The sequence below is a fragment of the Populus nigra genome, chromosome 7 (assembly GCF_951802175.1).
Source record: "Populus nigra chromosome 7, ddPopNigr1.1, whole genome shotgun sequence".
Lineage (NCBI taxonomy): Eukaryota > Viridiplantae > Streptophyta > Magnoliopsida > Malpighiales > Salicaceae > Populus > Populus nigra.
Window position 1 is genome coordinate 7,637,810 of NC_084858.1, and position 71,401 is coordinate 7,709,210.

At 33.8% G+C, this 71,401-nt stretch overlaps 6 protein-coding genes and 1 non-coding gene across 8 annotated transcripts; 4 read left to right on the top strand and 3 right to left on the bottom strand.

The window, feature by feature from the left end:
• Window positions 1-7,507: 7,507 nt before the first annotated feature.
• Window positions 7,508-18,397, top strand: LOC133700226 (autophagy-related protein 2-like). The gene is made up of 14 exons (XM_062123772.1): window positions 7,508-7,940; window positions 8,239-9,344; window positions 9,648-9,796; window positions 10,298-10,473; window positions 10,589-13,768; window positions 13,880-13,992; window positions 14,456-14,663; window positions 15,012-15,125; window positions 15,803-15,910; window positions 16,009-16,141; window positions 16,587-16,792; window positions 17,123-17,319; window positions 17,440-17,629; window positions 18,164-18,397. Exons 1-13 carry the CDS (start codon window positions 7,737-7,739, stop codon window positions 17,504-17,506), a joined length of 5,961 nt encoding a protein of 1,986 aa, XP_061979756.1. The 5' UTR covers window positions 7,508-7,736; the 3' UTR covers window positions 17,507-17,629; window positions 18,164-18,397.
• Window positions 18,398-18,870: 473 nt separating this feature from the next.
• Window positions 18,871-19,933, bottom strand: LOC133700233 (uncharacterized). Its single transcript, XM_062123781.1, has 2 exons — window positions 19,389-19,933; window positions 18,871-19,231 (listed from the first exon to the last, which is right to left on the bottom strand). Exons 1-2 carry the CDS (start codon window positions 19,857-19,859, stop codon window positions 19,184-19,186), a joined length of 519 nt encoding a protein of 172 aa, XP_061979765.1. The 5' UTR covers window positions 19,860-19,933; the 3' UTR covers window positions 18,871-19,183.
• A 1,707-nt stretch (window positions 19,934-21,640) lies between these two features.
• On the bottom strand, window positions 21,641-29,700 carry LOC133698732 (protein CHROMATIN REMODELING 25). Its single transcript, XM_062121764.1, has 21 exons — window positions 29,456-29,700; window positions 28,344-28,724; window positions 28,138-28,224; window positions 27,782-28,022; window positions 27,589-27,714; window positions 27,432-27,488; window positions 27,257-27,343; window positions 26,540-26,635; window positions 26,290-26,340; window positions 25,787-25,861; window positions 25,613-25,699; window positions 25,154-25,245; window positions 24,932-25,064; window positions 24,324-24,443; window positions 24,089-24,202; window positions 23,899-23,982; window positions 23,697-23,774; window positions 23,554-23,612; window positions 22,805-22,988; window positions 22,612-22,710; window positions 21,641-22,079 (listed from the first exon to the last, which is right to left on the bottom strand). The coding sequence occupies exons 1-21, from the start codon at window positions 29,635-29,637 to the stop codon at window positions 21,666-21,668; spliced, it is 2,847 nt and encodes a 948-aa protein (XP_061977748.1). The 5' UTR covers window positions 29,638-29,700; the 3' UTR covers window positions 21,641-21,665.
• A 12,891-nt stretch (window positions 29,701-42,591) lies between these two features.
• TRNAR-CCU (transfer RNA arginine (anticodon CCU)) lies at window positions 42,592-42,664 on the top strand. Its single transcript has one exon. It is a non-coding gene; the product is annotated as a tRNA-Arg (tRNA).
• Window positions 42,665-42,735: 71 nt separating this feature from the next.
• Window positions 42,736-45,718, top strand: LOC133698771 (uncharacterized). Of its 2 annotated transcripts, XM_062121823.1 has the most exons (7): window positions 42,736-42,883; window positions 44,293-44,359; window positions 44,497-44,619; window positions 44,701-44,784; window positions 45,080-45,166; window positions 45,263-45,366; window positions 45,459-45,718. In XM_062121823.1, exons 1-6 carry the CDS (start codon window positions 42,813-42,815, stop codon window positions 45,347-45,349), a joined length of 519 nt encoding a protein of 172 aa, XP_061977807.1. In that variant the 5' UTR covers window positions 42,736-42,812; the 3' UTR covers window positions 45,350-45,366; window positions 45,459-45,718. The 2 variants fall into 2 exon arrangements, with proteins under 2 accessions (XP_061977807.1, XP_061977806.1); XM_062121822.1 differs by having other exon boundaries at window positions 45,263-45,718.
• Window positions 45,719-49,098: 3,380 nt separating this feature from the next.
• LOC133699923 (protein CYPRO4-like) lies at window positions 49,099-52,541 on the top strand. Its single transcript, XM_062123442.1, has 2 exons — window positions 49,099-51,044; window positions 52,037-52,541. Exons 1-2 carry the CDS (start codon window positions 49,434-49,436, stop codon window positions 52,325-52,327), a joined length of 1,902 nt encoding a protein of 633 aa, XP_061979426.1. The 5' UTR covers window positions 49,099-49,433; the 3' UTR covers window positions 52,328-52,541.
• Window positions 52,542-56,879: 4,338 nt separating this feature from the next.
• Window positions 56,880-58,009, bottom strand: LOC133699195 (ethylene-responsive transcription factor ERF109). The gene has a single exon (XM_062122351.1). It carries the CDS (start codon window positions 57,903-57,905, stop codon window positions 57,099-57,101), a length of 807 nt encoding a protein of 268 aa, XP_061978335.1. The 5' UTR covers window positions 57,906-58,009; the 3' UTR covers window positions 56,880-57,098.
• Window positions 58,010-71,401: the final 13,392 nt, after the last annotated feature.

The window sequence follows — 71,401 nt, forward strand, 5'->3', positions numbered from 1 at the left end:
ACCATTAACCATCCACTTCATAAGTTTTGGAGAAGAAAATATTGACGTGAACATGTGATTATCTACTATCCAAACCTTAAAAAACCACACTCTTAAGCACATTGAATTTTAAAGCATCATCAATTGGCGTCATTTTATGGGAACCTGATAAAAAAGTCATAAATTATTCTTCCAAAACTGGTTTTTGACATCCCTAATCATTATCAATGGTATACAATCAAGATACCCCTGGGATGGGATGCGTCATGAACCTTCTTGTAGTTGCTGGCATATTTACTCCATCAAAGTTTCAACAACTCATTAATCAAATGCAAGCCCTTACTTAAACGATGTTGGCAACCCAGAGGCAACATCATACCTTGACACCCCAACAAGTCTTGGCACATGATGTAGCACCCACAGTCTTGGCTTCCCAACCACAAGTTATCCCTTTAATTAGAAGACAATTGTATTATCTAAATGAGGTTGAGAAAAATGACATAGAGAGTTTTCCACCCCAATAATCTCCTAGTCACTCTGAAGGTCTTTCTTAACGATGTGAAGCTCTCTTAATAAATGGTCACTCTGGATGTGATCCCTTTCGCCACCGCTTGATACAAATTATTTATCAATTTTGTTGTTCCATACCAAAATTCTTTAGCTCTCTCTAAAGCCTATTAGACAACAGTTTGAGGGAAGTTTGCCTAGTAGATACATACAAAATTAGGTCATAGTCCTTATGAGATAAAGAGATCACATTTATCTAGACAAGTTTTGCACACCCCCAAATCTGAAGATTTAGTCTCCACAAAGATGACTTTAAAAAACTACTATGATCTGACATATACATAAGAACATGTCCAAAACATGTGTAATAACCTTAAGTTGGTCATCCAAGAAGATGATGTTATGTGCAAGATCCTCATTATAAACTTTAGGGGGTCATAATAAGCCCGGTATAACAACATTAAGTCAGGTTCTATCATGGGTTCTAATAACCTATATGTTAAACTTGTGTCATAATTTAGAATCAATATACTCGTCAATAGGAGCTCCATATAACTCTTTAACGTTACTTAATCAAGAAGGAAATCCATTATGGTATATTTAAAGAGGTTCAATGAAGAAATGCTCGAGATGGAAGAATTGATCAAGTTAGTAGCCTTAGAGGCTCTAATAAGTGGAGTGAAAGAACGCTCTTTGTAGAATGATTGATATGTCTTACAAGATAGAAGCTTGTCAAAGGTGAAGCTAGTCAAACAAAACCACTCTCCCAACAGAGGTAATAATTTCAAGAAATGTAAAAAAGGGTTGCAATACCCTGAAAAGAGATGTACAACTCCCTTGAATACCACCATTACAAAAAAATTTGCAACCATTAAAGGGAAAGACTTTGTTTAATATTCACCCTATATAGTATCTCCTCCATACACATGCACCTTCAAAAAATTTTCTTTATTCCACAAGGACAAAGGGCAAGATATGAAAGATTGCTTCACGTTAAAGAAATAGATTGGAAGGCCAATAGCCAAGGGTTATTTGAAATAATTCATTAAAAGGTGTGCCCACATGAAACATGAAAGAAAAGAGCTCAGCCAACCTATTCAATCCCTGCCTGAGATCAATATGATTTTAGAGGGCTCCTCGACGAGCAAAGATACTTCTAATGGAAAGAGGAAGTATGAAAAATAGGCTCTCACAACAACTCATCAACAAGATACATAGTATGAACCTATCACACTCATTCTAGATGATAGAGATGGGGTGATTTACCCCTATAAGGATGCACTATTACTTTGACCTTAATAATATCAGTGAAAACATATCTAGTTATATAAATTAAAATGTAAATTTTCTTAATTAAAACAAAATCCCCAATAAAAATCCAACATAAACTCTAGTTGCTAAGATTATTACTATAGCTTTATTAATAATATCAATTGATTGAAAAACTATCTGATTGCATCAATTAAAATAAAATTTATCTCATCTCAAATAATATTTTTAAACACGACAAGTAACCTTTAAAATTAATTTAAACCTTATTTTTTCTAATTCAAACCTAATTGATTCCATATATAACATCAATTGCATAAAAACACATATAATTGCTTCACTCAAAGCAAAAATTATCTCAACATCAACAAAATATTCAATTATGAAACACAACACAAATAATCATAAATCAAAACTTAAAATTTCTCAATTCAACAACGAAACCTATAAAACTAAGAGACAATGCAATTGTTTTACCTTGATTTTTTTATGGCTTGATAACTACTATTCTGAATTGCGATTCCGATCATAATTGTGATTCTGAATAATGATTTTGTTTTAAATTGTGATTCGGAATAACAATTGTGTTAACCTATGTCATTCCCCCAATATGTTTTCAAATTGTGTCATTCCCCTAAAATGTTATATTAATAGTGTTATTTTTCTAAAAAAGAGTATCATTTTATTGATTTTATCCAATTTCATGTGATTCATGGCTTTCTTTAAATTTATCCTTTAATTTCGTGGAAATGGCTTAAATCTACACGAGCATCTTGGCAAAAATTATATAGCAAATAATGTCTAATTAACTAATATACTAAACCGTGTGGGGGAATCACTATTCCCCCACATACATTTCACTGTGGATTACAACAGTAATCCACAGTGATTCTTCCCCACTTTCTTTTTTTTTTTATACTTTTCCCCTTTTTAAAATTTTTTTTTTAAATCACTTTTTTTTTCAACTTTCCTAATTTTTATTTTTTTTCATTTATTTTTTCTTTTGTTTTTTCCAAAATTATTTTTGTTAATTTTACTTTTTAAATATTGACCTGGTTAAAATTTTTGCTTTGTAATTTTTTTCTTGAAAATACTGTGGATTGCTGCGATGTTTTTCCACATAGTTTTTCTATTTTTTTTCTTTATTTTTTAAAATTATATTTTTCAATTTTTTTTTACATTTCACTGTGGATTTCAACAGTAATCCACAATGATTCTTCCCCACTTTTTTTCTTTTTTTCTTTTTTTACTTTTCCCCCTTTTTTTCAAATTTTTTTTAAAATTACTTTTTTTTTAACTTTCCTAATTTTTCTTTTTTTTCATTTATTTTTTCTTTTGTTTTTTCCAAAATTATTTTTGTTGATTTTACTTTTTAAATATTGACCTGGTTAAAATTTTTGCTTTGTAATTTTTTTCTTGAAAATACAGTGGATTGCTGCGATGTTTTTCCACTTAGTTTTTCTATTTTTTTTCTTTATTTTTTAAAATTATATTTTTTGATTTTTTTTAATATGAAGCTGATTGAGAATTTAGTTTTGTAAGTTTTTTTTCTTTAAAACATTGTTTATTGCTACAGTGTTTCTCCGCATGGTTTTTTTTATGATTTTCTCCGAAATTATCTTTTTTTATTTTATTTTTTAATATTGAGCTGGTTAAAAATTACAGTTACAATATGTGAGGAAAGCACTTTAACTTTCCTCGAAAATTACTATTGGTTGCTACAGTGTTTTCTCCCACATGGGTTTTTTCTGTTTTCGTTATGTTTTTCTCTAAAATTATCTTTGTCAATTTTATTTTTTAAATATTAAGCTGGTTAAGAATTGTAATTACAAGTAAATACAAGTTTTTCCTCAAAAAACACTATGGATTTATACAGTTTTTCCTCACATAGTTTTTTTCCAGTTTCTTTTGTGCTTTATTTTTTTGTAATATTTTTTTCCAAAATCATTTTCGTCGATTTTATTTTTTAAAAATATTGAGTTGGTTAAAATTTAACTTTGTAATAAAGCTTAATCATGTGGGGAAAGTATTGTAGCTTTGCTCATAAAACATTGTGGATTACTACAGTGTCTCTCCGCATAGTTTTTTTTGTTATAATTTTTTTCAAATTATCTTTTTCAATTTTATTTTTTTGATATTGAGTTGTTTGTGAATTACAATTACAAGTCATTACAAATAAGGCTAAATCATATGGGGAAGCACTGTAGCTTTCATCACAAAACACTGTGAATTGCTACAGTGTTTCCAACATGATTTTTTCCCCTTTTTTTGGTGTTTGTTTTTTTTTCTAAAATTATCTATGTTGATTTCTTTTTTAATATTGAGCCAATTAAGAATTTAGCTTTGTTATTTTTTTTCTTTAAAACACTGTGAATTGTTGTAGTGTTTTCCCATGTGATTTTTTTATGATTTTTTCCAAAATTATCTTTGTTGATTTTTTTTTAATATTGAGTTGGTTAAGAATTATAATTACAATAAAGCTAAATCATATGAGGAAAGCGTTGTAGTTTTTCTCACAAAACACTGTGGATTGCTACAATATTTCTCTAAATAGTTTTTTAGTTTATTTTATTGGGAAAAATGCTATAATTTTCCTCGCAAAACATTGTCAATTACTGCAACATCTTTTCTCATTGGTTTTTTTCCTTCCAAAATTATCTTTGTTGGTTTTTTTTTAATATTAAGTTGGTAGAGAATTTAGCTTTGTATTTTTTTTTGCTTTTTATTAACTGAAAAGCTAAATCTGTGGCGAAAGCACTGTATCTTTCCTCACAAAACACTGTAGATTGCTACAAATCATTTTGTTCACTCTCTAAGTTTTTGATCACCAACACAACTTTTTTTTCCGTTATGAAATATTTGCTCCATCATACCTTTAATTTCTATTACTTATCTAGCGCTGGTTCACAATTATAACACTATCAAGTGTATTTGTTTTATAAGCCCGCGGCAGCGCGCGGGCAAGTCATCTCGTATTCATTAAATGAAATTGAAAGAAAGCAAAATTAATGATTTCCTAAAATCCAAGATATGTAACTAAAAGGTTATTTAGTGTTTGTGATGGTAGTTAATTAATATATTCAAGTGCTTGGATTTCTTCTTCTTAATCTAAGAAACTCTATGCTTATAATAGAAGCTTGAAGACCTACAAAAATAGTCTCAATCGGGGGATTTAATCCAATGATAAAGTCAACATATTTATGGAAAATGTATTAAATGACTTAAGATAATAAATGATTTAAAAGAGCTTTAAATTCAAAGAACAAAGATGTTTGTTCTTGAGTTTTAAGTTGGCTAATGCTCTGAAATCTTATCTTTATCTTAAGAGAAGAAAAGTTATGAACCCTTCACCTGAATAGTTCAGGGGGTATTTATACCCCCTGAACCTTGTCATTTTCAGATAAGAGAAAGACTAGAAAGTCCTCTACTTTTGGTGATATTAATGAGAGATAAATATCTCTTACATATCATTAATGAGATGGTAAATATGATAGGTTCCTTAAGAGACCTTGCACATACCTATAAACATAGGAAAATCATCATCTTAATATAAACGATTATTCTAGATGGAGAGGCATAGTGGTTTATCATGTCTTTAATACTTATATTGTAGAGGATCGTCCAAAATCAGATATATAGCCTTAGAGCTTAGTAATGTCCTGGTTCTTTGGGCCTGACATGTTCGCTAGAATCATGTTTCCTTAGATTTAGTTCATTGGGTCTGACATGTTCGCTAGACTCACATTTCCTTGAACTTGACTAACTATCAAATCCAAGTTTTTTGAGTCTGACATGTTAATCAGATCCACATTTCCTTGGACTTGGTTGATTGCTAACTCCAAGTTTTTTAGGTTTGACATATTTATCAGACTTATGTTTTATTAGACTTGACTAACTATCAAGTTCAAGCTCTTTGGGTCTGGCATGTTTGTCAAATCCACGTTTCCTTAAACTTGACTGATTGTCAAGTCCAAGTTCTTTGGGTCAACCAACCAAGTTCAAAGATACGTGGGTCTGGCATGTTCGCCAGACCCGCATTACCTTGGACTTGGTTGGCTGTCAAGTTGAAGTTTCTTAGGTTTGACATATTTGTCAAACCCACGTTACCTTGGACTTGGCTGACAGTCAAATTCAAGTTCTTTGGGTCTAGCATGCTCGTCAAACCCATGTTATCTAGGGCTTGGGTGATTACTAAACCCAAGTACTTTAGACCTAACATTTTCACCAAACCCGTGTTATCTTGGACTTGGTTGACCATCAAGTCCAAGTTCATTGAGTTTAACATGTTCGCGAGACCCACGTTTTCTTAGGCTTGGTTGACTTTTAAGTCCAAGTTCTTTGAGTCTGGCATGTTTGCCAGACCAACATTATCTTGAGCTTGATTGATTGTCAAGTCCAAATTTTTGAAATTGATATATTTGTTAAATCCATGTTATCTTGAGTTTAATTGATTGACAAACTCAAGTAAAACATGTTAGATCTATTTTATTTTTTTTAAAAAATTATTTATAAAAATTTTAATTAAAAGTTAACTCATCACGAACAATTCAAAGAATAACTTACCAAATTTTATAAGATAAAGGCATGAAGATAGAATGAAGATAAACGCATGTATAACTCTCGATTTTTTTTTTATTATTGCAATACATCTTTTAATTGTTATGTTAAGCCCTGCATTGCTGAACAGTCAAAAATGAAAAAAAAAATCCAACTGCATTCGCTAGACCATTGGCTTGAAATGCTTTTCAATGTGTAAATTAAGATTCCATTGTTAATACATACGAATATATATAGTGATGACAGCTACATCATAATATTGTATTATAAAAAGCATTCAAAGAAGATATTTAAATAATAAATCAATTATAAGATAATGTAATAAATCAAATTATAGTACTTATGAACACCATCCTTTTATTATAAAGTCGTCATCATACTCATATAATAAAAGCACTTCAAAATTCAAAGTTGTTTGATAAAAACTTAAAAAAGTTGATTTAATGGTTAAAGAGAGATATTTTCTATTCTTTAATTTTTTTTAAGTTAAAGCATCTAAAATAATTTATTAAATTACTCTGACTATATAGTGCAATATGGAGGGTGTGTTTTAAAAGAGAAATTTAATCTTAATTAATGCACAAGTTAATCTAATAATAATTTTTATCATAAAAAAAATACTTAGTAAAACGAATAAAAAAAATAGTTTTTTTATTAACGTGGCAGGTCAGCTTGCGTGCACCTCGACTAATCTCACAGATCCTGAAGTTAACGACCATGTAAACTTTCAATGACCATGAGGTTTGTGAGACTTGAACTAGTAACATATAAGAAGCAAACTTAGGATCTCGACTAATAAAAAAAATAGCTTTTTTCTATATTAATATTTAAAAGAAAAAAATGACTCTTGTCTAATTTTAAAGATATAATTAAAAAAAAATACAATTACACTCTTTGTTAAACTTTTAATGCAACCATTAAATTTTTTTTTTATTTTTATATTTTCATCCAAAATCATCGTAATAAAGGACAAATACACTTTGAAAAGCAATTTAAAAAAACAAAGGAACTGTATCACCAAACAAGTCCTCGATGCTCCTCGTCCCAAAAAAAAAACAAATAATAATCAGAAATTAGAAGATTCTTTTGATCGAGCTGTTTTTACCGTTAGAACCGGAAGGCGTGGGAATTTAAAACGTGCACTATTAAAAAAAAAACCCTACAGACAAAATAATTAACAAAACACCACACGAAACCTTAAAATCCAATACAAATCCAAAAAACGACCATAACACAAACAAGTCTCCAATCAATCATTTCTCTCTTAAGTCCAATCTTACCCGTCTCTCTCCGTAACAAAGTCCATTCCTTTTCTCTTCCTGTCTCTTGATGGGAGATAATTATAATTCGTCTCCCATCACGAGCCAAACCCTAACGCTATCTCAAAATAAACCCTAATTATCCTTCCAACTCCAAATTTCACGATGTTTTCGTGGAATTTTGCAAAATCGGCGGAGGCTGTACTGTCGCGGTTGGCGGTGAAGAGGCTGTGCAAGTTTGTATTGAAGAAGAAATTAGGGCAGTTTATACTAGGAGATATTGATCTTGATCAGCTCGATGTTCAAATCAGTGAAGGCACTATCCAACTCAGTGATCTTGCGCTTAATGTTGATTGTCTTAATGAAAAGGTAAAGCGGTTAATTTAAGTCTCGTCAAGCTGCAACTTTTGCTCGTTAAAGTTTATTTGGCTGAAATCTTTAATGACATTTTTGTTATTATGCTTTTTTATTAATTTTAGCGGAATTAACAGTTGGTTATTTTAGTTAGTTGCTTGAAATTAGATAACTTTTAGGGTCCTTTGTTTAATAATTTGTTATATTTGTTTCCGATTTTTTTTTTTCAATTTTGGTTTTTGATTTGTTAATTGAGGTTTGGAGGTTGTTTTCTAATTGAGGTAATTTTATTTGTTTGGATTGAGTTTTCTAGTTTGGGGTGGCGGCATCAGTGATGATAAAAGAGGGGTCAATTGGTTCATTGTCGGTTAAAATGCCACGGAAGGGTAAAGGTTTTCAGGTTGAGTTGGATGAGCTTGAACTTGTACTTGCACCCTGTTTGAAGAAAAGTAATACACCAGCTGGAGACGAGACTGGTAGTTGTAGTCAAGATAGTAGACATAGGCAGAAGGATGTGGGAAAGTTTGGGAATGATTTGATGGAAAACGCCACAAAATCTAGTCATGTTGATGTTCATGAAGGTGTAAAGACAATTGCAAAGATGGTGAAGTGGTTTTTGACGAGTTTCCATGTAAAGGTTAAGAGGTTGATTGTTGCATTTGAGCCAGATTTCGAGAAGGATGAAAAGAAGGTTGAGTGTCAAGAAACTTTGGTCCTCAGAGTACCTGAAATAGAGTGTGGAACCTGTGTTTCTGAAGACCCTAACTTGAGTTCTGATCATGGAGTTGAGAACTTTCTTGGGATAAGTCATTTAACGAATTTTGTGGAGTTTCAAGGAGCAGTACTTGAACTTCTCCAGACGGATGGTGTTGACAATCAAAGTTGCAGTCCATGTGTGTCAGATTCAAGTTTTAGTGAGCAGTTTTTTGGGCGTTGCCGATCAAATCCTACAACTCCTATTTTGACAGGGAAAAAAGGTGGATTTTCAGGGAATTTGAAGTTAAGTATTCCTTGGAAGAATGGTTCATTAGACATTCGCAAATTGGATGCTGAGGTATGTCTTGATCCCATAGAATTAAGACTTCAACCAAGCACAATCAAGTGGTTCCTACTTTCATGGGAAACTTGTAAGCATATCGATAAAGATGGTGGGGGGGGTGCACATTATAGATCAACAGAATCTGTCTGCTTCAATTCCTCTTCTCATTTCCATTCATCATTATCCAGTCCTACTGTGTTTGCTATTGATAAGTCAATCCCTGTTCATGGTAGTTTTACATCTGCCTTCTCATCTTTTACCGGGAAAGAATCAATCAGTGAAGCAATGGTATCTGGATCACATCTTATATCTGACTGGGTGCCAAATTCTATTGAAAACGAGAAAGATGGTATCCAAGAAGAATTAGACCTTGGAGCAAGGTTAGTGCATCTTTCTTGCTTTTGGGTTCCACACTTTTTTATTGCTCTAACATATGGAATTATCATACACAAGCATCTGATCTTATAAATACTATGAAGTGCTTATGAAATTTGCACCCTTCCCTTAGTAGTTTGGGATTTTAAAAATTCATTTTGAGATGTAATGTTTGGTGAAAAGGATTGTAATCCTGCAAATAAATATTAATCTACATGTCCATAAAATCTTTTTCATCTTTAACTTTGTATTTTTTTTTTTTTTTTTTGCTGTGTTGGTAATGCTGACATTTCTTGGCCAATTTTCAGTGTGGACCAGTTTTTTGAATGTTTAGATGGAATGAGGAGCTCACAATCAGCTTTGGGAAGCAGTGGGATGTGGAACTGGACATGTTCTGTTTTCAGTGCATTAACTGCAGCATCCAGCCTTGCTTCTGGATCTTTTCATATTCCTTCTGGTATGTGCACTTGTTTCCATAAGTGTGCCATTTTGTGCATTCATTGTTGCCCAAATTTGAGAGCTGCTTATGCACAATCTCATCATATATGTTGTTCCTCCTGTAATATCATGGATATAACATTTTTCCTGCATTTTCATATTAAGATATAACTTGCATTCTCTTTGAGGATCTATTTTATTTTTCCATTAGGCATCATATGGTTTCATGGAGTACATCTAGCTAACACATGCTTTCTTAATACTATAAAGTGCATCCATTCAGTTCTTTTGATTGGTGGACTGAGGATTTTGTTGTGTTTATATCTTTTCTTACAAGCGATGTTATGTAGTTAATGCACTTACTATAGGCACATGAGATATTCATTGCTACGTTTCTAGTGTAACATTTATATTCGATGATGCTTGTTTTGTCGTGATAAGGTTTTCAGACTTTAACTGTGATCTTTTTCTGATATGTGATTTGTATTCTAATTCTATTTTCCTTCTTGACCATGTACAGAGGATCAGCATGTTCAAACAAACCTTAAAGCGACTTTGGCTGGAATTTCTATCTTGTTATCCTTTCAGGATGATGATCAGGAAGACTTGTATGGTCAAAAGAGTGACCAGAATACTGTTGATTTGGAGGTTCATTGTCTGGGTGCAGAGTGCAAAGATATTTTTGTTGTTTTGCAGGTAAAATTTTCCTTGAAGAATTAGAATTCTTTTGCAATCTGCTTCGCTGTTTGTTCCTTATTGGTTTTTTATGGTATTCCTCTATCTTAACTTGAAAATTCGACAAGGTCAACAGGTATGTCCTCAAGAAAAGAGGTTTGAAGGAACAGTGAAGTGCATTGAGGTTGCTGATTACTTGTACAATAAAAATGATGCCATGAATCTTCACTTGCGGGATTATAGTAGTGATAGCAACAGTGGAACTGTTTTGATTCAAAATCTGCAAGCTGAAGTTCAAGGTGCTCTCCCTCCATTTCCTTATTTGGATGAATCAAGTACATTAGTTGTACCAGGAGTTCCATCTGGAAATGCAACCAAAGTGAAATTGCTCGGTACCTCAGGTGTCACTCGGTGCCAATTTACTGTAAGTTCTAACTCGTCAGATAAAAGTTTTACAGGGACAAAGTCACTTTCAGTGCAACTGCCGCTGTTAATATTCTGGGTGAACTATGGTTCAGTAAACATGATACTGAGTCTCCTGAAGGATGCTGAAAAATCTGTTGAAATGAGTGCCCAGAGGAGTGGATTTCCATCTGTCAATAAGAAGCGTGAATTTTCTCATGGAAATATGAAAAAAGGTTCAAGTTCTGGGGTTTCAACGTTAACTTGTACAGAAAATTTGCAAGGTAGTGTATCAATCCCTTGTGCAAGAGTAATACTATGTTTCCCATTTGCAAGTGGTGGAGATGTTGGAGGCCACTCTTCCTGGAATCAATTTATTGCTTTTGATATTTCTTCACCATTGACTTTGGAAGAGGGAAAAGTTCTAGAAAATAGTCTATCATCGAATTCCTGTTCGTGGAAAAGGCAAGCTCCAAGGGCCACTGGTTCTTTGCATTTGAATGTTGGTAATCTCGAGGTTTATTTGGTCAATCCAGCATGTAAGAATGATGGAATTAGCTCGTCTACTGTAACACCAAGGCGTAAATTTTGTGCGCAGAAGATTGTGTCTGTCAGTAATAGAGCTGGTTCTCTATGTGCAATTAAGATGCTTTGGCAGGAAGACCCTGTGACTGGTCCTTCTATTGCTGAGATAGCCAAGTCTTTGGCGGCTCCAGAGAGCAGAAGAAAATTCATGGTGAAAGGCTACGAGTTTGCTAGTGCAACTGCTGTCAAAGATTTAGGAGATTTAAATTCGCGAACCAGAGAGGAGATAATTTTGAGCTCTGCATTCTTCTTGCACGTTCATCTCTTTTCTGTTACGGTTGATGTTAGCACTTCTCAGTACAGTAATCTGCATTGCCTTCTAGATCAGATGATTAATGGATTACCAGGCATGGCCTGCGATGCAGTCAGTGTTGGGGAATTGCCATCAGTCAGTCAAACTTCAATTCTTGTGGAGTGTGAATCAGTAGATTTTTCAATTAGACCAGATACAAAGGACGATATAAAAAGTTCATTACAGAGTGAACTTCCTGGATCATGGCATTGTTTAAAATTGAAAATCCGAAAATTTGAGATGTTGTCTGTCTCAAATATTGGAGGTATCAGGGGTGCCAATTTCTTTTGGCTAGCCCATGGAGAAGGTAAATTGTGGGGTTCCATCACTGGAGTTCTAGATCGAGAGTTTCTTCTGATTTCTTGTAGCAACTCCACTAGGAAACGTGGAGATGGAGGAGGTTCCAATGCATTGTCTTCTAGGTTGGCTGGTTCTGAAATTATACACATATGGGATCCTAAGAGTTCACATGATTTCACATCTGTTACTGTCAGATGTGCCACAATTATTGCTGTTGGTGGTCGCTTGGATTGGCTGGATGCAATATCCTCCTTCTTCACTTTGCCATCTCCTGAAGTTGAGAAGGCAAGTGATGGAAGTTTGGCAAAGGGGGATTTGAATGCCCCTTCTGAAACTTATTTCATTCTAAAGTTGGTTGATATCGGTATAAGTTATGAGCCCCACTTGAAGAATTCGGTAGTTGGGGCTCTTCATTCCGAGACTGGTTCCTTGTATTCCAAAGAAGAAACAGGTGAGCCACATGTTGCCTGTGTATTAGCTGCATCTTTGTTTTCACTTTCCAACACAACAATGGAAGATTCTATTGATAGTGATTACAAAATTAGAGTGCAAGATGTGGGGCTGCTTCTTGGTGCAGCACATGATCATGGTGGGACTTATAGTGTGGAATATCTTCATAAGATGGGTTATGCGAAAGTTGCTCATGAGGCTCTGTTTGAAGCAATTTTGAGAACTAACTGTAAGAATGGCCTTCTCTGGGAGCTAGAATGCTCAAAATCCCACATTTATGTGGAAACTTGCCATGACACAACTTATGGTTTGATTCGCTTGGCTGCTCAATTCCAACAGCTTTTTGCCCCTGACTTGGAGGAATCAGTTGTGCACTTGCAGAATAGGTGGAATAGTGTTCGTCAGGCCCAAGAGAGAAACAAGTTAAATGATGAAGGCGGGATTTCCAATCATGATTGTGTCCCATCAACTTCTCAAGTGCATGCCCCTACTGCAGATACGAAGAGTAAACTTGGGGTGGCTGGTTTAATGGATGAGATATGTGAAGATGCGTTTCACTTGCATGGGACTCAGGCATGCCAGCTTGATTCTAATGGATCAGAAATTCAAGTTTCACTTGATGAAAGTCTCCTTGGAGAGGCTTGCAGCCTCAGTGTTGAAACTCCAGACTTTTTCTCGGATGATCTCTCTTATGATGGGTCAGTGCCTTTGGCAGGCCTGGAAAGTAGTCAAACCACATTTCTACAGAGTGGTTCTTTCCCAGAATTTATTGAAGGTTATTACTTGCCTGATTTATGCCCTTTGCCAGAATTGTCAAAAGGCAGGCAAACACCATCTGACAAACTTAAATGCAAATCCAAGAATTTTGACGATGCAGATCATGGAAGAGGAAATGATGGATGGTACGGGGATGCCCCTTTAAGCATTTTTGAAAATCACATTTCTGGAGCAAGTGGTGAAGCTAGTGTGAATCAGGTTTTGGAAGACCAGCTTCCAACTATGTATTCTGATGATTTTGGGAAGGCCACCGGAAGAGTGCTTTTTAAGAACATTAATGTGAGCTGGAGAATGTATGCTGGTTCTGATTGGCAGGTACATAAAAGGAATGGTGATCCTTCTAGTCATACTTGTGGACGGGAGACAACTGTTTATCTGGAGCTTGCATTATCTGGAATGCAATTTCAATACGATGTCTTCCCAGTTGGTGGGATATTTGCGTCTAAGCTTTGTCTTTCAGTTCAGGATTTTCATCTTTATGATGAGAGTAAAACTGCACCTTGGAAACGGGTACTATAAAAAAACCTAAATCCATTTTATTTAATTATTTTGTCAATCTTTTTTTTTCTTATTTTTTTTTATAAATGGTGTTTGAATAGTTTTTTCCTTTTGAAATGAAAGATACTAGGATATTATCATTCAAAAGATCATCCTAGGGAATCCACTTCGAAAGCATTCAAGCTGGACTTGGAAGCTGTCAGACCAGATCCTCTAATTCCTCTTGAGGAATACCGGTATGTGTTTTGCAAGCTGTCATGGTTATTGAGTATGGATTTAGTAGAAGCCTGGTGTAACATCTCTGTTTTGGAAAGCACTGTCATACTATTATCTTAAAAATTCTTCACTATGCAAGGATTGATGTGAGGTTTTTTTTACAAGGCTACAAAGAATTTTGGCTGATAGTGTTCATGACGGGCCAGGAATGGAAATGTAGATGTTTTGTGTAATTCTTTTGTTTCATAGGGTTGGCAATCTACCCTAGCCTTTAAATTCTCTTGTTATCTCTTATGATCATGCTCAAAATAACAAATGTTGTACATGTTGGTCCCCTGCATCACAATTTCACAATCACACTTCATGAACTACAGTCAACCTTATAACCCTGGCTTTTATTTTATATAATTTGTTATAGTGAATGAAACACACTGTTTATAGAAGTGCTCCCTCATTGTTAATCGTCATATTTATTCCTTCCAGGTTACGCATAGCTTTCCTTCCTGTGCTATTGCATCTTCATCAAAGCCAGCTTGATTTTCTCATTAGCTTTTTTGGGCCCAAAAGCTTGTCAGCAGGCCAGTCTTCAGATCAAGATCAAAACTCAGACGGTGCGAAGACTTCTGCAACCAATAGCAGTAATCTTGCAGGACATACAATTGCAAATGAAGCATTGCTTCCCTTTTTTCAGGCAAGTAGGATAGGGGCCATGCATGCCATTTATCAAGTGACATGATATCATTGCATTCCATTTCCTTTTTGTTAAACTACTGTTTGAGTGCGATCATGTGAACAGGTAAGGGAAATGGCTAGCCAGTACTCAACAGATTGTTTTACTTCTGTCCTTTTACTCTGATGGCCTGTGTTTTCAGTGAATAATTGCATGAAAAAAGATGGAATGGAAAAGGATGGAATTGACTTTGAATAATTGAACTAGGCCAAGATCTTCTTTATTTTATCTGTTGAGTTCTTTATTATATTCTGAATTTGATTTTCTGAAGTCAATTTTTTATGCCCTGATCACATTAACTTATTTCAGAAGTTCGACATATGGCCTATTATTCTTCGAATTGATTACAGTCCCCATCATGTTGATCTGGCAGCATTGAGTAGTGGGAAGTACGTGGAACTTGTGAACCTTGTCCCCTGGAAGGTGAAAATTTTGTTTTTTGAATTAAATTAAATTTTGTTTGGTAATTACTAGTGTAAATATATGGTGATGGAATAAATCAGTTTTGTGGACAGTTCCTGCTTACTGGCTCCAACTATTTAGGTGTTTTGCAGTCCACTTTTGTACATTTGATACTAGGTTTTGTGACTGATTCTTGATAAAATGACTAGGGCATCATTTAAGAAGTCTGCCATTCTGAATTAAACTTTTAGAAAATGCAACCTGATGGTTTCAAATTTCGTGTTTGTACTAAAAATTTTCAGTAATTGTCTATGCTGTGGGTCATATAGCATTCAAGTGGGGGATTGGGTAGGGCCCAAGCTAATTGTTACATTGTGTGTATCTTGCTATTGATCTAAAATCCCTGGCCTTTTGTACTCCATTTAATGGCTATCCAGTAATAGATAACGGTCTCTTGCACGTAAACATAAATATGGCAGGGATTTTTTTCCTTTTGCAAAGATGAGACCCCAGACCAATAATTCTCACTTCTTAAATATTGTTGCTTCTCAAATCATTAATTTTTAAACATTAATTTTCTATTATTAGCAAAACTATTATAAGCCAATTCACTAGACAAAAAATACTGAACGAAATATAAGTTTTGGGAGTTTCCAGTTGGATGTTCTAATCACCATTAGTAAATTTTTTGGATGCAGGGGGTTGAACTACAGCTAAAACACGTTCATGCTGTTGGTGTCTATGGCTGGGGCAGTGTATGTGAAACAATTATAGGGGAGTGGTTGGTGGAGATTTCTCAAAATCAGGTTTTAGTAACATTCTCCATGTGTATTGAGAACTTTATGGTTATATTCTTCGGATTGACATGTTTTATGATATCTATTTATCTCTCCTGTGTATGTAGATACATAAAATTTTGCAAGGTCTTCCTACCATCCGGTCCTTTGTTGCTGTGGGTTCTAGTGCTGCAAAGCTTGTTTCCTTGCCTGTTGAGAGCTACAGGAAGGATCATAAAATAATCAAGGGAATGCAAAGAGGCAAGTCATGTTGAGTTAAACATTTGTTTGGTCTCAAGTAGTAAAATCTGGGTTGTGTTGCATTATGGTGTAAATGTTACCAGATCATTGTTTGTGTCACATGATTATTTGAGGTGCTTATATTGCATGTTTGTGGTGAATGTCTCTATTTGTCATGTCTATATATCATGGCTAAATTGGTTTGGTGTTTAGTTGCAAGATAAATTTTGATTGTGAAATTTTTGGCAGGTTGCTCAATAATAATAAGAACATGCTCTAGCTGACCAGCATCTCAACAATTCTTTTGGCCCTATACTGAATTCTCTATATTTCAATTATTCTATGAAACTGTTTTCCTCCATGACTAATTAATTCGTGTTTTTGCATACATTTTGGTTAGAATGTATTGTCTCCACTTCCAAGTTTAATACATGAAAGTAATCATTCTTGGTAATTCTCCATTCAGGTACATTTGCATTTCTAAAACGTATATCACTTGAAGCTGTTGGACTTGGGGTACATTTGGCAGCTGGGGCTCATGATATTTTGCTCCAAGCAGAATGTATTCTTACAGGTGTTCCTTCTGCTCCTGTATCATGGTCTTTACCAGGCAAAACCAAAGCAAATGTAAGGTGCAATCAACCAAAAGATGCCCAGCAAGGAATTCAGCATGTAAATTCCTCAACTTGCCTTGCTTTTTGCATGGTTGCTCCTTGTGCTTTTTGTTAGGTGTCACGCAGTTTTGGGTGCTTTTTTTTTTTTTTTTGTTAGGGACTAGACACTGTAGAAATAAAAGATTGGGAATTTATGGCCGTAATGACCATCATACATTGGGTTGGTTTATGATCACGATGGAACGGTGCAAGAGGATCCATATAGCATTTTACATGGGTTGGTTTATTGTGAAGGCCATTTTACATCCATGCGATTTAGGAAATAAAACAATATATTTGTTGCGTGTAGTTGCTCTCAAATAAAGCTTTTGTTCTCTCAAATTCACAGGCGTACGAGAGTCTCAGTGATGGACTGGGAAAATCTGCTTCTGCTTTAGTGCGAACTCCATTTAAAAAATACCAGCTTGGAGCCAGTGCAGGGTCTGCCCTGGCAACTGCTGTGCAGGCTGTTCCTGCTGCTGCCATAGCTCCTGTTTCTGCTTGTGCAGGTGCAGCCCATTATGCTCTTCTTGGCCTTAGAAATAGGTCAGTTCCTCTTCCTTTTACCTTTTGGTTCTGATTCTGATTAGATCTAAGTTATTTTCCAGTTTATTAAGATGCAATCTTTTCAATCATATATTTACTCTGGTGAGGATGCTTTCACAGTCTTGACCCTGAACACAAAAAAGAGTCCATGGAGAAATATCTGGGTTCCACAAAGCCAAATGATTGAGATTGATTGAAATGCATGATGAGACCATTGCATGACAAATGGATAGAGAAGGATTCTTGCTGCTCTCATTCCAAGAGAAGTTCACGGGAGGCTTCTGTTGTCACCATAGCCGACATGTACAAAGTGAGTTTGAACTCTACAACCCGCTCCTTTTGAACGCTTTATATAACACACTAAATAAATGGATCTTGCGTTAGTGGAATGAGAAGTAATAACTCAAATGTCATCGGTCCAGGTAAAAATGACATTAGAAGCTCTGGTTTTGGCATTAGCCAAGCCCTGCTGATGATTATTCAGCTGTGAAGGTGTTGATGTCCGTGAATGCTGTTGATTAACTTCATCTATTTTTCATTGCTGAAGTATCAAGGCTTAGAATTTATTACTTTAAGTATCAAATTTTTATGTGGTAGTTAGAAATACAAGAATGAATTTATGGTGCATGACATATCCATCCATTGTTTGACGCACAGTCTATGCTCTATAGTAGTATATAAAATCAAACGACAAGTGTTCTGGTTTCTAAACGTTCTCCTTGCCAATTAAAAAAGAAAGCAGCCATCTTGTATGTTGTTGTAACTTGTTTATTCCCCAACCTCCCTCCCTCTTGTCCTCGCTATTAGAGTCATTTACTCTTTATCTTCTGTTTTTTGGTTGCAGGTGTGCAGTTTAACAAAACCACCAAACAGATTCTTTTCCATCTGGATGAATTAGTAACTTTGTACATTTTGTAAATAGCCATTGATGCTTTTAAGATTTTAGCCATACAGATTGAGAATTGTAATTTATCTGAAATGGTTAGCTGGTGATAGAGGAAAGGAATGCTGTTTCTATTTGCTGTACATAATTCATTCAATGCTCACAAGAATTAAAAGGTTTGATCATTTTATGTAATTATTGGGAGTGAAATTTTTTATTTTTATTTTTATTTCTGGAAAGCTTCATTTTAAAGAAAAGACATTCAAGAATCATGCAAGGGGGTAACCGCAAGAATATTACCATCAAAATGTCTCATCGTTCGAGTGGCGAGTTGAGCAAAATACATCAAGTCCTACTCTGTGTATTGACGAACTTTCAAGTAACCTCAAATCATGAAGACAAGTCTCGCCAGGGAGGACTGTTCAACACTTGCCATCAAATGCCTGAAAAGCACCATGTATGCGTTTTGTCCGAAAAGCACTTTGCTATATCTTTTATTCGGTGATGTATTCAGGTAAAATTATCGTTTTGTAAATTACTAAATCAGATTTATAACCGCCCAGTAAATAAATTAAGGAAAAGTGTGATTTAATCAAATTTATAACCCCTCAGTAAATAAATCGAGGAGAAGTGTCTTCCATTGCAGATTTTAACAACCAGTTGACGAATAAGACTTGAATAGCGCAGCTCATGTTAGTAAATGGAAATCATAATCCGATGGTTACATTTATAAATACTACTTGTTTTAGTGGAAGTTGTTCAGCAGCAAACATTTGTACATAGCAAAACAGCCATATACCACTCTTTCCATGGGGGGGTACAAGGGAGACGTGTTGCTGTTTTTGAGTCGAATGAAAAAGTAAAGCTACAAAAAATAACTAAAACAAAAGATTGCAAGTCAACGAAATCCCAGCTCTGTTGCAGTATCACAGCAACGATTCCCTCCCTCGAAAAAATTTGCCTCTTTCGTTGTGGATAGCATTATATTTCACTGTCTTCGCAACTTATCCCTCCTTCAATCAACTCTTCCTGCAACATGTAAAGTAGCCAAATTGGTTCTTATTGCAAATCCTAACTTCAGATACCATTTTTCAGTATAAATTGGCAAACTCGAACTTCACATGACCAAAAATTCAGAAGGAAAAGAAAAAAAGAAAGAAAGAAGAAGAACAGAATTCTGTCGCACCTGTGTTCTCTTGTTAGTTAGTCCTCCTTCATGAACAAAAACAGGCCTCTCTTCAACAACTCTATCCAAAACCGCACTGTTCCTATCACTTTTCTTAAGTGTAAAGTGACCCCTCTTTAACCTCAGCTTCTCCTTCCACCAGCCTGAACTCTTTGGTGTTGGGAAGGCATCATTATGCTCATCATCGACAAGTAATTCATCTCGTAAGGTCATTTTTCGCTGTTGGCTGTTGGTGCAGTTATCCTTCAAAGGCAACATCGTGCCCTTGAAGAAGATTTCATCTGCAGGAATCATGGAGTAGTTTTTCACCGAGAACTCGAAATCTGTGGAAACCGGTGCTTCTCTATAGCTGCTTTCGTACTTGATGGCTTGTTGTGCATCCACAAAATCATTGGAGAAGGAGATTCTTGGGTCAATAGAGGAAGTGTAAAAGCTTTGTTGCTCACTGTTGAACATGTTTAAGCATGCCATGAACTGTCAAACCAACACCCCGAGTCTTTTTAAGTCGTTGCTTCTCTTTCACTGTTAGAATCCACATGTAGATGCTTGCATTTATATAGAGGTGAGCTTGTTTTATGCGTGTGCTCAGCAGACATCTCATGTTACTTAGATTTGTCAGTTTGTGATTAAGACGAGGATAAAACAATTTGTATTCCAAATATTTTATTACTGTACCAGTGATCAACTGTTTAAAGTTAACATTATTTACTCTAATGTGTGTTCATTAGGTTTCATGCAACTGTTCAAGTGATGCTTGACGAACAGATAAAGCCATTATGACCCTACTATTCTGCCTGATGTGGCCGGATAAAGCCAATATCCGTTTTTCAAGGACTCGTAATCATTTAACTATTAACTACAAAGAGCTTTTTGCAGACACCAATGGCACAAGGCCCTTCCCTAAGGGACGAGTCCAGGATGAGAGACGCGGGGAGCCAAGACTTTCTCTCCTTAAGAAAACAGGGAATACTAGTTAAATATGCTCAAAAATACATTTTTTTCAGAGCCAAAAAGGAAGGATTTTAGTTTTTCTTTTCGAAGATCGAAATACCTTTTGTTTTCATGAAGAAAGTGGACCAATTTCATACCATGATTTGAAGGGGGAGAGAGCCAAAACAAATGTCAAGGAAAGGTATCTTAGATTTTTTATTTTTCACATTATTTAATCAGTGCCATTTAGCCACTCCATGACTTGCAATTAAGACCATTGATCGGGCTTGATGAACCCAAATGATTGATGCTGCCATGGTGCTAAATACATATTTCCAGCAAAAATATTGAGAGTGGTAGCACCTTGACACGCACACTTGCTCCACTTGCCATCCCTTTGAGCACGTGTGGGTTTCTCATCACATTGCATCCCCTGTATTTTTAAGGTTAGATCTCCACTTGCATTCAGCTACTAACCATGCTTTTCGAAGGCCCATGTGGGTTTGAGCTGTAATCTGATTGTAAATCCAAAAACTATAGAAAGCAAGCCCTCTTTATACCTTACTCTTTGACTATCCATAAAGAATTTTCGGTTCCATCCTCTTGCATGAGCCTGTTGACATCCACATGGTTAATCTTCATCTAAATGGAATTTGTCCCACACAACAACTGTACGAAGCTTTGAAAATGCCAAAAGGCATTGGACTTACTTCATGGGCATGGCGGAACCTGTCTCCTAACTGGTCTCCCATCTTGTTAGCAAAGTTTTGTCTTTAATGTTTCTCTTAATCTAACAAGAAAAAAGCTCTACACTTTATTGGGTGCCCGAATTTCGTTTTAATGAACTCTCCTAGTGTGCTGTAATATAAAGCAATGACAGTAGAAAAAACAGCTGTCCTTTGATGAAATTATCATTGACTAGACAATATTTTGATGGCCCTTAGCTGTATGCTGCTGAAATCAAGGAATACTGGGGGAAAACTCAGCATAACAATGATTAATAATATTATTGGGCGGAACAAGTTTCAGTTGAATCAGCACCAAAGCCTTGTGAGTTGACACTGCGTTAAATTTAGCACTACGAATGGTACCAATAATTATTCAATACCTTGAACAGTGACGAGAGCATAATTCTTAATTTCTCAGCTACATGAAATTTGAAACCTTCAGCATACGAGCCCATAACCAAAGTCAAAGACTGGCTCTGAAGTGAATTGTCTGTTCTCCTGATTGTTTTATCCATGCATGTGATGAAAGCTTACTTGCAGCATGAAGCACTGTTTATCTTGATGAGCAATTGAGAATGAAATGCTGGAAAGAAATAAAAATAACTGTGCTGCAAAAATTTTACTGAAAATTATCATCATGTTCTAAATCGGAAGGAGATGGTCTTTTCAATGGCAGTTGACTTCCAAAAGAGAGTTTAGATTTTAATTCTGCATTAGCCATTCCCTTTAAAGGAGTTCTCATCCTTTTCACACCTGGTCTTTGCAAAGGTATGAGAGAGGCAGATGGTGTGACCTTTTTAGCATTTATGTTGGAAGATAGAGATTGTTGTGGTTTCTGATAACGAGATACATCTATGTTGGAAGATAGAGATTGTTGTGGTTTCTGATAACGAGATAACTTCGGATTTTGGTCCAGATTTTCTTTATCATTGAGCCGGCTCTCGTTCCCTTTTATCCCCAGCACCCTTGGACTTGGCTTTGATTCAATTGGTACAAGCTTCCCATCTACTTGGTTCGTGAAGACAAAAGAAACCTGCAAGAACATGATAATAAGTCCTTCAAGTGGAAAGCCAAAACTATAGCAGATTGCATGTGAAGGATCAGTCACAGGTGATGGTGGTATATCAGACTTTTTGTGAAAACAAAAGCTCAATTCTGCACTCGGAACTTATGCAATATATTAATTTATTCCACCAGCATTTTGTTCTACTAAGCATGAAAGGGAGCAGAAATCAAGGGAAAAACATTGATGAACTCCAAAAACAAATCTAGGATGGATTCACAGCGCACAATATGCAGGATGAGAAAACTGAATCATATTTAATGAGTCCCTTTGTTGTAAAACATGGTAGAGCACATGCATTCTTTGACCGCAACTTTTCTACCATCAATTCTGAATAGATGCTTGACTAGTTCTGATTTTTGGTAGCTGGTAAATACTTTCTATATAATCAGGGTTTAAATATTTCAGAAATTTATTGACCAAAACAAATAGATTCCTAGAGGAAGTCTTTTTTTTTTTTTGGGACAGGAATCACATTAAATATGGGGAAATGTTGGAACACCTCGTCACCAGCTGAAGCTTGAAGTATAGTATCAGGCACTGATGTCGAGTGAAAGTGATGCCCCCAGCTGCCCAAATCCTCTTCCAAAGGAGTCCCTACCTGAAAATTGAGGGAAAAGAACAAAAAACAAAATCAAGTGGGACATCTGAAAGTTATGATCCAATAATATTGCAGTGATTGGTAGGTGACTGACTTGCTTCTCTGAGCTCTTCAACTTGTCCAGGCATCCAGCAATTGCGGCAAAGCCACCTATATCAAACACCTCTTGATTGGGCATACAATTCTCATATGTAGATTCATCTACATCTCCTATGCCCTCAAGTTCCCCATCAGAAAATAGACAGCGGGCACAGTTCATCTTTACATGTATTTCAGACCTACACTGACAAATAAAGACATTAAAAGGTAGATGGAACATGAGAATAAGTGGAGCAAAAAGAAATGTGATATCAATAAACATTTAAACCTGCAATTCAGCGACACGAAAATAATATAACTGAACCATGTTATGCTGAACTAGCTATGCTTTACATGATACATGACAAGTCAACAATAAAAGTAAGCACAAAAGGTGATGCTTCATAAGAACATACAAAAAATCTCAGAATCGAATCTTTCAATTAGCTTGAATTGGCCATTGGCATAAACTTGCATACTGCAACACGAACACGAGAAGGAAATTTTTTGCACACTTTCACTTCTCAACCAGTGCTTGATTCATTGCTAAAAATGATGTGACATTTTTTCAAAACCATTTTGTAAGTCCATTAAGTCCTTGCCTACAGCGACCCAAAACACTACATCCTTAGATTATTTTGCAAATATTGCAGGCACAATTTCAAAGGCCGAACACCCCAAATAACTTTACCATAAACTGCCAAATACAAAAATGACACATAAGTAATCATGACAAAATATTTCAACATATGCAACATGAATTACCTGACATTCTCCTGAAATGTGAATAAATCACGTAAATCTTCAGTTGAAAGACAATTTTCCTGCAAATGCATGTACTTTAAATACCATTTAATTCAAAGGCAACTTCAGTTGAATAGCATAAAGAGGTGGCAGAAAAAAACAACCTGTGCCGCAAGGCTATCATTTTGCTCATGCTGAATAATTTTTTGAAGCCCCTCTTTTGACATTTGACGCTGATAAACCTACAAAAGTCAGCAAACAGAATGACACAGCGTTGCTTATTGACAGAACTATCTTAGAAATGATGAAAGGAAAACGTTTAGTGACTATATTCTTAATATAAATTCAGTTGCAGCTCATCAAAACCTTTTCTTCAATGGTTCCGGTGCTCAGGAATCTGTAGATATATACCCTCTTCTTTTGTCCATCCCGCCAAACTCTCGCAGCTGCCTAATTATGTGAGGACAGAATCATGAAAACAATCAAATGTGAGATCAGCATACTACTTTCTAACTTATGTGAATTGTGGTGGGGGTGTTTAACCAAAGAACATTACTTGCTTGTCATTGGCAGGATTCCAGTCCGGATCAAACAAGACAAGTCGGTTACCACCGATTAGATTGAGGCCACAGCCACCAGCCTTACTGCTTAAGAGAAATACGAACTCTTCCTGCAGCATATTGAGTTAAAACAAATTGATCAGTGATCAAGCCTGATGATTGCCCTTTTTCCCAAGCAGAAAACACAGCCTAAATTGCAGACATATCAAGTAGAAGGAAAAGAGAAGATACCTTTGATGGATCATTAAAGCGATTAACTAACTTCTGTCTTTTACTGATTGATGTGGTTCCATCAAGCCTTATATGGGGATATCTTCTTTCACGACACAATTGAGCAAAAAGGTCAAGTGTCTGATGCATCAAAGTAATTTTATACCGTGAGGAAACAATATCAATTGCAGCTTCATGAAAAAAGTGGTCAATGAATGCTCAGTGAATGGCTTCAGTAGAAATAAGCTGTCAATGATAAATATACTTCTTACATCACTCTAAGTGAGTTTGACAGTGCAACCAAATCTATTTCGTCTAGAAAACAGAAATGTAAGTGTGCAGCACCCTTACACTAATAGGTTATTTTTTACAAGAAAATCACCAAAAGATACATGTTCAGAAATAAAAAGTTATGCTGCCAATATTTAGACTATCCTATAGTCTGTTCTTGCTTTCGCATTGGACTAATGCAATGACATGAGAAGGAAAGATTTACGCATTATCAGCTACGATATTCAGAATCAACTAACAAATTGGAAAACTGGAGGCTATAGTACATATATAAACTGCTATCAATAAAGTAATTTCTATACCACAATAGCATGAATCATCAACTAAAACAAACGTACCTGAGTATAGTTTGAGACAAGTACAATGCGATCATCTGTTCTCAGACGTAGATGGGCAAGTAATCGGGCCAAGACATGCATTTTACCAGACAGTTCAACCCAAGTCCCATCACCACCAGTCCATGAACCAGATCTAGCAATATTTGGAAGAGAAAAACTGCTGTCAGGACACAAGTGTAGAACGTGGAATACATACAAAAACAACACTCAATAAATGCTTACCTTCCAGAGAACATCCCAGGAGGGAAAAAGCGCATGCAGTCCTCAAACCCTGAAATTCCTGGACTTCCGTTTTTTATGGTGTCAAAGATAAGCTGCATGGATAAATGACCATTACCAATAATATTTTCTAAATTAAACACAGAGCAGACATCAAATGAGAATGTTAGAGAACACCACAGATTGCAAATAAATAAAATCAACCCACTAACTTCTTTATTTGAATATGACAGTAAAAGTTTTGAAAGGAGTAAAAGAGTCTTACACAAATGATATAGCACCTAAAATTAGAAGGGAAAACAACGATTTGTTCTCCCAAACATAATAATATGAAATAGTGTCTTATCCCAGCCATTCTTTTCTATAATCAGGTGATTCCAGCCTAGTTTCACACTGTAGTGCATGATTGCAAGTACACATACAAAAATCCTCGGATAACTACTACTCCAACACTTTTTATACCTTTGGATGATTGCACAGCTTCTTAAGAGCTGTGATGTAGGCCAATATCTTTGATTTCTTTGCCTCTTCAGTGATTGCCCGTTTAACCTGTTGTTAAAGGAGTAACAGAATAATCCAAATCAGTTTCTAAGAACAATGTTAAGCTAGTTACCACTTAGTGTCAATAAAACCCACATTTTTTGAATGTATAAAATGGTTATATAACTCTGCCTGGAGAGGAGTCAACTTGCAGCAAACAACTTCTACAATCTGCATGGAAGAACATTTAGAATGACAAAAATATCAAAATTTTACTCGGATTTATCTGCACAAAAAGACAACCAAAAGGTGAAGTAACAGTAAGAAATTTACTTTAATCAACATATAAATCAAAAACTCCATTGCATAGAGCAATTAGATTTAAAAATTTAGGAGCACAAACTTCGTAATGCAAGAATAATGTAATTGGTCGAGAAAAATACATGTACAGCTCACGGAGTAACCTTAACTTCTCATCATCTAGTGATGAAATCTAAGCTAATCTAGAAGGTTTATCTAAATAAACTATTTACAGACTGCTAAATTATTGAGCTTTCCATATGTTAGAAAACCATGGGAAGGGAGCTGAAATATTGCTCAACATGTTGAGCAACTTTCACAAGTGCTAATGGCACACAGAAATCGTGATAAGGCCATACCTTTGGCGGCAGGTGATTTGATAACAATGCATTTGTCCTTCTCAGTATAAACTGCAATGCACACTTTCAAATTAAATACGGGAAGATGTAAAAGGATTCCTCCTTACAGTAAACAAAGATTACCTTTCATATTTAGCATGTAGCAGCTATTTACCATTACATAATCAGGAGTTATAATAGCAGAAAACAGTGATCTGATTCTCAAGAAAGCTAGATTCTACAGTGGCACCCACATTAGTATGAAATTGACCTGATTTACTTTCACACTCAACTCTCCTGAGCGTTCAGCACCTAGCTTCTTCTCTTCTTCAGTGGCAGTTGGTTCCCTTCCACAAATGATTGGTGTCTTCATAATTTATAAATGAGAAGTTAAAAAATATGACAAGCATGTATGCCATTAGGGTAGAGGAAAAAGAACAGCATGTTACTAGTATAATAATTCTGATGCAAATCATTCTAAGACAGACAAATTCCACCATCACATATTCAAATAAAATCGAAGCCCCTTATTCCTAGATTGTTATGTTCTATAGTAAGGATAAACAATTCATGTATGCCCCATTATTAAATACATACCACTGTTCTGCCGATGATGCCTCACAAGTTAACAAAATGGGGCAATCAATTATGCAAACGAATTTCACAACTTAATAACATAATATATCATCTATACCACAGAACAAATGAACTGCCAAATGGTTGTAGTTATCCCAAATATTAGCCAACAGCACAACATTGACTTTTGAAAGACAAAAGACATATCAATGTACAAATGGCCATGCCAATGATAATACAATTGTACATAGATCTCATGAACACACACACACACACCTCTCCAACACGCATGGAAAAAAGAGAGATGAATACGAAGCAAGTTTACAAACAGAATAAATATTGAGTTCAACCATCTTAAATTTAATTCAAATTGACGGATCAAAATGTGATTTGAAGGTAAAACATAGCTCACCTCATAGTAACGGCGAAAATATGCAGCATCACCCAAAACTCCTGGATTGGTGAAGTTAACCATTGCAAAAAACTCTTCTAGGTCATTCTGCAGAGTTGCAAGAGGATATGAATCATGAAATATTAGAAAAAGTGATAACTATTAAGATAAATAGTGTGCGGAAGATATTTCTCACTTGCATTGGAGTTCCTGACAACAAGATGCGGCGTTTGCATGACAGGGAAGCCAGTGCCTATGAGAATGTTCACAAATAAACACAGATGAAGAACAAGAAATTGGCATGCATCAGATGTGAATACTCAATGAAAAACAAAAGCATCTACATGCCATACCCGATTTGTTATTGTCTGATCATTTTTAAGTCTGTGGGCCTCATCGCATATGAGAAGGTCACAAGATTCACTATTGCTAAATTTTGAAGAATGCATCCGGAACGTCTCATAAGAAACAATCAGAACCTGTGGGATATAATTTGAATTCAGCAAACGTTACCACAATATTCTGGACATTTAATGCAAATTTTACCTGGAAAGGGCTGCTAGGATTTGTGAAAGTGTCAATCCCAGAGATAACATCTTCTCTGGTGCTTTCACAGAGAGCTATAAGCTTAACTCTTTCCCCAACCCACTTTTTGATTTCAGCCTCCCAATTACTTACAAGGCTGGTTGGGGTGGCAATAATGATTTTTTTAACCATAGGCTTTCCATCAAACCCTTGACCAAGAAGAGTGTACAGCAATGTGATTGACTGCAGTGTCTTCCCCAGACTGCCAAAGTAAGACCAAAAAACACTGACCTTGAGTACAAGGAAAAAATTAACACCCTTGAGGAAAACAGTGCAAAACACTTCATGGATTAAGTCAAAATAAATAAGGAATTTACCCCATATCATCAGCCAGAATGCATCCATTAATATTTGCAGTGCTATAAAATCCCGAAACACATTCAAACATGAACTGAACCCCTTCTCTGCAAACATGGCCAACAACATCAAGAGATGGCAAATTTCATTTATGAGCAGTCCTTATGCACAAATTGTTGTGTAGATATCAGAAGCAAATATTAGACTTTTACATTGTAACCAATACCTTTGATGAGGTCGAAGGAACCGAACAAGCAAAGGATCCACCACTATCGGCATCAAATTACCAACTCCATCCTCAGACTCTTCAGGTTGCCACAACACCAAAGGATCAATACCGGGTGGCAAAGTCACACTTTCCTCCACTACTTCGTTCTCCACCACACTTGGTACATTAAATATATTTGTTACTGCAACCAACACTGGTCTTGAAGAACCCCATGGAACGAACCGTTTCCGGGCCCAAAGTCGACGAGCAAGCTGTTCATTTCCATCATTATAACCATTGGAACATGGGGGTTTAAAGGGTTTCCGACAAATAGCTGCCCCTTCTGTCACTGAAAGAACTCGAGGAAGCAGTGACTGTCTCCTTACTACAAGGTTGCCTCTGGTAAACCACAATCACCAAAATTTCACCTTAATTTATGCAGAATCAATTCAAATAAACAGTTCCATTGTTGAAATTAAAGAGCTAAATTTTGAGAAAAATGAGCTTTTGAGCAAAAACAACAGAATCCTGCAAAAAACTTATTTCTCGTTTCCTACCATTGTCTCAGCAAACAAACGGAAAATCTCACTTTGATTTATTCAAATTCAATAAAATAAACAATTAGCTCGATGCAAATGAAAGAAGTTCCACATTCTTATAACAATAGCTATTGAACCAAAACCCACATTTCAAGAACACCAAAATCTTTCTAATTTCCTGCATTTTTTATCAGTGACCAAACAGAAAATTCAATTTAAAATCCAAACTGTACAATTTCAGACCAATTGAGCTATAAAAGCAAAATCGGAACCCTGAGTTATCGATTCAGCGCCAGAAGTAACAAAACACTAGGTTAAAAGGCACAGCATTAGCTATTGAACCAAAACGAAAAGGTCTCCAAACTTTTTCTCATTTCGTGCATTTTCTCAGAAACCAAACAGGACATTCGATTTCAAGACTATTAAGCTATAAAAAGCAAAATAGAAACCCTAATTTTATCAATTTTTCACCAGCAACAACAAAAAAAAAAAAAACCCTAGGTTTCTGAACAACCAGCTTTAACCAAATTCGAAACACACAATCCAAAAATCGCTGCATACTAAGATAATGTTGTTGTGGTATTTAGATACCTCAAAAGATCGTCTACATTCTTCGACTTGCGATCTTCATCGAACTGTGGATATTGTGCCACTCGTCGCTCTCCCTCCTCGCCGTCGTCGTCTTCTTCTTCGCGATCGACAGTGTACTCGTCGCTTGAATCGGAGGGTGAGAGACTATCTTCTTCTTCTTCTTCTACTTGATCGTCTTCCATTGAAGGAGCTTGTTTTTTTTTCAGAGATCGTTTTGTCTGTGATTTTTAAAGAAAGCTTTGCATTTATTTCTTTCTTCTCTTTTAAAGTGGGGGGTTTGGCGGGAAACTTAAGGAGGTGTGTTTTTTTTTTTAAGACAATATTAAAATGTTAATATTTTCTTGTTGTGATAATAAATGTCCTAGTTGTTGAGAGGTTATTTGGTTTTAAAATGTTTTTTTTTAATATATTAAAATAATATTTTATAAAAATCTATTTTAGATATTAGATGATACGATTCAGGTAAGGTTAAATTTGGATTTTGATATAAAATATGCAATTATTCAGTTTTACAACAACAGTCATAATTCTTAATTTAACAATTGGATCGAGCTGAAATTTTACGTGGAGTCTCCTGATATGTTTTCCTACCTTGGGTTAAAATTTCAGATCAATCAGAGTTCGGGAAGGCATCTCAATATGGGTCAACAGAGGTTGTATGAATTTTGTTATTTACTTCATTTTAACTTGTAGATTTCCTATTTGGCTAGGATTCTTTTTCTAAAAGGGATGTGGCAGCTCGTTTTGGAAATCTCCTAGCTCTACAAGGATTTGTAATGAGCTGCAACATAATTTTCAAGTGTGGTAAGAATTCATAAATGTTTTAGAATCATTTTCTTATAAGGATTCCTTATTCATCCTAGCTACAACAATGAAAGAAGACTTCAGAATTAATTCTACCTTCAGATCAAGTTTTCTAGTTTATTTGAGACTTTTTAATGGTGACAAATCTGATTCTAGCATCTTTAGGATAGTAATTTTTAAATTTTTATTATTTTCTTCTTAGTCTTTAGGTTATTATTACTTATTTGAATCAATTGTAAGTAAGTCTCATATAAGTCCACCTAAAGGGGGTCCATTAGGGTTTATTTAAGTCTAGAGTTAGTATAAATAAGGCATAACCAGACATGTAAGTTACGCAATTCAGATTAATAAAACTTCTTATTTGTCGCACTTTGTGTGTGTGTGTGTGTGTGTTGGTGAGATAATCTCCCTTCCATGGTTCTCTAAAAAACTAAAAACGACTTATCGAAGAACTACTGGCTTCGTGGCGTCATCCTTATACTTCTTGTTCGCGAATCAATATTCGTTAGGTGGGGGTTTTCCATTTCCAATAGTGTTGGTGCCTAGGTACAAGTTATCTTTGTGTCACACTTCTAGCAAACCTGATTTACTTGACTTTCTGAGAATTAGTTTTTTTGTGTGTGGGTTGTGTGACCACGTGATCACGAGGTTCGCATCATTAGATTTTTAAAATATGAAAAAACAATTATACCAAACACTATCTTAATCAAAGTCTCATAATAATAATCATCTAGTAGGTCAGTGATAAGAACTTGGAACTAAGGGGTTTGCTCCTCTTGTGATCTCAGGTTTGAACCTTGTGGTTGCTAATATGATTGTCACTGGAGGCTTACATAGTTGTTAACTTCAGGGCATGTGGGATTAGTTGATGTACGTGCAAGCTGGCCTAGACACCCATATTAATAAAAAAATACTTCTAATAATAGTGCATTACCTTTATATAATGAGCCATCGTATAAATTATAATTATGAGTTATTTCAAAGTTGTTCAACAAAATTTGGTGCCAAAAATTATTATAGTAATCAACAAAGAAACCGTGCATCACAAAAATTATTTTAGAATTTTATTTATATAGATATATTTCTATTAATCCAAATAAACTAGGTTCCTGCAATATGTTAATGTTTCGATAATTGTTTTAAAGATGAGCTCTTACTATTATTTTTTTAATCTAGGTTTACAATTAATAGAGTATTTTATACATTAAAAGTTGCTCATAGAGATTCACTATTTTTGTTAAAAGGCTAATTTTTTTTGTTGCGATACCGCAACAAAAATAACATGAATTATAATTGTTTTCATGGTGATTAATTAAGTTGATATGATTATTAAAAAATACTATTTAACAACGATTTTGTTTTGAATGCAAACTCACATTAATTTCAGGCAATTAATACAAAATATATATGATTTTTAATACATGAAAGCACAGAGCTTCGAAACATTGGACCTAATAAAAATTCTCCTAGTACTTCAATGAAAAAATTACAAACATAAAATAAGTATTTATCTGGAAAAATTAGCTAATATATCAAGATAAATTTTAAAATTAAAAAAAATTATATTTAGTATCATCATGTAGAATATATTTATTTTTGAGGTGCACCGCACACATACAAAAGCATATATTTTATATTTTTTATGAGATGTAAAGATCTTAAACAAACATTGTTTAAATATTCTCATAGTTTGATTTATATTAAGATTATTATAATTTGAAAAATCACTATTTATATTAATAAAAAAATTAAATATAATGAAATAACTAAATTAACCATATATAATATATTATAATTTTATAATTTTATCATTAAATTAAAAAAACAAAAAAAAAGAAATCAAATGTCCTCTTCTTCAACCTCTCACCAAATCCTTTTGATCTCCACTAGCAACCGTCAGCCTCCACAACTCAGACCGACAACAAACAGTCCTTACCCATCTCCCCTTTCTACTATAATTAACTATAACTAAAGACATCAACATTTTACCGTGCTGGAATTACCGTGTACTCTCTCATAATATACTATAGATTGGAGCAGTGCATTTTTTTAATAATTTTTACTTTGATTCTCGAACTTTTATTTTACGTGATTTGATCTGTTTAAGCCCAAATTAGTCCCTAGTTGCATTTGTTTTTAAGAGGGAGGGTTGAATTGAAAGTTAAGAGACTGAAGTTGAAATCTCAAGTTATATAGGGGGCAGGGTGAAAGTTTCATTAAAACATTCATTTTAATCCCCTAAAATTTTAGATATTAGGTGACCAGTCTCTTGAATTTGAAAAAAATATATTTTGCTACCTAACTTTATTTTCTTTTTTTTTCAGTATTTTTCTATTGGGAAAGAGAGAGAGATGCCGGATTCTGATTTAGAGAGAGAAAGTGGTCGCTGGGGAAAATTCCGGCCACCAAAATAGTTGATTTTTGTGTCAAAAGGTTCCATATGATAAGGAAGGTTACATTTCAGTGTTTGTTTACCTTGAAAACACCTAAAACAATATATCTAAGCTTGGGAGCTTCCCACATCAATGATCTCATAGTCTCTCTAGAGATCATTCTCTTCGACGTGAAGCTCTCCCAATAAGTGGTCACTCTAAATGTGATCCTTCTAGCCATCATAGGATAGAAGTTAACTATCAATCTTGTTGTTCCACACTAGAATTCTCCAGCTCTCTAGAGCCTATAAAACAATGGTCGGGGAAAATTTTGGCTGGTAGATACATTCAAGATGAGATTTGCAATCCTCATAAGATAAAGGGATCATATTTATCTAGACGAGTATTGCACAACTTCATCCCTAAGGAGTACATCTCTACAAAGATGACTTTTAATAATTATAATGGTTTGACAAATCCACAAAAACATGTCCAAAACATGCATAGAAATCTTGAGTTGGTCATCTAATAAGGTGATGTTATATGAAAGATCCTCTCTATAACTTTGGTCAGTACAAGCATTGTATAACAATTTGGATTCAAGTTTTATCATAGGTTTTAATGACTTCTATGCTAAAATTATGTTACGGTTTAACACCAGTATACCCGTCATAACCCAATTTTGGGTTATTCCAAAAAATTCACTTTGTTAAAAAACAAAAAATAAATATAAAAGTCAGCAACATGAAGAAACAAGACAGGGGAGGATTCCAAAAAATACATAAAAATCAAGCTGTAAATTTGAAGGAATTTTGAGGCCTAGTTGTACCCTATTATGCCCAAAAATGGAGAAAATAATGCAAATTCAAGGTCAGATTAAATGATTATTGGATGAATTTGTATAAAAATTAAGTTCAAGGACATAATTAAATTTTTAATATGCCATTTTGATTTAATCATGGGCCGAATCGAAGGCCGTAATTTTTCTCCTGTGTAGACAAGATTACCCTCTTTCATCCCTTATAAATATGAGTGGATTTCATGGCCTGATCATGAAGAAAATTGGATCCAAAGTTGGCAAAAAACCAGCCCCTACCCTCGGTTTCTGCCATCTCTCTCTCTCTTTCTCCCCCCTCCCTCTCCCTCCGTTATTCTAGCCACCAACCGGAGCCACCAATAGCTTGTTCGTCAATAACTCTAACACACGTCGTCAGCGCAACCGCCAACTGGCCTCTATAACGTCTAGAACAGTCATCATTTCTTCCTCTCTCTCACTTCTACAAAATCCTTCTTCTTTCCCTCGTGATCGACTTTGGCCACCATTCCTCGCAGCGACGCTACCCGAACCATCAGCTCAACCTCCTGATCACAGTCGTGACCACTGCCTCTAGTAGCCTTCTTTTCTGCCCATCTCCATCTTTTGCAACCATTTTGGTTCAAGGAGAATGTGAACTATTGTTCAAGTTCTGCAAATAATTAACATTTTAGGTGGGATGGACCCGTTCTAGCCTAGCCTAAATGTCTAGGCTGGGTCCGACCCACCCCTAAAAAAATAAAAAAGTATATTAGGCCGAGATCGGCCCAACTATTATCGTGCCAAGATTGGCCCACCTTTTCTTGGGCTGTGTTTAGCCAACCCATATATATTTAATTATAATATAATAATATATTAAAAAAATTAAAAAATCCTTTATTTTCTCACATGTTTTTCTATCAATTTTGTTTAATACAAATCTAATATTAAAATACTTGGTTTCATCCGAAATATTTTTCAAAAAAAATTCAAAAAATCTCAAAACTTTGAAATTAATTTCCTTTTTCAAAAAACAAAAAAAATATATTTTGTTTTTATGTATACGGTCGAATCCTAAAATGTTTTTTAAGCATATTTTTTTTAAAAAAAATTATATCTTTCTCATGTTTTAAAAGTAAAAACAAAATGGATATCGTAACCAGTTTATGATTATCCATTAAGATTTGGTCAAAATATCAAAAAACCCTTTCCAATCTTTTTAGGGTTTAGATGTAGACTTTAATATCTATGGGGTGTAAAACTACACGATAGAGTACACCCTCAGGTATTAAAAATATAAGGTGTAAAATAAATACGATGCTAAAATTTAGACTTTAAAATGGTTAGGATTAAACCCGATAAGGTAGAGACTCTCTCACGAAGGAAGATCTATCTTAGACCTTAGAAAAGAGTAATAAATAGAAACTCGGCCTAGAAAAATAATCAAACAACAATACAACTTATCTTAAATAGGATGCGCTGGGGGTGATGCGTCTTTCCCTCGTATAACCAGTCCCTTACCTAGACTTATGCAAACTATAGATTCCTAGTGACCATAATACTAGGTGGCAATTCCTGAACCTTCATCATAATTTTATGATTAAACCTAAAACCTTTCTCTTCCCAACAACAACTACACCTCTTCAGAAGGCACGATAAAAGCCCGTCATCGCCGATGACGTCGTGGAGCACCCCGCGACAATACCCATAAAAAAAAACATAACTCTTTGGTGTTACTCAATTAGAAAAAGAATCCACCATGGTATATTTGAAGAGGTTCAATAAAGAAATGTTCAAGGTGAAGAAATTAATTGATCTAGTAGCCTTAAAGGCTTTGCTAAGTGGAGTGAAAGAACATTCTCTATGGAAGAACTTGTATGCTCTGCTAGATAGAAGCTTGTTGAAGGTAAAATAAGCCATAAAGAATCACATACGGGTAGAAGAAGCCAGTATGTTGAGGTATGGGCCTCCTCGTTTCTACCAAGAAGTTGAGGATAAGAAACCTTTCAAATAGAATCATTCTCCCACTGAAGATAATAATTCCACAAAATGTCAAAAAAAGGCCAATGAAGGAGTGCATGCAATACCCCGAGAGGAGATATATAACTCCCCTAAATATCACCCTCACAAAAGTCTTTACAACCATCAAGAGAAAAGACTATTCAATATTCATCTTTTATGGTGTCGTCTTCACACACACACACCTACGAGAAGTTTTGTTTGTTCCACAAGGATTAAGGGCATAATATAGAAGATTGCTTCACTTTGAATAAATAGATTGAAAGACTGATAATCAAGGGTTATCTAAAGTAATTTGTCAAAGAGCATGCCTACCTAGTGTCAATTTGGCTGAATGACCTCCCTTCATGAGAGTCTCTTTCATTAAATAGGAAGAATTTTAATTTACATTCCATAAAATCTGCTACTATTAACTATAATCTCGGCCTAATTATAGAAAGCTAATTACACTATAATTACACAAATATTTACAGCTGTTTTCTTGATATAAATAACAAATATGTATATGGAAACTAATGATTCCATTGAAAAGGACCATGCTAACATCCCCCCTCAAATTGATGCTGGGTGATCAAAAAGCATCAATTTGCCAACTAGAAACTGATGGCATTGACGAGTCATTGATTTGGTAAACACATCAGCGATTTGAAGATAGGTGGAGATATGTGGAAGAGAAATAACGTGAGTATTCATGGCTTCTCGAATAGAATGACAATTCACTTCGATATGCTTGGTATGCCCATGAAAAACAGGATTGGTAGCAATCTGAATAACACTCGTGTTGTCAGTATGAAGAAGAGTAGGAGTAGTATGGGAAAATCCAATTTCTACAAGCAGTCGACGAAGCTAAACAACCTTAGAGCAAGCAACTTACATGGCTCTATATTCAGACTCAGTCGAAGATTTGGAAACACGATCTTGTTTCTTACTCTTCCAAGATATCAAGAAATCACCAAGAAATATACACTAACCCGTGACAAAGCGACATGTATCAGGACAACCTGCCCAATCAGCATCACTAAAAGCAATAAAGCGGATAGAAGAACCAGCAGGGTAGAATAGGCCACGGCTAGAAGAGCCAAGTAAATATCAAATGATGCGACGAATAGCTACCAAATATAAATAATGAGGAGATTGCATATATTGATTGTTTTGCTGAACTGCAAAAGAGATATCAGGCCAAGTAATAGTAAGATAATTCAAGCTGCCAACTAATTGTCGATATAGAGTTGGATTAGGCAGAAGATCCCTATCATCACGTCGAAACTTAACATTCACCTCTAAAGAAGTATCCGCTGGAGAAGAATCTTGAAGACCAGCCAAAGCAATCAAGTTCTGAGCATATTTATGTTGATGCACATATACACCCGAAGAAGAAGAATGAACTTCCAATCCCAAGAAGTAAGTAAGAGAACCAAGGTCCTTCATGTGAAAGCAATCCTGAAGATGGTGCTAAAGGTTGCTAATCAATAAAGAATCAGTGCCTGTAATGACAATGTCATCGACATAAACAAGAAGGAGAACACAACCAGTAGATGTAGTGCAAAGAAATAAAGAGGAATCATATTTGCTTTGCACAAAAGAGAAACAGAGTAAAGTAGTGCGAAACTTGTCAAACCATGCTCGAGGAGCTTGTTTCAAACCATACAAGGACCGCTTCAACTTACACATAACTGATGTAGATGATGAGAACAAACCAGGTAGAGGTGCCATATAAATATCCTCTTTAAGATCACCATGGAGAAAAACATTTTTGACGTCCATTTGATGAAGTGGTCAACCCTGGGAAGCAGCAATGGCAATAATAGTGCACACTATAGTCATTTTGGCTACAGGAGCAAAAGTCTCCTCATAGTTCATACCATACTCTTGTCTATTTCCAAGAGTAACCAACCGTGCTTTATATTGATCTAGAGTTCCATCAGAGCGAAGCTTAATCGATTACACCTATTTACACCCAATGGGTTTAATAGCTGGAGGATAAGAAACAAGATCTCATGTATGATTATCCTGAAGAGCTTGAAGTTCCTTCTACATGGCTTTCTACCAACACTTATATTGGACAGCTTGTGAGTAACATGATGAAACAATAATAGTGGATAGAGTAGCAGAAAAACCATACCGATCAGGAGCATGAGATACTCTCATAGAGCAGCAAAGAGCAGGTTGATGAGCAGAAGGCTCAGAAGCAATCTCAGGAGCAGTATCAGGTGGTGGGTCAGTCTTAAAAAGTGGCAAAGTTGGTCGACATCTTTCATACATAATTCCAGACTTGAACCGCTCAAAAGATGACACATCCTCAAAATAAGGAAGAATAGGAGCAACAGAGGAAGATGCAACATAAGTAGGGAAGAAATATTGATTTTCAAAGAAGACAACATTTCTAGAAATACAAAATTTGCCACAACTTATATCATAACAAACAAAACCTTTGTGAGAAATACTATAACCTAAAAAGACATATTTAGCAGACTGAGCAGAAAGATTGTGTCGTTTATGAGAAGGCAAATGAACAAAGCAAACACAACCAAAAGTATGCAAGTCATGATAGCTAGGAGACTTATAATGTAGACGATAGTATGGGGAATCAAAATTTAACACCTGTGATGACAATCAATTGATTAAATAAATTATAATAGACAAGGCTTCAATCCAGAATTTAGATGGTATAGAAGACTCAATCAATAAGGTTCTAGTGATATCCAAAAGATGACGGTTTTTACGCTGAGCAACCCCATTTTGTTATGATGTATATGGATAGGAACGATGCGAGACAATACCTTTATGCTGTAAAAAATCATGAAATTCATGTGACATATATTCCCCACCCGAATCAGATCTTAATACCTTAATACCAGTAGAAAATTGAGTCTTAATACAGGCAAAAAATGACTTGAAAACAAAAAAGACCTCAGATTTGGAGCGAAGGAAATACACCCAAGTAAACCGATTGTAATCATCAATAAATGTCACAAAGTACTTGTAACGAGCATGAAAAATAATTGGTGTAGGACCCCAAACATCACTATGAATAATATCAAAGCATTTTGTAGCACGACTGTCATAGGAGGGAAAAGGAAGAGTTTTACTCTTGCCTAATTTACAGGTAGAACAATAAAAAAAACATCATGAGAAGAAAATTGAGTTTTATTTCCCAACAAACCAGAATTCAACAATCGAGACAAAAAAAAAATAGAATTTGGATGGCCTAAACATTTGTGTCATACTTCACTCTTATTTTGAACAGTTGTATAAGCAAAAGATAGACAACGAGGAATGGAAAAATGTAGCGGAAATAATCTTCCAACTTTAGGCCCCTTCATGATTACCTTCCCCGACACCTGATCCTGCACAAGACAGTCATTACGAGAAAAATACACATCACAGTTATCATCCACCAATTGACCAACCGAAATACGACTAGTAGACAATTTTGGTGATACAAGAACATTCTTGAAAGTTGGAGTGATATCTCCAACCTTAGTAATGGGTATATGACCACCATTAGCAACCTGAATTTGTGATGAACCATGATACTCACGTATATTTTTAAGCATACTAGATGAGTTAGTCGTATGATTTGAGGCAGCAGAATCAATAAGCCAAAATTGAGAATTGGAATTATTACCTTATAGCCCCAAGGCTGAAAAGGCTGTAAAAATCATCTGTTGTACCATTTCAGGAGTAAGAGTATCGTATGTAGCTATCGTAGATGAGTTGTTGGACACCACAGTTTGAAAAGCATTTATTCTACGGTTTTGAAGATGAGTGGGGCACTCTTTAATAATATGGCCTTGCTGTTTGCAATAATTGCAGAACTTCTTTCTACAATTGTTAGCAATGTTTCCATATTTTTTGCAGCTATAACATTGTATATTACTCATATTCCGACCCTTTACTTTTAACCCTGAGCCGCAAAAGCAATTGAAACTGAATTGTCCTGCTTGAAAATGCCTTGTGTAAGGAGATGCTACTCTTCGCGCAGTAATTCCCCAAAACAAACATCCAAGGATGGCAAAGGATCTCGGTTCATTAAATTTGAGCGAGTAATCTCAAATTCAGATTGCAATTTCATTAAAAATTGATCGCGTTTGCTTTGCTCATGAACCTGTTGAACAACAGAGAGAGATTCGACTGGTATTTTGGCATAAATAATATCAGTATATTCTGCCCATAAATTTTGAAAACCAGAATAATAATCCTGAATTGAAAGATTGTATTGAGAATAATTAGAGATATCGTTTTCTAATTGAAAACGTCTAGCATTGTTGTCTTGATAGTAAACCTTTTTCAGGTACTCCCATATGATTTTTGTTGTTTTATATGGCCTTAGATTAAGAACAATAAAAGGATCAACAGACCTTAAAATCCAAGACATTACCCGAGCATCCTTGACCTTCCATTGAAGCAACTTTGTAGAATCGGTAGGGGCTGGATCACTGCCATCCACATGACCCCACAATTCTTTCCCCGTGACAAATACTTGAAACTAAAATTCCCAGGCGGAATAATTCTTTCCAGTGAATTGAACACTAAACAAATCAGAATTGTTTGATGTCATTGTCTTGACAAACCAGAACAAGAGGAATCAAAGAAAATCCAAAACCCAAAAGACAACCAATAATAATAAAAAAATCCAAAAAACAAAAAAAACCAAGAGCCCTATGTATCTAGGACTGACCAAAAATCAATTAAGAAAACCCAAGAAAAACTAAGACAAGACAATGGAATGCAGATTCAAAAGTGTAGCTCTGATACTATGTTAATTTGGCTGAATGACCTCCCTTCATGAGAATCTCTTTCATTAAATAGGAAGAATTCTGATTTACATTCCATAAAATCTGCTACTATTAACTATAATCTCGGCCTAATTATAGAAAGCTAATTACACTATGATTACACAAATATTTACAACTGTTTTCTTGACATAAATAACAAATATGTATATGGAAACTAATGATTATACTGAAAAGTACTGAAAAGGACCATGCTAACATCTAGAACGAGACAAAGAAAAGCTCATCCAGCCTACCCAAGCCTAGCCTATGATTTAAATTTAATGACTTTTCAAATATTTATGTATTCAATACACAAAGAATTGAAGGATACTAATGGATCAACATATTTTATATATTTTGTTTTTGCCTAAGTCCATGTTTAAAAGGGCCAAAGATAAGGTGATAACCTAACATACTTAGGCTGGGTAGAATGTTAAGTCTAGATGACATGAGTTTGCCTTTCTTCTAGGCTCAACATTCTTGGTTTCAACTCTGTGCTAAGCCCATTTACATATGAGTATAATGATTTGCCAAACTTAATATCTTTAAGTTCACTTACATGTTGAGCCCAACATGTAGGTTTGATGAGCTACCGTACCCAATATCATTGGGTTTAGTCACGAGCTGAGCCCAAGTATATTTAAGGTTGGTGAGGTGCCAAACCCAATATTTTTAGAATCAACTACACGCTGACCCCACATAGATATGAGTATGACAAAATGTCAGACCTAACATCATTAGTCTCATTCTCGTGCTAAGCCCAAGTACATGTGAGTTTGGGGAGTTACCATACCCAATATCCCTAAGTTCGGTCATATGCTGAGCTCAAGTACATGTGGGTCTGGTGAGGTACCAAACCCAACATCCTTGGGGTCAGCCACGTGCCGAGCCTAAATACATATAGGTTTGATGAGTTGTCAGACCTAACATCATTGGGTTTAGCCACGTGCTGAGCCCAAGTACATGTGGGTATGATGAGTTGTTAGACCCATCATCTTTAGGTTTAACGACATGCTGAGCCCAGATACATATGGGTCTGACTAGCTACGCGCCGAGCCCAAGTACATATAGTTCTAACAAGCTGCCATACCCATCACCCTTGGGGTTAGCATCATTCCAAGTCCAAGTGGGTATTAAATTGACAACCGTTATAGGCCTCATGTTGGGTCACGATGTCTTATTTTTTTATTCTTAAAACTTTTAACATGAAATAATCGTCATCTTATACCCTTAGGTGTTTAAAAATCTTCTAAGGGCCTACTATATTTTTATTAACATTAATATTATGTAAGTAATATTTATCTCTTATTAATGCTATCAAGAAAAAAAGACACTCATCAGGGTTTATATATACCTCCTGAACTATCCAGGTAAAGGGTTCACAATTTCTATTATCTAAGCATTTATACTTTTATTCTCACAACATTTATTATAAAAAACAAGAATAAGCACTGTTGCTCTTAGAATTTAAAGCTCATTTTCTTATTTATTGCGATTTCTTCTTAAAATAAATTAACTTTATCATCAAAAGATCCTTAAATCCCACAAAAAATGATTGTTTTATAAGTGTTAGGTCTTTTATCACCGACCATAAACTTTGTGAACTATGAAAAAGAGAAACGCTAAGAATCTTATTCCTGAACATATTAAATTTCAAACATCATCAATAATCTTCAGTAAATGCTTCCCTCTTTAATCATAATAAGAAGTACATAGCAATATTTTTTTGCTAAGGTATAAGGCAAGTATCGCAATGTGGACAATACAGGCAATAAATTTGGAGTTCTGATGGCTGATGTGTTTCTAACAGATATGAAAGCTTTGTCCGGAATGTATTTGAGATTGCCTTGAGTTATGTCCTCGGATGCACCAAAACTAAAAGAAATCCTGCGTTATAAGGTCGTCATGAACCAAAGCAATAATCATGCACAAAATGTTCGACTATATCATGTATATACAGCAAAGAAAAAACAAATTGAAGACAGTAGAAAGACATAAAAAAGGTGTACATAATGTTGTTAGTTGTTTCCTCTAGGGGCAGGAAGTGAATGAACGGAGAGAGGGATGCTAACAAGGCATGGGAGGAAGATGGAGAGGGACATTGTGGGGTCAGGGAAAGGGAACCAGAAAGAAAGGAAAACGGGGAGGTTTCGTTTAATTTTCCCCAGGGCATGGCATGTTTCCAATTCCAAATGGGACACGTCCAAGGCTGTGCTCGAAGATAGAAATGGAAAAATGAGATTGAATGGACGTGCTTGACCAGGTAACTCAACTCCTCGATGTGGCTTTTTTTTTTCCGGTATGCAGTCCGCCGGCACAATCAACTTAGATTTGTATTTTATTTATGTATGACACAAGCTTATCAGCTCAGCGCCTGTAGCTCAGTGGATAGAGCGTCTGTTTCCTAAGCAGAAAGTCGTAGGTTCGACCCCTACCTGGCGCGGACCTCTTTTTTGGGCCCCCACAAGTGCTTGGGCCGGCTCCGAATCGGCCCAGTTCTATTTATACCCCCAGAAAATCCCCGACCACAAATTTCTTTCTTTCTGATACAGCCGCCATCTGCGCCTAGCTCTCTCGGGTAGCAAACAACAATGAAGGCTTTTGACATCAATGGCAGCAACATCCTTTCTCTCTCTCTTTTTACTGATGTCACCAACTCCAAGTAATTTCTTCTTATTTGTTTTTCTATTTATTTCTTGTTTTCACTTGTTTTACAAAAATAGAATGTATTGTTCTTTTCACTTGTTATTTTTGCACTTTGCTTCAGTTGGTGAACTTGCAAATAGTGATGGGGGATGGAATTTGGGAAGTAGTTGGGTTTGGTGGGAATTAGGATTTGGTGTTTGAAGGTTTTTGCTCTTGGGATGTTATTGGAAGAAGTCATTTATTTGGTAGAAACATGGAGTAAAGACTCAATTTTTATGCCAATTAAGGCATATGGTTCCCACAAATATAAAGAAAAATGAGCTTATGTTTAGTTGTTTTCTTTGTTTTTTGGTATTAGCAGAGGAAATATAGGAAAAATGGGATCTTGTGAAGCATCAATTCTTGGTTCTTGTTGCTTATTAATTTTTATATCAGGCTTTATATTTAGGCAGATATATTAATCAGGTGTTTATGTAGAAGCTGGTATTTCTGTGGGTCATTTCATTCTGTTGGTTAGGGTCTCTAGACAATGAAAATTTCCCGTCTAGTGCTATTCAGATATTACAGATTGATATTAGTTTAGTTTAAGTGCTAGCTTAACATGTTAAACGATGGGAGATGCGGGAATGTTGATAATTGCGTAGCTAGAAGCTAACTGAATCTGATTCTTTAAATTGGACTATCAGTGAAATTTGGTAAGTATTAAGCTGGACCAGTTATTACATATAAATCACAGTTCATTAGCTGAGACCTGGATACCAAATTTGAATCCTTCACTGGGTCTTGACTCACGAGAACCGAACACTGCAACTTTGAGTGTGCATGTAGTGTTCTGTCACCAAGATTTCTCATCTTTAGTGACTTTCACCAATTAATATAAATACCACTGTCTTGTCAGATGTATCCAATCTAATTTTCCCATCAGATGTGGTTTCAAAATGCCTATCAGTGATTACCATCCAATACCTTTTTATAATGGCAATGAACAAGACTGTATAAGCCCTGTTTTCGACTTCTTTCTTGTGATTAGATATTTGCATCACAATCATTTTACGGCAACTTGCAACAGAAGTTTCATGAAGTCCTCTTAGATATTGCCAACCATTGGTTATGCTTTGAGATGAACTGCCAAAGCAGCTCTTTGACCTTGTTTGTTCTGTGGAAAAAAATTGTTTCAGTGGATTGCTCAAAAGCATTACTTTGAGCAAATGCATGAAAGAGAACTGAGATTTAGCATAATAATAAGGATAAATTTTCTGCATTAAATTGAAGAAATGGCCATCCTATCAGAGTATCAGGCATCATAATAGAAAATTCTTAATTTTAAATTTGGAGCATTTTATTGAATCAGCTGTGATCTACTTGCTTCTGAGAAATATCAAGCTTTTATGTGCCTTTAGGCTCCTAATACATGTTATCTTGCAGGGAACTTCTAGATTCTATGCAAGCTGGAAAGCTAGAACCAGAAGTTGCATTTCTCAATGCATCACTTGTATGCTTCCTTACAGAAAAACCAAAACCATTTGAGTCTCATGTTCCCCTTCTGTATCTCCTTTTTGGTAGTTCAGCCTTCCAGGTGCACTTTGGTCTGGTTTATTTTAATGTTGCCTCCATTAATTTCTGTGACAGATACCAGATGTTTTCCCTCTTCTGGCAGCAGCACATAAGACTCTTATAGCCAAGTCCCGGGATTCATTGACCACGCGTACTCTTCATTCTGAGCTAGTTTATAATTACTCAGGATCTAAGCATGTAATGAACCCCTTTCACTGCTTGTTGACTGCTCAAGTTTCTTTTGTTTAAAACTTAACCTTTATTCTTTTTTATCCCTAGATTACAGAATCCTTGAAAAGATGTGGAATCTCTGATAGCACCACATACATCCTGGCAGCTCGTTTCAATGCTTCTCCAGATGAGGTGAGGAATAGTGTGTTTGGAAGTGTGGTTGCGATTGTTTTTCAAAGTGTTTTTCACTTAAAAAAGCATTAAAAAAATATTTTTTTTTATTTTTTAAAAATTATTTTTAACATCAGTGCATCAAAATGATTGGAAAACACCTGACCAAAGTGTGACTGCTTTTGAAAATATATTAATTTGAAGTAAATAAAAAAATAAAAAAAATTTCAATTTTTTTTAAAAATGCTTGTCAAACGTAAAAACAAATGGGGTTAAAATATAAATGTTGTGCTCATCTAATGTTACTCTATTATAGATGAAAGCTGTTGAGAAACTTATCAATGGAAAAGAAATCGAATTAGAGGAGCTGGAAGGGAGAGCAAACCAAGCGCAAATACAGAAGGTTAGTTGGGAGTGGTCATATTTGGCAATATAACACTAGTTATGTGGTTAGCTTTGTCTTGATACTTCTTCTAACTTTGTTTGATATGTTCGTCAGCACTACAAAATTTCGGGCTTGGAAGCAGGGCTATCCTCTCTTGCAGATGCTATTACCTGCCGGATCGCTTCACGCGATGCCTTATAAGAAAGACAGGCTACCATGTATTCATATGTAGTTGTAGATTTACCGTAAACTTTTTAGCTGTGTGGCTGCCTTGAATTTATAGTTGAAATTTTTGTGGGAATTGGTGCAGGTGGGCAGCAGCATCCTAAGTTCCTGATTTGGAACCTAGGCATTTCAAAATTCTCAGTCATGAACTCTTTTTTTAAGGATAAAAGATCAACTCTTGCATAAGACTTCGGTTCAAATTAATGGAGGTCTAAGGATCAAAGATCGGCCTATCTTGAATTTAAAAGATGTGTATTTCTCGAAAATATAAAGAATATAGAAAAAATCATCCAGGAGTGAGGTGTTTTTTTTTTACTATTGAATTAGAATTGTGTTTTTGGTTTATTTTCTCATCTCAAGAATTAAGGAGGAAGACGAGTGCTAGCGATGAAAATATCAATGACTGATAGAATATTTCTTTAACCGCATTTCATGTTTCTCTTATAACACAATCCAAACACGGGGACAACACGTGGCAGCCTTTATAAGATACTCGCTCAATACGAAGTAAACTGTGGACGTTAGTTCGTTCGACGCTAAAGTGTAACTGGCGATAGCCGGTGGTCTTACACATGGAATTTTTGTTTGAATCAGCGTATTAATTTAAAACTTTTGACAAAATATATTATTTAAAAATAATTTCGTAAAATAATATATTTTTATTTTATCACATTTTAAAAGTGTGATATTTATTAAATATTTTTATTTTTAAAAACATAATAAAATAGTTGTGGTGTTTCAAATAAATAATAATTAAACATGTAATATGAATCAGTAAATAAATAATAAGCAATAGCCGTCTTTATTTGTCTTTTCTTCTTTCTTTGCTCTGGTGTTTTCTTAGCGTGATTCTTTCCTAAAGACCCATCAGACTTCATCAAAGAAGAAGATAAAAAAAACCATGGTGTTATCAAAACATGTAGCCTCTCTTAGCCCCTCCATCTAGTTAAAAATATTTTTTTAACATGATACGGAACATAAAGACTGCCACATATTGTATCATAAAATTACAAATATAATTTTTTAACTAAAATTATAAAATCACAAGTAAAATATTTTGAACTAAAATCATAAAATTGCAAGTAAAATATTTTTATAGATGCCATGTATTCTGCAGTTCAAGAATCAATATATACATTAATAATTACAAATATACATATTGTATCCTATAGTTCAATAAATGGATAGCATGCATGTGGTATATATGGGAGATATTTTTTATGGGAAACTATTCTAGCAAGACAAATCACAAAATTCATGCCTCTTTATGATAGTTAAGAAAAAGCAGTGTAAAGAAAAAACTACATGAACTTCATTAACCAGAGTGTCAAGGGGACTATGTCTAACACAATTTTTTTGGGTTCAGTGAAGTCAACTGCTGAATTTCTTGGCACCAAAACCACAATTAGCTTAATAATAGAAAAGACAATATTTCTCTAAAAACTCAATTCTAAGAGTTCTTGTTGCCAAAATCACTATGAACTTTAACAAAAGAAAAGGGCATATTTTCACCCAAGCAGTGAATCCCAGCAGTAAACGAAGCATGACTGAAATTTTTTGTAAGAATTTACAATTAACTATCCCTAATAATGAGTTGAAATCCTAGTAGTCAAATTCTCAACTTACCACACAAGCAATTTCAAGAATGCACATCGTAGATTCTATTTCGCTATAGGTTATCAACCAGTATTAGAACATTACACTTGCCATACCTATTTAAATTCTTTTCACATCCAGTTTTCTCTTAAAATTACATGCAAAATATAAAAAACCTTAAAACATTGAGAACCTAAACTAAATGCCTAAGTTCTTTCAACCACAGTAGTGAAAACTATTACTTCACAACATCAATTTCAATTGCTAAGTCCTTGCATTAAACTTCAATAACATTAAAAGGAACCTTAAAAATCATTGAGTAGGAGATTATTTTTGTTTTAGATGTCCTAATTAATGACCTACTTAGGTTCTTGGCTATCCACAAACTAGAAACTATCAACTCTACACTAACAAGAAAAAAGATGGCTAAATAAAATTAAACATAGATAATCTAAATAACATGAAATTCATATAATTAAGAAGCTTAGTTAAAGATAATAGAAAGTGACCTTGACAAGAATGCAATCTTGGTATGCTTCGTTGTCTATGCAAACTCTGCAACACCAAAACCAGCAAGCAAGATCAAACAGAGCATACAGTTGAGGATTCAGATACATTTCAGTGATGTAAATTTTCTAAATTGGAAATTGAAAGGTAACAAACAAGTAAATGGAAACTCAAGTTCACAACACACAGAAGAAAAATATCGTTAAACAGCTTCAATCGAAGGTTAATTAGAAATTACAAGAAACATAGAAGGACTAGCAGCACCACTCCCCCTCCGAGAAAATTAGAAATTACAAGAAACATCAAAAAATCTATTATGTTGTTCTTCGCGTCATGGATTTAACAGAACAGAAGCAAACCAATTAATAGTAGAAGATAAACACAGAATACCCTGATAAATTTTTTTTTTTTTGTCTCTAATCACTAGTTCATCACCATTAGATAGAAAAAACAAAGCTTGGGATTGGGAATAAATTCTTATCTTCATCTTGCCAAGAACGCTCCAGGTCTGGGGAAAGTGATTTCTTAATCTGCTGGGGAAAAGGGAAGGGAGTCAGGGATGAAGGGTGGAGTCACTGGAGTGGAGTGTCGGTCACGGGTGGGGTGGGAACTGGAAAAAAAGAGTGTTGAGTCAGCACATGCACGACTAAGCATTTGTTTAAATTTCACGTGAAATCGTGAAAACTGTTTTTAATGTTTTTTATGAGTTGACCTGATTTTATGCGAGTTTGACCGGGTTTGACTGATTTTACTGGTTTTCAAGTTTTGACCCCGATTTTACGTGTTCTATGTGTTTTGACTCGCAAAATCAGACGATTTTACGAGTCAAAACGTACTTTTAACAACCATGCAACTTCACCACGGACCCTTGTGCCTTCCCTCGTCCGACCCACTTTTCCTAGCCTCCTCATGGCCTTGCCTTGTGACTTCTCTGGCATCTGAGCTTGAAACATCGATAAGAATGACCGGAAAATGATTCACTATCTCCCAAACAAAGAGAAAGTTGGCGTTCAAACCTAACCGTGACTTTGATAAAAGAAAGCATGGCGTTTTCTGTCATTACCCAAAGCAAGTTCACAGTTTAATTGATGTTCCGGTTTTCTCAACTATAACATAAATTACATTATAGCATAATTGTATTTTGTTTCTGAACCACAACAATAATAAAATATTATGGTTGAGAATTGTAATATCCAAAACTATTCTATTTTATCAAAAACAATTTTTTAAAGTTTTAATTCATCATTTTTTTATACTAATTATCCGATTTATCCCTTACAAAAAAAGAGGATATTTTTGCTCTAGTGTCCCTAAATTTTAATGTTTTCCCGTATGATGTTTTTTTTATAAAGCATATTTTTGTGTTTTTTTTAATCATAGATATTCGAGTTAATTTTTACTAAAATTAAGATCAAATAAATTTTAATAATCTTAAAATTTATAATACTCAAACTCCTAATCTTTAAATAAACAAATTTAAGACCTAAACTACAACTCCTTATAATTTGAAGCATCTTTTATGTTAGGTTGGTAGAGATCATCAGAAAAAATCAATAGCGACTGGTTTTTCGATTTTGTTTATTCCGTTGGACGAGTTCTATACACCGAATCAATCCTTTTATTTTTAATTAAGAACAATTTTAGATCTTCTATTCAATGAAGTTATAACACATGGAATTTATTTAGTATTGAAATTTGATGTCTTGAATTTTGTTCCCCCTGCATTCGATGCCTTGGTCTTAGTTAGAAAATGCCCAAACATGGAAAAGATTATGAAATTTTGATGCGGGAGGTCAATGAAGATCTTCTATACAATGCCCACAGCTGCCTCCAGCAGATCAGCGCAACAAACTCCCACAACACTGAAAGTTCCATATCCATTTTCTCCTCCCAACTATTCCAAATCCAATCTCTTTTTCCATATTCACAGATCCCAAGAGTTTAAGAACCGCAAAAAATGGGTACCTCTCGCAGCCGTGAAGGCCAAGACTTATTATCATCAGACACAGATTCAGAATACCAATCTGAAGAAGAACCCATTTACGACTACGTAGAACGCCAGGAAACCCCACAAGCCACTTCCTCGTCAAAGAAAACCCTGGATGAAATCGATTCCAAGCTCAAATCCCTCAAACTCAAATACCCTCCAAATTCCCAAACTACCATCAACCCCGTCAAGCTCTACCTTCATATCGGTGGCAACACGCCAAATGCTAAATGGGTCCTCTCTGACAAACACACTTCTTATAAATTCATAAAAAACAATGGCCCTGATGATTCCGATTCCGATCATGATGAAAGTCGAGGAGATGGTGATTCTTTTTGGGTTCTGAAAGTGGGGTCTAGAGTGAAAGCTAGGGTTTCTATGGAAATGCAATTGAAAATGTTTGGTGACCAAAGGAGAGTCGATTTTGTCAATAAGGGTGTGTGGGCTTTGAAGTTTTTTAGTGATGAAGAGTATAGAAAGTTTGTTAGTTTATTTCAAGATTGTTTGTTTGAAAATGTTCATGGGCTTAGTGCCACTGAAGAAAATAAGTTGAAAATTTATTCTAAGGACTTTATCGGGTGGTTTAAGCCTGAGATAGCTGACGATTCGATGTGGGAAGATGCGGAGGAAGAGGAGGATAGTAAGAGTGGTAAGCAGCCAGTGCGTGTTAATCAGGATTTATTGGAGGAGTTTGAGGAAGCGGCGAATGGGGATGTGCAAAGTTTGAGTTTAGGTGCTTTAGATAATAGTTTTTTGGTTAATGATTTGGGGGTTCAAGTTTTCAGGAATTATAGTAAAGGGATTCATGGGAAGGGTATTTGTGTGAAGTTTGATAGTAATAGGAGTGGAGGGTCTAGTTTGGAGCAGTCTACGCCAAAGAAGGCAATGTTAATGAAGGCGGAGACAAATATGATGTTAACAAGTCCATTCAAGGAAGGGAAGCCACATTCTACTGGGATTAAACAGCTTGATATTGACACGGGGAAGATCGTGACTGAGTGGAAGTTTGAGAAAGATGGGACTGATATAACCATGAGGGACATAACAAATGATACTAAAGGGTCGCAATTGGATCCGTCTGAGAGTACGTTTTTGGGGTTGGATGATAATAGGTTGTGTCAATGGGACATGAGGGATAAGAGAGGGATAGTGCAGGATATTGTCAAGGGTGGCGATTCACCTGTTTTGAATTGGACTCAGGGGCACCAGTTTTCTAGAGGGACTAATTTTCAGTGCTTTGCTAGTGCGGGTGATGGGTCGATAGTTGTCGGATCGCGTGATGGGAAGATTAGGTTGTATTCCAGGACATCAATGAGGCAGGCTAAGACAGCTTTTCCAGGGCTTGGTTCGCCAATCACTCATGTGGATGTTACATATGATGGGAAATGGGTGTTGGGGACAACTGACACATATTTAATCCTCATTTGCACTCTGTTTACAGATAAGGATGGAAAGACCAAGACTGGTTTTAGTGGTCGAATGGGAAATAAGATACCAGCTCCAAGATTGTTGAAGCTAACTCCTTTGGATTCTCATATGGCTGGTGCGAGTAACAAATTTCATGGTGGCCATTTCTCATGGGTAAGAACACATAATTGTACATGCTTTTGCAGTATGTTTTAGTTATTGCGTATATATGCCTTTTTTGTTGATTGCTATGCTCTAGTTACTGTTAATCTACACATGTTCCCTGCTGTTAATTAATATGCAGCAATCGTGTTCAATCGTGGAATGCATTTATTGCGCTGTAAATAAGACCCTCACCAAAGTTATGCTTCATGCACTCTGTTTTCTAGCTGAAATCTCTGAAACAGCAAGAACCACCCATAAGACCATCTTAAATTTATGTGCTCTTGTAGGTTAAAGTTATTTAAATTTATTTTTAACATCAACACATCAAAACGATCCAAAAACACTAAAAAAGATTAATTTGAAGCAAAAAAAAAATTAAAATTTTAACGGAAAACAGATTAAAACTTGACTCGAAACATCCTTTTAGTCATCTTGGTGGCTATGCAGTCACCCATTGTGATGCATAGGTTAAAATCATTTTCGTATTGTCAACACTCCCAGTAGAGTTAACACTTCAACCTCTATGGGAATATTATCAATTTCTTTCTGAGAATAGATCCACACAAACTTGCTGATGCTATCAAGTGTACTAGGCAGTTTCATGTCTTAGCAAATATGATTGACAAGAGTTTCATAAGTGGCCATGTTAATTATCATGCAGGAAACCACGATATTCATGATGCAGTGATTAGGTTAAAGTGCTCTTCTTTCTTGTAAACGTGTTTTCTTGAAGTAATTGGATCAAGATGAGGTTGATTGCATAATTAATGCATGAAATGTTAAACTTGTTTACCATGTGAACTCTTTGTACATTCATATGAATGTGATTATCTTAATGTTATCTGTGTACTCAAGTGGAGAAATGCGTCTACATCCTAACATGAATCTGTAAGTGTTAACCATTGATAGTCTTGAGTGGGGTTCTTGCAATTCTGTTGTGCCCGATATGAATTTAGTCGATTGGTTTTTGTGTTTTTCCCATGTTTGATGTTATCTTTCAGGTCACTGAGAATGGTAAACATGAGCGTCACCTCGTCGCAACAGTGGGCAAGTTCAGCGTGATATGGGACTTCCAGCGTGTGAAGAACAGCGCTCATGACTGCTACCGGAATCAGCAAGGTCTCAAGAGCTGTTATTGTTACAAGACTGTGCTGAAGGACGAGTCTATTGTAGAAAGCCGTTTCATGCATGACAAGTATGCTGTCAGTGACTCTCCGGAAGCTCCACTTGTGGTGGCAACCCCAATGAAGGTCAGCTCTATCAGCCTTTCTGGCAAACGATCACGCGGCTGATAATGAACCATCTTTGTCTATTTGTCTGTTCTTTTCCTCTTGTGCAGCTCACTTCTGCTATTTTCAGTTCAGTTTGTTTCATTTTCCCCATCTTCTATCTGAGTGTGGCTTCTGCTTGTATCTAGTGTGAATCTTTACCTTTTTCTCACCGTTAGTTTTGTGAATAATTTATTTCTTTAGGTGAATGAAAGCATGGCAGAGGGTTTCTTGCAAATTGTGATATTAATACAATCCTTTAAATCTTGTTTATAAATTACGACTTCTTAATTTTTTTTCAAGAATTATGTTGATGGAAGTAGCGTAATTCTTACCCTTTTTTTCTCTTCATTTTAATAGATTAAGCTATTTAGATTAATATAACTAACAAAGTGTTATTTTTCAAAAAATAAATCAAGTTTATTATTATTATTTTTATTGTAAGTGCTATTTAAACAAAAATTTAGGTCAAGTCTTTTTAAAAGTGTTGTTTCAGTTATTTTTTAAAGTATTTTTTATTTAGAAATGTATTAAAATAATATTTTTTTATTTTTTAAAATTATTTTTTATATTAACATATAAAAATAATTTGAAAACACAAAAAAATATTAATTTAAAATAAAAAAATTTAAATTATTTTTAAAATATAAAAATAAACGGGAGTTGTTTTAGTGATTAGTAACGTTTTTAGCTGTCTCCCACTTGGGCAGCCTGTGCTTGTCTCGTCTCCTAAACGTGATTAATAATGTTTTTAGCTGTCTCCCACTTGGGTAGCCTGTGTGCCTGTCTCGTCTCCTAAACGTGGGGCATGGATTTTAACGTCGATTTGTGATCAATTCCTTTTTATCATGGAAACGGGTAAATATTACATGGTTTTTTTTTTTTAATCTATTTTCTTTATCGAATCATTAGTTTTACGAATAAAGCCAATCTAATATGCACGCTTGTAAGTGACCTGCGACTAAGCAAGTTCAAAAACTCAAGGTTTTCAGACAAGATGTCTGGACTCGATCTTTATGGGATCAGTAGATGGAAAAAAACCCAGCTTCCATCGACTCAGTTTTAGGGAATAACCTTTTTTTCAAGAGCTTTGCCCGGAAGAAAATCTCAGTTTTCATACATCTTCAACTATATTTTATGTTCTACTCTTCTTACATCTTGTATTTTTAGATATATAAAAATTTTATATTTTTATTAATATTAATGTTATATAAAAAATAATGTATAAAAATTCTTTATAACCTACTGTATTTCCATCGACATTAATCTTATGTAAGAGGTAAATAGGTAATGTAAAAAAATCTCTCAATGATCTATTATATTTCTATTGTGTTAATGTTTGTATGCGAGATATTTATCTCTCATTAATGTTTGTGTAAAGGATATTGATCTTTCATTAATACTGTCAAGGTAAAATTACATTCTAATGCCTTCTCTTTACAAAAAAAAACTAGACTCATAGGCTATAAATAATCATAGATCCTTCAAACTTCATGTTCACAATCTCTACTGCATATATATTTTCAGAACATCTCTCTCTAAAATATAATTGCACTCTCTCTAAACAAAATATTTACTTAAACATTTGAGAGTCCCAAGATTTATCAAATGAGACATTTTACATATACCAATCTTCGACCACATTGAATTACCAAGCACCAACAACCCAAACTAGAAAGAATGAATTAAATTATTAGAGTTAAGAGATTAACAAATTATCCAATATATAAACGTTGCTCTTAAATTACTTGGATTTTTCTTGGGACATTATCAATACATGGAGTGTACGTAGTTTATGGTTTTTTTTCACTTGAGTATCTTCATTGATTTTTCTTTTATTTAATTACTTCTATTTATAAAAATTTAATAAATAATTTTATTATTAGAATATATATATATATATATATATATAGAGAGAGAGAGAGAGAGAGAGAGAGAGAGAGAGAGAGAGAGAGAGAGAGAGAGAGAGAGAGAGAGAGCATTTAATTCTTTGTTAAGTGAGTCCAAGTTAATATTATTTTCTTTTTTTAAGAAAAATTATATTTATGATTTTTTTTCTATTTGAATACTTGTACTTGTAAATTTTGATCGATCAAGTGTTTTTATAATTTTTTGCTATAATTATCAAATATGTTTGTTGTCTTCAATACAAGTAGGATTATATATTTTTATATAATTGGACAAGTTTTCTCTTTCTACATTTCTAAATGTTTTTATTATATCATTATGTAGTATCTAATTATTCAATATATTTTTTTAATATTTTTCTATTTAAATTGATAGATAAAATTATATTTTTCATTTCAAAATTGTCCTTGAGTTATATTAGGATATGACATAGAAATTATGCAAAATTACTCGAGGATTTTTCTTTTATGTTTGTTAATTTCTAATACTTAAGCCCATTTGATAAAAAAAAATTACTTAACAAAAACTAATTAAGGTACTTAGTTGATTAATTTTTTAAAACATAAAAGAATACATGCACACATATAGAAAAATTACAAAGTAAGAGTACATGTCATGTCGTTATCCTTAAAAGAAATAAAATAATAAAATAATACTAACTTCGACTCACATGAGAGAGAGTGCGTACCATGTATTCTTTTAATTGATAGAATTTTACGAGGACAGCAAGTACCATGCTAAAAACAAATATACTAAAATAAGAAAATTTTATAAAGTACAGACATTTCATATACTATCATGTCTAGTTTATTTAAGCCATGTCTATTGTAGAAAGAAATATATTTTTTTTTTTAGTAGAGATAAAGATATAAAGAAAATGAAGATAAAATTATATCTAAAAGTAATATATTAGACGAAATTAATGTTTCTGTATCTATTATTTTTATCTCATTATGGTAACCAACGCTTTCTCCGTAATTCACCATTACGAAAAATATTCACTTGATATCAGCATGTGCGGGCAAGCAAGTCATACAAGCTATTTGTAACACGTGGTGATGAAGATGGACCGGTTCTCTGTGCACGTGTACGCCTCAGGTACATCATTGTAATAATGTGCTTGTTTGGCACTGCGGCTGCGGCTGTCATTGACAATAAAAGTAGGACTGAGATGTTTGGTAATCTCGAATTACACTTTTATTTGACATGGACCTTACTTAAAAACTGAGGTTGGATCTTAGTTTGTGAAAAGCAATTCACACCTGCTTTTCACTCCGTGCTCTCCTTTCACTGATACTTTTTTGCTTGTAACAAAAAACTTTCCTTGCTCGAGCTAACTACTCTATGCCCTTCCCCTCTTTTTGATCAAAGTAAAATCCATCCAAAGCCATTGCAAATATATATACAAGCAGTTTTCATCACATGATGCCTAGCATTACATGTACAAATACTGGACCCTTTTGCCTCACAACCACCCCAAACCAGAGTTTTTACAATTATTGAAAATAAAAAAGAAAATGGAATGACCGCAAAACCATAAAGCCATGCTAGAACCAAAAGCTACATTCAAGCGCTTCTTCAAACCTCTTTACCTTGTCAGAATCATTAGCGGGCGAGGAAGGACCAGCCATGAAAGACTCTTTGCCCCGAGATCTTCTTTTGAAGATTGGTTTGTCTTGCCAAACCCATGTCATTACAGAGAACTTAGCCCCATAAAAAAAAGTAGGTGAGGGTGTTGAAGATAGAGGAGATGGTGGAGATGAAGATTTATTATGGTAGGGAAGTAAGAGCATCGAAGCTGTAGGAGCCATGGCGAAAAAGAAATGTAGACAAGAAAAGCCCAGATAATGAAAGGCTTTGTATATAAATATAGATGTATGTTCTTTTAGGTAATTTTACAATTAAATCTCATATAAAAAACATATTAATCAAATATAAAAAATTGTTTTTTTTTAACCGTGGTTTTAATTAAACACATTAAATTTTAAAATAAACCTCACAAAAAATATTTTTATTAAACTAATTTTTTAAAACCATAACCACGTAAGCAACTACAATATCAAATATAAAGAATCTGCACGTTTTGACAATTATAGAATCTGCACGCTTTGACAGTTATTCGTTTACACAAGGACAATCACCCCTCTGGACCCACAGTGCTGTTCACTTACCATTTTAACCACGTGCTTATATGAGAACTAAATTATTTATTGGCAGGACCCTAGTGCGTCCACAGACGAAGTCTCAGTGTAAACCGAGTAATTCCCACCATATCAACCATTTAAAAAAACTTAAATTTAATCTCCCCCTTACGCTGTGCATATTCTTATCCTCGCCACTATCTTTCTTTTCTTTTCAGTTTGCTCATCTTTTATTTCTTATTTTTTACTTCATATTCACACGTGATGATATATAAGGGCATGTTCAACATGGTTTAAAATTGATTTCTCGTCCACTGAGAAAACCCACGTGATGATATGTAGTTTAGTTGATGCTTGTACAAGCAGAACTATGATATTATCGCTTCAGCTGGGTGGAACCCACAGGGCCACGGTCGCCTTTTTCATCGCGTGAGATTTACTGTTAATTTATACCTGACGTGGGTCCCCGTTGCCTTCTAGATTTTCGCAGAGGGAGAACAGGATATAAGAACAGAGGGACTCGTGTCTACAGAAGAACTGTTTGTCTCATCAATTCTCTGTGCTGCTAAGAGCAAGAAATTAGTACAATACTTCATAAATTGTATGGTGAGAGTTGTACAAGTTAACGCTCTGTGACCAGCTACTTGAGGATTCTTTCTTGAAAAAACAAAAGAACAAAAAGAATATTCTTACAATTACCATTCTTAGGAAACTAAAATTAAAATCAAGAAACTAGGAAAAAGTAATCAAATCCCGATAGTAGCAGCACTTGCAGTGCCAGTAGAATCTGAAGAATCCCCATTGCTAAAATCCAACATCATCATCATCCGTTCATGTATCTCATCATCCCCAATCTTATCCCAGAACTCACTCTCTTTCCCCATTTCCGCTTCAAATCCACTTCTCTTCTCGCTTATTTCTTGCTGCTTTGCTTGTTTTTCTTGCTTTTCTTTACTCTCTTCGAAACTAGAAATACCACTGTCAGGGAATGGAAAATTGAGTTTAGCTCTTGGCCCTCTAAAATCAATGGCGGCCTTGTCATAGGCCCTTGCCGCTTCCTCCGCTGTGCTAAACGTCCCTAACCAAACCCTTGCAGCCCGCCGCGGATCTCTTATTTCTGCCGCCCATTTCCCCCATGGCCGTTGCCTTACACCTCTGTAATTTTTCTTTACTCTCTTTCTTTTCCCTTTCTTGTCGTCTTTTTTATCTTCTTGATCTGGCGGGAAAAAGTTGCATCCTAAACAGCCTTTGATTTTGCAAACAGCACACGTGTCAAGATCCGACGATGGAGGCCATATCGAGATGCAAAAACCATTCCCGTTACTGCTTCTACTTCCAAATTGTGAATATGAAGTGGTGATCGGCACATTAAGACTATTTAACTCCCTTGAAAAATCAGTTGAGCTGGTGCCAGAAACTACGTTCCTGAGAGCAGCAACCATTACAGCCGACTCCTGATCTTGGGTCAATCTCATCGGTGAAATTCCCGGCTGTGAGAAGAGGGTCGCTGCCGGAGCTTCGCCTATTTTGGATCTCTTCGAGGGTCTTTGCATTCTTGAAATTGCTTCGTACTTCTCTTCGCGGGGTCAAATGTTTTCTCCTGGTTTGGTCTTCTGCTCTGCTGCAAGTTTGTGTTTTTTTTTTTGTTTTTGGAGAAAGAAAGAGAGCGGAGGAGTACATATAAGATGGGGGTGGTGACATGGCAAACCAGCTGGAACACTTAGTACACGCGGGCTTTGAAAGCAATTATGGCACCTGGGGATATTTTGGAGGGTTGTTTTGGTGACAAAGAAGGGGCTTTTTTTCAAGTGACGTGGTTGGTTATGTCACGGATGACAGATACACGCGGCCTACTGTTCGTGGCTTTGGCACTGAAACACAGAACAGAGGTCGCTGCCGTGTACCCACTCTCGTAAGTTTAAGTTTGGATTCGAGGAATTAGAAACTCTTTTGGAAAAGCGGTGTAAATTATGTTTTTAGCAAGTTAATATTTTTTTGAATTTAATATAATTTGTATATTTTAAATTGTTTTTATGTGTTAATATTAAAAAAAATTAAAAAAAATAAAAAAAACATCATTTACATTTATTTTAGTATGAAAAATTATTTGAAAAGCAACCGTTACTATACTGCCAAACATACTCTTTGTGTGTAATTAATATCAAGATAGCTTCTTGTGTTTATAATTTAAAAATATATATATATATATATTTTAAAAATATTATTAGTTGTGGTTATTAAAAATATATTTAGTTAAAATTATTGTGAGATAAATTTTTATATGTAAAATAAATAAAAATAAACATGTTTTCATGGGTAAAAAATAGGTTATTTTAGTTTTTACAAAAAAAAAATGTGAAATGCTTTTAATTTTTTTTTTAATAACCAAGTTATTTTTTTCTCTGTAAAAAATATAAGCTACTATAGTAGCAAACAAACTTTTAAAAGTTTTCTTGTACGATATTGAATACACAACTCACCCAGTATAAATCTGGAATTATGTTCTTTGTTTTGTTTTATGTAATAGATTCATCAACCCATTATGAAAATTATTCCTATTTATATTAAAATAAATAAAACTATATATATTTATTAATTTTTTAAAACTTTCCAATGTATAAAAATGACATTCAAAGTCCCTTTTTCCACTTTTATTGTGTACATTTGAGTCCAGTCCAGAGATTAGATAAGTAGTTTTTATATCAAAATATTTCTTGAGTTATCAAAATATTTGAGAAGTGCATTCAAGTTCATTAGTAGAAGGTGTTATGAGAATGTAATCTAATCATGACTTAAAAAGAATATTTTGCACTATAAATTCTTTGGAGTTCATGTTTTATTCATATGGTAGATTTTAATTTTTTTTATTTTTTAAATAATAAATTCATTTTGTGTATCTAATTTATTTATTTTTCAATGGAAGGCCACCAATTATTTTTGTAGATTCTCAAAGTCTCGCAAACTAGGAATGATTATTTTCAGTTTGATTTGATTTTTATATAAAAAAGTAACTAGACTAATTTTTTTTAAAAAAACCAAAACTGGTTCAAAGACCGGTTTTGATTCGGTTTTTTAGGCAAAACCGGTTCCAACCGGTTTAGTTTGGTTTTTTCAGTTTGACTTGATTTTGGCTCAGTTTTTTCCTGTTTGGCTCGGGTTCTTTTTGTTTAGATTCGGTTTTTTTCAAATTTTAATAGATTTTTTTTTCACGATTTGATTTTTTCAATTATTTTTTTAATTTTCTCAATTTAATTAATTTTTTAATTTTTTTGTTTACCCCCATCGCAGATTCCTTTCAAGATTAGGAGGAAAGGAAAGATCCTAAGACGTTTACGCTTCGTGTCATTTATTGATTCAGTTGTTGGAAATAGTCATCAATGTTCTAGAAGTCTTTGACATTAGCATATTCCTACAATCTGTTTGACCTTAGCATTAAATTAGTCTTTGAATGTGTTTTAGAAGTATATTTGAATTTCTTTAAAAAAAAACATTAAATTATTTTTTAATATATTTTTATAATTTTAATATATTAATATTAAAAATAAAAAAATATTTTAAAAATATCATTTATCATAATATCAACGACACGCTTTCAGAAGGAAACCGCCAGCAGGGAACTCGTGGGAAACCTGCTGACTCTGCAATTAAAATCAAAGCATTGACAGGTTGGATTAAGAAAGGTCAAACTTCCAGCGTTGAAAATTTGTTCTCACGTCAAAGGTGTAGGAAAATACAAAGAACTAAAATCAAACAGATAAGAGCAGGTCCCACCAGAAGGGTTCCTGTCGTTATAATTCTAGATGAGGAATTCATGGACGGCATTTTCATGGGTCTGTCTGGATGGTCTATAGGCCCACACCAAACAGACGACATGCGAACATCATGCATAAAGGTTATGGTATTTCATATTAAAGCACCTTCCCTTTATTTTTATTTTTTTCATTTTCATCTGTTTTTTTATTTTCAACTTTTTTTTTATTTGATACTTCTTGAACCTAATTCCACGAGATAAAGTTTACAATTGATTTAGAAAAACAGAATTTAAAGTGAGAAAACCACAATATAAAATATAAAAAAATAAAATAAATGATTAATTTCAAAGTTTTAAATTTTTTTATTTTGGTTCAAAAATGTATTTTATTCATTTCGAGTTAGAAAAAAAAAGAGAAACTGATAAACTTATTGTTTTCCCACAATTCGACTACTAAAAGGAGAATATTTGTATTAATAGGTTCCTATTTTCAAAGGAGTTTAATGAAGATGAGTTTTTCCTTTATGCATGGCAGAAAAGGTATACCAGGTTCAATTTTGATTTTTTTGACTAATTTTTATGTTTGTGTTTTGTGATTTTGGGATGTTTTTGGGTCATTGGGTGGTTTATATAGGATTTTGAGTTCTTTTTACAGGTAAAAACTAGTAGAAAAATAAATTTTCCTTCAACCACCATAATGGTTGTGGGATTCCAGCCAACAACCTAACATGCGATAGATTATTTGTCGCTGCAAATGACCTGTCGCTCACTTTATTAAAAAAAAAAGCTAATAACAAGAGGCAAAAATAAAAATAAAAAGTAGGCGCGGGCTTGAGAGTTTTTTTTATTAATTCCAGAAGTGTGAGCCTAGCTTGTTTTAATTTAATTTAATTTAATTTATTTTTTTAAAATAATTTTTAAATTTTTTTAAATTAGTTAAATATATATTTTAGATATTATTTTATTAAGGATAATTCAATTTTTACTTTGTTTTTTAATAAGACTATAACATTTTTTTACAAACCATCATTGATATTTTATAATTCTATCTAGTTACTTTTCTAATAGCATATATTTTTATTTTTATATAATTAAATAAAAACTATTTCAAAAAATAATGTTATTAAGTCCTGTTGGGTCCATGATTCTAGTCACGAGTTAGATATGTTAACTTAAGTGGACCCGAATCGGTCAAAAATATCATTGTTTGGATATTTAAAAATTTTACTTTATACACATTAAATTTTGAGTTCATAATCAAAATTTTACATTCAAATAAAAAATTATATTAGCAATTCGTTAAAAAATAATTTTTAAAAAATCATTTAAATTTTTTCTATCCGATTGTAATGAAGCGTAAACCAATTCCTAGTTTTTACTAATTGGACTAGAAAATTATGCTCACAAATTTGTTTCTTAGAAACTTTTTATTATCTAAATGCCACTGAAAACAAATCAGTTACCATCAAAATAAACATTTTAGAAAAATAAATTATTCTGTACACTATGAGTTATAATTCTCTCTCTCACCCTTCTCTCTCTCACCCTTTCATTTTAGAATATATATATATATATATATATATATATATATATATATATATATATATATAAAACCAATATCTTGCTTTTTACGTAGATTACACGAATATTTTATGGAGAAAATGATAAATTTGCATCTTTCAAATAGAGTGAATTTTCCTGATATTTGTCTAGCTATTTTATAGATAGATTCTTATTCAATCAACCTCTCCCCTTTCTCAAAAAATTATATAGTGTTTAAAATATACTTACTAATATTTATAGCATTAAGAGAGATAGACATAAAAAATAGAAAGAGAAAATCACTTTCAGTATCATAAAAAAAAAAAATTCTTTTCTCTTATTTCTTTCTTCTTCTTATATCAATTTATATCATGATGCTATAATGATTGGTTAGCTTGAATAACATAAAATTCCTCCTCCCTCCACTTTTAAACTAAATGAATAGATGATTATGATTAATATTTTCATTAAGCTCATGAATCAATCATTTCAGTGTGCAACTTCCAACTTAATGCTAAATCTTATTATTTGATCTTTATGAGATTTTAATTTATTGATTGAATAACAATATTCTTTATTTCTTTTTAAGTGATTTTAAAAATCTTTAAAAGAATCTAACTACAAATTCATATTATATACTTATCATAAATATTTATTTGATTAAGTAATTAATTAAAATATTAAAATGAGTTTGATGATATTCTAAAATCCAAGATGTTTAGGACTATAGTTTTTTAGTGGTTAGATTATGGGATAATCAAATGTTCATTCAATTAAATCCACTCTTCATAATAAAAGAAGATAATATCTTGATAAAAGAATCCTGAATCCTATAAAAAGTCCCCTTTGGGTAGATTTGGGACCCTCACATATTTAAATTAATAACTTTACATAAAAAGAGTGACAAATATGTTGAAAAGCATTAAATTCTAAAAACAAATTGTTCTTGTTTTGGTATTAAAAGAATGTTCCATAAGAAAATAGTATGTGTGTATGAAAATCATGAATCTTTTATCTAGGTGGTTCAAGGAGTAATTATATAAACCTCCGACCAAAAATCTTAAACCAATGTTAAATAGTGTAAATCCGGGACCAGAGAATAATGAATTTAAAGGAATTTTTTTATGATTTGAGGTGAAAGTCCTTAGTAATTTAGCATTAAATCCTGAACAAAATAAAAATAAATAAATTTTCACATGAACAAAATTGATGGTCAGGTAATCATATAAGCCCCGTGATAATTTGCGTAAAGCTTTACCCGGGATAAATAAATAAATAAATAAATAAAAATAAAAAAATACTTTATTGAGGTAAAATTTCCTCAAATATTAGTGTGCAACTTCCAAGGGAATAAAGGAAATAATTGTACAAGAAAAATGAATTAACTTATAGATATTATATGGAGTGGCAAAACTATAAATAAGAGAAAAGTTTCTCCCCCCTTCTCTTTTAAATTCTAAATTCTAGCGGGAAGAAAAATTTGAAAAATTGCTTCTCCTCCCTTCTTTTCCTTGCAAGTGTTTGATTAGTAAGGTTTACTTAAGATAAAGCCTTAGTTAATGAGAGTTTGGGTGGAAGAACTAGAGAAAGAAAGATGGCTCAATTAAAGAGGAAAGAGTGAAATTCTAAAAAGAAGCATAAAGGGCTTGAAAGGTTGGATTGAAACTCACTAGTAATGTGTTTTTATATGGTTTAATTGTGTTCTTTCTCTTATTTGTGCTAAAAATAAGAAAATGTCAATTTTAAGAAAGTTAGGGTTTATGTTAATTTTAGAGATTTAGTAATTAATATATTTATAATGTTATAGCATGAATTAAGGATTAACTAGTAGGAAATAGAAGTCAATTATGCTTTATTTGGGTTAATCTCATAGAAATTAGAAAATTTAATTTCTTGAATTTTAGAGAGGTTATGTTCATATTATATGGAATGTGGAAATTTTTATCTCTTAGGTGAAATTTGATTATGAAAATAACAAGAAAATGGTTAACTTGGTGATTTACACTTACAAATTCAAAAAGGCCTAAATTTTTTAATTTTAAGGTTTATAAGAAATAACTGAATGAAAAATGTCCATTTGTATAAAGTTATGATTTACTTAAGGGATCTGATGATTGAATGAATAATTAATTGGAGGAAGAATATGTCATAAACATGTAACCTAAATGTTAGTGTCAACAATGAGGAAAAAAAATTAAAGGTTTTTTAAAAGAAGCATAATTACATGATGCTTAATGTTTAACGATGCTAAAAATGTTTGTGATGTATTTTGTTATTTTGATATATTTCACTAAATGTGTAATTAAAATAATTAAGTACATATGTATACATATTGAATAATGAAAAGTTTGGAATTTGATTTATTTGGCATTTAATGGGCTAAGTTGATTCAGAAAAGAAAGTAATTGAATAAAAGAAATAAAAATGAAAAAGTGTTTCATATATCATATTTAAACACCAAAAGTATGGATAAAACTGAATATAATCCTTAATTTAGATAAAAAGGTTGTTAGTGGAATGAAGTGTGTATGTATATACATAATAGTCAAATGTTGCGCCGAGTTTTATCATTGGATGTATAGAAGACGCATTTAGAGTGGGACTTGCTGGAGTAAGAGCTCTTTAATCAATAGTTATAGATATGGGATTGATCCTTTTATCTTTGTATTTGCTTAATTGTTCTCAATGTATTGAATAAATACTGCTTATGATTATATAAATATTTCCGAGAAAAGGGTTATATATATATAATCAAAATAAATAAACAAGTACGTGTTGTTATTTGAGAATGATATTAAGATCTAGTTACATGTTTCCAACCAATATATTTGATTTTAAAATAGAATATAAAACACAATAAACAAGTATATGACGTTGTTATACCTAAGAATGATCTTAATATTTGGTTAAAGGTTTCGAGCCAATATACTTGATTTTAAAACAGAATGTAAAACATACAAATTTTTAATGTGAATAAAGAGGCATGTATAATAATGACAAGATCCTTTAACAAATATAGAACGTACTTAAGTTTACAGAAATTTAAATGTAGAAATTTAAACATGATATATATTAAAAGTAAGATTTAAAGGAATCTTACTTGAATTTGAATTGAAACTAGTATATGAGATATTAATCTTAGAGGTTCAGATCCAATAAGTATGAACCTTACTTGAATTTGAATTGAAACTAGTATATGAGATATTAATCTTAGAGGTTAAGATCCAATAATTTTATAGGATAAGAGATGTTAATATAGAAGGTTACAAGGAAATTTGAATATGTTACAAAAGCATAAGTGTTTGATGCCTTCTGCAAAGAAACTCTTCTATAAAGTTCTTCCTTCAAAGCTTGGGAGAAGTCTCTTTATATAGAGTAGAACAAGATTGTCTTTTTTAAAAAATTTGTAAAGCAAATTATTTGCTTTTTAAAAAGTTGTCTTTCAATTACCATCGAAAGTTGTTTGTTGTTTATACAAGTAGAGGATCAACTTTTTGAAAAGTTGAACTGGTAGCTAGCTGTTTTAACCATTTGTGCCGACAAGAGAAGATGAGCCTGATGGTTTGGAGGATCTTAACTAAGAAATAAAATGGGCCACAATATTCTTGGGCCTATTAAATTAATTTTTTTTTTACAGAGGTAGAGACTTCTTATGATTTTTGTATATGAGAGAGGATACCATAACAATCATCTTTATTGTCATATGTTAGGCTGATGATAGAACCCGAGGATGATGAAGATGGAGAGGGATTATTGTCATTGGTGCTTTTGTAGGAATTGCTTCATGATTTTGAAATATTCTTCTTCATATTTTGTTGAGGCAAGAAAAGAAGAAGCATGAGATTTATATGCTAGGAATTTGGACTAAGGATTTGAGTCTATAATCTAAGTTATTTGGTGTTGCTTTAACCATTCTATGACAACATGTTTGGAGCTTTTGGTTTCTACTGCAAAGCAATCCTGCTATTTTACTTTGTACCTTCTGATGAGGATAAGATATACATGCTAGGTATTGTAGTCAAAATACCATTAATAGACCTAAAGGATAAAAAAAATTTGGAACAGAAAGAGAGAATTGGTGGGAATTTTTTCTCAGTTTTGAAGGGTTTAAAATTTTGTTTGAAGTAAATGTAATCGATTTCAACTAAGATGTTTTATTATTTTATAAATACAACTAAAGTAATCCCACAATTGAAGAAAACAGTTGGGTAAATTTGAAGTCTTGATGGAATTATTAAGATAAAATAGCCAAGAAAGGCTACCCTTAGAGTTTTGGAGGAAAAAAGCTATTGAACCACACCTGTTGATAATCTGGATAAGAATAAAAATGGACAATGAAATTACTAAGTTTGACATGGTAACTAATTGGAAATTGGATTGCTTGGTGAAAGGGTTGTTTCCAATCAAAAGGATGAATGATATTTTAAATGATATAGGTGGAGTAGGCGTATTGAATGGTTTTGTTGAAGTTTGAAATGCTTGAAATTGGCAAAACCTATTATCTCAAGTATTATCATATAGTAAGACTAGAGTTTGATAAATCCTAAGGTTTGAAACACTAGTCTGGAGGGAAGACTTTTGTAGTTGCAATGGAAGGGTCAAAATAGAAAAATTCATTTTCAATAGCTAAAATATTTTAAAATTTTAGTTTCTCAATCTAATCAGATTTTTCTTTTGAAAGCTTTTGAGATAGTTCAAATGGAGAATTTGGATTCAAAAAAGATAGGGTTTTTGTGAGGAAGAACCTACTTCTATTTTGAAAATTGGTTTGAAGGATTTACCAATCTACGAAGACTTATTTTCTTGTGAGGACTTCTGGCTGATAGTTTGTAAAGCCAAAAGTATTTCTGGTGAATTGGATAGGGATTCTATTCAATTTTGTACTTGTGAAGAGCGTGTTGCTTCCTCTTCTTCAATTACTGTTTCATACCAGGATTTGATTGGTTTTGTAGAAGAAATGGTTGAGGTAAAAAGTTTTGTAGGGTTTTGTGAATTTTGAGATTATGGAGATTTAGCTTTTATCTATGGGACTTTGCCTTTTATCTCTGGATTTGGAAGGCATCAGGATCTGTTTTGGAGGACTTTAGTTAAGAAATCAAGAATTGAACTTGTATCTACTTTTATATATTCTATATCAAAATTAAAGGTACTTGATATAACTTGCCATCGGGTAAAAATCTATTCTGAAGCAATACTTTGAACATTTTTCTGTAAAATTTCTTTAGCGGATTTGCAATCAATACGTAAAAGAAAATTTTGATTTAATAAATCACTTTGAAATTTTGTAATGCATAATACAATGGAAAGAATTTCTTTTTTCGATAGTAAAATAATTTTTTTAATAATCATTCCAATGTGTAGATGTAAATTGAAGAATTTATTTTTTGTTATTTTATACTTGTTTAAGAATAACCTCGTTCCCCAACTCAAAAACATCTGTCTCAACTATTTTAAGAGCTAAAGGATTAGCAATATATAAGCAAGAATTTATTGGACTTGTTTTTTAATCTGTCGAATAATCCTAGTATGTTCATTAGAGCATGAAACATGGTTCTTTCTTAACCTATCATATAAGAGTTTCGCTATTCTGCTCATATTATGGTAAAAATCTAAAACATAACTAAGACTTCCTAAAGACTTTTATAGTTGGGTTTTATCTAGAATTTTGTCAGAAAATTTATTAGCAAATGTAAGGGATCTCTTAATAGGTGTAATGGTTACTTGGGAGATATAATGACCAAGAAAATGAATAAGAGTTTGGAAAAGAGAAATATTTATTTTTAAAACAACTAATCTATTTTTCTTTGCGACATAAAGAGTGTTTGTAAATGTTTGAAATGTTGTTCTATTGAATTTGAAAATATAAGAACATTATCAATGTATATTATTCACAATTTTGAATATGAATTGAAAATATCATTCATGATTCTTTGAAATTTAAAATGAGCATTTTTTAATCGAAATTTCATGACATTCCATTCATGTTGACCAAATAGAACTGTAAATGTAGTTTTGTAACGATCTTTTGAATGAATTTGAATTTGCCAAAATCCTAACTTCACATCAAACTTTAAAATTATGAATGCAAAATGTAGTTTTTTAACAAATCTTTTTTGTTTGGAAATGGACATCTAATCCATTTCAAAGTTTTATTCAAAGTTTTATAATTTATGACAAGCCTTTATGTTCCTTGTTCAATCTTAGAATTTTTGTTCATATAAAAGGTTGCACATAACCAAGGTAATCTAGACTTTTGTATAAGATTTTTAGATTCTAAATCTTTGATTTCGAGTCGATAATGTTGTTCTAATTCAACATTCATTTGAATACATCTTGCTATGTAGGAATTTGCTTTTCATTACAACTATTATGATAAGAAAGATCGATAACATGTTGTTTTCTCTTCCAAAAGGCATTTGGTAAATCAAAACAATTTTTTTTTTATCTCGCTTTGAAATTCTGAAATTCTTGTTTTTTTTTTGTAAAATAGGATTTTGTAATTGTAAAAAAAACATCTTGTAAAAGATGCACGAGATATGCTTGCTTTCCTCAAATCAATGCATTGATGTGGTAAGTATGAATGGAGTATCCTTTGATCAAATTTAAATTCCTAGTCTTTGAATTTTCTAGGAAAGCAAAAACAAATTTGAAATAATTGATTTTTGAAGTAATGTTTTTGTTGTGACTCGCACAACGTCGAATGATAGGTTTACTTCCTGAGTGTGTGTTGAAAATAGAGTTTTGAGTTTAATCATAAAATTATGATTATGAAGTTCAAGATTCACCACTTAGTATTATGGTTACTAGGAAAACTATGATCCACGAGAGTCTGGGTAAGGGATTGGTTATGCAAAGGGAAGACGTATCACCCTAAGTGCACCCTACCTAAGATAAGTTGCATTGTTGTTTGATTGTTTTTGTAGGTTGTGTTTCTATTCATTGGTTTTTTTATGCGAACCTCGTGATCACGTGGTCACGCAACCCACACGTAAAGACACCAATTTCCGGAAAGCCAAGTAAATCAGGTTTGATAGGAGTGTGATACAAAGATAACTTGTACCTAGGCACCAACGCTATTGGAAACAAAAACCCCCACCCAACGAATATTGATTCATGAATGAGAAATAAAAGGATGACTCCACGAAAACAGTTGTTCTTTAATAAGACATTTTTCAGTTTTTTACAGAACCATGGAAGGGAGATTATCTCATCAACACACATACACACACATAAAGTGCAGCAAACAAGAAGTTTTATTAATATGAATTGCATACGTTTACATGTTTGGTTATTCCTTTATTTATACCTACTTTAGACTTAAAGAAACCCTAATGAACCCCCCTTTGGTGGACTTATATGAAGCCCACTTACAATTGACCCAATAAGTAATAATAACCCAAAGACTAAGAAGAAAATAATAAAAATCCAAAAATTATCATCCTAGATATGCTAGAATCAGATTTTCAACCCTTAAGAAGTCCCAAATAAAATAGAAGAAATCTGATTTGGAAAATTTAGGTTGCCTCCCCCTGTGATGTCCTTGATTAACTTGGATTTTCTTGTTTAACTTTGAAAAATAAGAAAAAAAATTTCCTCCTTTATTGCTAATTTAATTACTTTCCTTTCTAAGTTAGGGAAAGTATTAAATAATCCTCCCCTCTTTAAGAATAAGATATGGCCAACTTCCGTACTTGATTAGGAGAATAAATTGCTGACTTTCTTTCCTTATTGTTGCTAGGATGAATAAGGAATCCTTGTAAGACAAGAATTTTGAAACATTTATGAATCCTTGCCACACTTTGAAACTATATTGCAGCCCATTAAAGATCCTTGTAGAGCTAGGAGATTCCCAAAACAAACTGCCATAACTTTGTAGGAAAAGGATACTTACTAAATAGGAAGTCCACAAGTCAAAAGGAAGTAAATAACAAAATTCGTACAACCTTTGTTAACTCGTATTGCAATGCCTTCCTGAACTTCGATTGATCTGAAATTTTAACCAAGGTAGAACAATATATCAAGAGACTCAACGTAAAATTCAGCTCGATCTAACGGTCGGATTGAGAATTATGACTGTTGCCGTAAAACTGGATAATTGCACATTTTACGTCAAAATCCAAATTTATCCTTGCCTGGATCTTATAATTTTTTTTCTAATGTCTAAGGAAGATCTCCCTCTATAAGGAAGTCTCTACCTTATCGGGTTAAGTTCTAACCATTCTAAGGTCTGAATTTTATTATCGCATTTATTGTTTTGTATCTTTAATACTTGAGTGTATACTCTATTGTGTAATTGCAAACCCCCAAATATTAAATTCTATAGCTAAACCCTAACACTTTAAAAATAAAGTTAACAAAATAATTGGTGAAGGGTTTTTGGTATTTTGGCTAAATCTTAACGGATAATCATAAACTAGTCACGATATCCATTTCACATTTTAAAATATGAGAAAGAAGCATTTTTATTTTTATAAAAATATGCTTGGAAAACTTTTAGGATTTGGTCGTATGCACGAAAACAAAAAAATTATTTTTTGTTTTTTTAAATGAAAACTTATTTTTAAAAAATTTTTTGGAATTTTTTTTTAAGTTTCGGAGGAAACTAGGTATTTTTAATACCAAATTTATATATTACAATGTAAGTTTATAGCTTGATATTATGCAAAATAATTGGAAAAACATGCGATGAGCCCATAAATATTTTTTAAACCCCCTTTAGAGTATTTGAATTTTTTCTAATATTTTAATATTATTATATTACTATTAAACATAAATTATTGATTTAACATATTGGGCTGGACTTGGCCCAACATGACTCAATTAGGTTAGGTCAACTATCAGCCCAAAATCCTTTCCTCTTTGTTTTACATTGGGCTAGACCTAGTGCATCCATACAGGCTAGGCTGGAAGGGGTGTAGCCCATCCTTATAATTGCTGGCAAAAGCCAGCAGATGCAGGAGGTGAATTACTTCACGTCTTGCATACAAGACATAGGAAAGAAGAAGAAATGGGGCGTATGGGAGAAAGGATAAATGAGTTTACCTGGGATGACAGTGTTGCAAGTTGGAGGTCCGGCTGGTGGCATATGGTGTTGGCTGGAGATGTTGGTAGAGGTTTGGTTGATGGCACACGTTGTTGGTTGGAGATGTTAGTTGCTAGAAGAGAAGAAGCATGTAGTGGAAATGAAGAAATTAGTGGTGGCGATGGCGGCAATTGTTACTGTTACCGGTGATAAAATGAGCTGGTGGAAAAGGTTGGGCTATCATTGGTCACAGAATAGGTGAGGTTAGAGTGGCTGAGAATACAATGGAGAGAGAGGGAAGAGTAGCAATGGTAAGAGAAAAACCCGGGAGGGGGCTGATTTTTTCCAAGAGTGAGCAAAAAAACCGAAAAACCGATTAAACCAAGAAAACCGGAAAAAAATAATCGAAAAAATAGAACCGTGAAAAAAATCGGTTAAACCGATTAAAATTTTAAAAAAATTAACCAGTTTGGTTTGGCTTCGGTTTTATAAGCCTGAAACTGAAAAAACCGAATTAAACTAAACCCAAACCGAAAACAAACCAAGCCAAACTGGAAAAAACTGAGCCAAAATAGAGTCAAACCAAAAAAATTGAGCCAAACCGATTTGAACAGGTTTTTGTCCTAAAAAACCCAAATCGAACCGAAACCGGTCGGTTTGAACCGGTTTTGATTTTTTAAAAAAAAAATTGCGATTTGGTTACTTTTTTTTAACAAAAACCAAATCGAATTGAA

Excerpts from the sequence above, each read along its gene's own strand:
- LOC133699195 (XM_062122351.1), bottom strand. The coding sequence starts at position 57,905 with ATGCAAAGACCCTCGAAGAGATCCAAAATAGGCGAAGCTCCGGCAGCG.
- LOC133700233 (XM_062123781.1), bottom strand. The coding sequence starts at position 19,859 with ATGGCATGCTTAAACATGTTCAACAGTGAGCAACAAAGCTTTTACACT. Across the intron at positions 19,232-19,388 it reads TAACTAACAAGAGAACACAG|GAAGAGTTGATTGAAGGAGG; the intron begins GTGCGACAGAAT and ends TACATGTTGCAG.
- LOC133698732 (XM_062121764.1), bottom strand. The coding sequence starts at position 29,637 with ATGGAAGACGATCAAGTAGAAGAAGAAGAAGAAGATAGTCTCTCACCC. Across the intron at positions 22,989-23,553 it reads ACATTTCAGGAGAATGTCAG|GTCTGAAATACATGTAAAGA; the intron begins GTAATTCATGTT and ends TTGTCAGTGTAG. Across the intron at positions 22,080-22,611 it reads AAGCTTCAGCTGGTGACGAG|GTTTCTTTTGTCTTCACGAA; the intron begins GTGTTCCAACAT and ends ATGTTCTTGCAG.
- LOC133699923 (XM_062123442.1), top strand. The coding sequence starts at position 49,434 with ATGGGTACCTCTCGCAGCCGTGAAGGCCAAGACTTATTATCATCAGAC. Across the intron at positions 51,045-52,036 it reads ATGGTGGCCATTTCTCATGG|GTCACTGAGAATGGTAAACA; the intron begins GTAAGAACACAT and ends GTTATCTTTCAG.
- LOC133700226 (XM_062123772.1), top strand. The coding sequence starts at position 7,737 with ATGTTTTCGTGGAATTTTGCAAAATCGGCGGAGGCTGTACTGTCGCGG. Across the intron at positions 13,769-13,879 it reads AAACTGCACCTTGGAAACGG|ATACTAGGATATTATCATTC; the intron begins GTACTATAAAAA and ends TTGAAATGAAAG. Across the intron at positions 16,793-17,122 it reads CCCAGCAAGGAATTCAGCAT|GCGTACGAGAGTCTCAGTGA; the intron begins GTAAATTCCTCA and ends TCAAATTCACAG.
- LOC133698771 (XM_062121822.1), top strand. The coding sequence starts at position 42,813 with ATGAAGGCTTTTGACATCAATGGCAGCAACATCCTTTCTCTCTCTCTT. Across the intron at positions 42,884-44,292 it reads ACTGATGTCACCAACTCCAA|GGAACTTCTAGATTCTATGC; the intron begins GTAATTTCTTCT and ends GTTATCTTGCAG. Across the intron at positions 44,785-45,079 it reads TCAATGCTTCTCCAGATGAG|ATGAAAGCTGTTGAGAAACT; the intron begins GTGAGGAATAGT and ends ACTCTATTATAG.